Source organism: Dermacentor albipictus, chromosome 1, assembly GCF_038994185.2.
Source record: "Dermacentor albipictus isolate Rhodes 1998 colony chromosome 1, USDA_Dalb.pri_finalv2, whole genome shotgun sequence".
NCBI lineage: Eukaryota > Metazoa > Arthropoda > Arachnida > Ixodida > Ixodidae > Dermacentor > Dermacentor albipictus.
Window position 1 is genome coordinate 120,138,496 of NC_091821.1, and position 72,089 is coordinate 120,210,584.

The window sequence follows — 72,089 nt, forward strand, 5'->3', positions numbered from 1 at the left end:
CGACCACCGGCGAACTACAAGGACATCTGATTTGAAATGTGTGTTAAACGAAGCCTTGAATAGTCGACTTAAATAAATATACCACGATGGCCATGACTACAGCTATTGATTACTTTGTACCATTGAGCGAAGCTAATTCCTGCGTCATTTGTGAAATACTCTGCTGTCGCATTTTCTGCCTTGTATACTGTTTTTCTTATTTCTTTCCACTTCTTAGAACTGACGCAGCACGGAAGCTCCGCCTGCTTGCTCAGCAGTGCACCATGTCGCAGTGGAACGACCCCCTTTTAAGAAATTCTCGATTGTACTCCCTTGATCCCACATTAAGCTTCGAGCGCCATCACAGCTTCGTCGTGGAGACGCCACGCTTTTGCATCGACTGTGGTCGTGCGTTGCCTTTACCAAAGCCTATGCATTCCGCATAGGCGTGACCCACACCGCAACCTGTCACCACTGCGGCCATGAAGAATCGATTGACCATATTTTGTGCGCCTGCCCGCAATAAAGTCCACAGAGGGAATGCCTTCGCCACGAACTTGACCAGCTGGACGACCAACCGCTATCGAAAAAAAAGAATTCTACACCATCGAAAGGACCCAACGTCACAGAAAAAGGCTGTGCAAGTGCTATTGCGCTTTGTGCGATCTACCGGCCTTTGTGAACGTCTTTAACTCGAACGCCTTTTGTGTGTGTGTGTGTCTCCGTGTGTGCGTTTTTTTTCGCGCTTTCCTCTCTGTCGTCTTTCTAACCTCTATCTCCCATTCCCAGCGTAGGGTAGCAAACCGGAGACTAATGTCTGATTAACCTCCCTGCCTTTCCTCTTTATCTCTCTCTCTCTCTCTCTCTCTCTCTACGTTTTTTTTTTCAGTTCCAGGGTGACACGCATTCTAGCCTACATGACCGAAAGAGGATAGTAATCGACTGGATAACTAAAACCCTATTTCTTATTTTTCCTCATGTAAATTGGATTTCGTATCATTTTACGTATACCAAAAAAATTGATTCTGATTCTATTTTGATTGCTGGTATCTCTCAAGTGGCGAAATTAGGAAAAAAATAGAGAACAGCGACTTGGAACTGTTGCGTTTTGAAAACAGACAGGAAGGTATGATACTATTTTTGTGGTCCTTGGGCTAGTATAAAACGATCTTGTACATGGGATATCCTTGAAATGAAGGACAATTCTTACTCTACAAAAGCAATTTATGGCCTATGTCTTCTTTACACTGGCCGCCAATGCCGCTTGATTGTTGATTCGCATGCACAAATATCCTACTTCGCAAACATTGTTTGGGCTACCGAAGAGCAAGGACCATGGCAACTATTTCTTCAGTTAATCTTGCGCAACTCCAATTCGCGCTAAGCGTCAGTATTATCTAAAAGCGAATCCCACGTACAATCGCGCATTTGGGCAAACTTTGTTTTGTATGCACTGCTTTGTCGAGGAAAAGAGTTCCATTCGGTACCATTTATACCATTTGTATGATGCCATCATTTGTGAATTCTATTTTTGAAAATGAGCTATGGTGCACACATTTTGAATCATTAAAAGCTAAAGACTGTCTCTGTATAGTGACCTAATTACCAAGACGTTCGTTAGAAAGCTGCATGCACGAAACATTTAACTCTACCCGCATTGGTTTCTTCCACTTCTGCTTATTCGTTGCTTTTCCCCAAAGGGCGTACACTGCGTTAATGCGCGGTTTTGCGGTCTCTGCTTTTTTCCTTTTTTTTCTTTTATGACGTTCGGAATCTTACTTTTCTTCGCCTAAATAAAAATGCCGCCAGAAGTTAGCTTGTCGCAAACAACCAGTAAGATTGTATAGCACCGCTCCCTACACAGTTCTGGTTGGCTGGTTAAATGGTGAACTCAAATAATTGGTCAATGCCGAAAACAACATATGTGGGTAAAAATAAATGCCTAGACTGAATGACTAAAGTCAACAACGACACACTAATTGACACACAGTGGGTTAGAACGTACAGTAATTGTGTTTATTCAAGCAAAGCCGCCAGTGTCTTTCTCTTTGCATGTTTCTATTTTTCTGTGTAGATGGTTACTTGAGGCAACCTTCATAGTCGGGCTCCCTTGAAAGAAGGTTCCTTCTTGCTCACACTATTGCGCCCTCGAGCTAGCCCGGGGCATTCACAAAAACTTCGTCAGTCGCTTCGGTGGAAGCGCAGCACACTACACGTCTCCAAATAACTTTCAAGGAATTAGCTGGCGGGCGTCTCAACAGCATCGCCCATTTGAGAGCAGGAGTTCAAGAACTTTGCCCCACAAAAGCAACAAAAGTCAAAAGTCAAAAGTGAGGTCAGCAGAGACCTATTAGCACATTGCACCTGTGAACTTGTCAGAACACGCTGTTCTAACTGGGTAATCAAAGCCTTCCTTGGCTCTTTCACCCGTATTCGTAGTCGATGGCTGAGGGTGTTCGAACTTTCGCAGCTGTTAGAATAACACCGGTACAACCGGTGTCTGCTCTCGCGAAACGGAGTCGAGGCCCATTCGTCACTCAGCGCCAGTGGCAAGTGCATTAGACTGAAAAATGTTCGTTGCGAACGTAGTCCTCAGAAACTTATGAGTTCTAAATGTGGCGTTTGCAAAGGTAAAATAAATATTTCGTCAATTTTTGTTTAACAGCCAGGGCTATTGCGGAGGTTATGAAACGAGGCACTGGGTGACAATGCGAAGGTAAATCTGCTCCGTGCAGACATTTTTTGATAACATCGACTGCTAAGCGTAAATGTAGCTGTGTGTTGAAGCGAATAATCGGGCCTCTCGGCATCTGCTGTTGCGCAATACCTTTTGGGTGACGGACTCGGGAAGGAACACTTTACTCTTCTTCGGCGGCCCTCTGCCACTGGGGCCATTGTGGGAGACAGCTTGGCACTGCTACAGATACTCTGGTTAAAGGTCGGACCTTTCTGCCTTTCTACCAAATAATCTCTCTCTAGTAAAAGGCTGCAATATTGCGGAATTCTGCAGAGTTCCGCAATGAAGCAACACGGGCTACCTAAATGTCTTCGCTGCAACAAATATAGGTCTTCAAGCGCATCATTTCTTTAATCACGCGAGTATCTTTGGAGAAGTGCTCGGCTATTCGCTCAAATTGATGGTCATCAACGATGCATAGTTTGGGGCACAATTTTTTATTTATTTAATGCTATCATGTATTAGAATAATCTGGGCCTTTTTCTATTGTTGTGATATTGTACCGAATTGCCAGCGTTTATATACTTGGTAAGTTCTTCTAGAGAGGTCCAGGGAGATTTCGGATCGTCTTGTTTGTTATTCCGTCTAGTCCCAGCGCGGATGTAGTGCTAAGCTTTTTTGTAGAGTTGCTCTCAATTCCGCTTCGCTAATATCTTCGCCTAATTTTCTGTTTGTGGTGCCTGTGTGATCCTGGTGAAATGTTGGCATAGCCCGAGATAAATACCTTGCGGCTATCTGATCGATAAAAGGTTCTTCAGTTTTGTCATATGCGTGTAACACTTTGTTTATGTTTTGTCTGTACGGGGCTTTACTTTCCTCAGGATTCAAAAGGTGCTTGAAGAAGTTCCACGTTCTGGATAATCCTAAATGATTATTCATATATGTGCATGTTGCTTTCCATTGTTGTTTGCAGAGCTGTTGTGCGTATTCTTCTATAACTCTGTTAAGCCGAGCCAGCCTTCGTCAGAGCATCCTGTTGTGTCTCTGAGTTTTCCATCTCCTCGAGAGACCTTCTTTAGCTTTCTTTATATGTAAGAGGTTACTGTGTACCTGTTCCATTTACCCGTCCTGGGAGATTACTTGTGTAGCTGAGTTAACATCCTGCTTAAGTTGGAGAACCTGATCTTTTTCCCTCACGTCCTGTGTGGGCAAACTCACGGACCATGTTGTCCTGACGAGACTGACCAACTATCTCGAGGATAACGATGTTCTCCCGCCTACAATGTTGGGCTTCCGGAGAAATTTGTCTACACAGGATGCAGTGCTCCAACTTAAGCATCAAATTATAGATAACACAAGTTGGAACAGGCTAACCCCGCCTGCTTCAACATCACCACCACCACCACCACCACCACCACCACCACCACCACCACCACCACCACTACCAAACTATCCTAGGATTGGGCCTAAAGAAAGCTTTTGACAGTGTTACCCACGAAACAATATTAAACAGAATAAATGAGCTAGGCTTCTCGTATCAGTTCACCATCCCGTCATAAAATTTGACGGCGTCTGATAGAACCTAGTTAAGTTTTTATGGGTGAATATGCACTATATTGCATTGTGAAGGGGGCAAAGACTGAACTCAGCAAGTTGCGAGAACTTTTTCTGAAATACAATGGCTGAAATGCGCAAATAAACGCAGAGAGGAAAGCTAGTTTGAAATCCGTGTTGTCACCCTGACCTGTCGGCGCTGTAGTTAAGGCGCCTGAAGCAATAGTACATTGACCTTCATTTTGTCTTCTGATAACCACCATACTACGGTGAAGGTTACGAAATGGACGTTTTAAAACAATACCTTGTAGCTAAAAACCGAGTTAGCATTTCTCTTTGGTGCCCCTTTAAGCTCCATGCAGTCACTTGTCAGAAGTACGGATTTTTTTCAAGTGTACTGTATCAATAGAGAAAGACCTTGTTTTTGTTTTCGCGCTAGTCGCGAGCAAGAAGAGCTATTCAATGCCGAATTGATACACTTCTACGAACTATCCCATCAGCGCGTCATGGCGGTATGTTAAAGCATAATGCCAACAAAGTATTGACATGACAACGGGAAACGAATAATAGGTGAATAGCTGTATATTCACTGTTTCACGTAATATGACTCGTTAGATATTAACATAGAACGAGTCGCGCTAAAATACGTCCAAGCAAAAGTCTTAAAGCATAATTTTGACGAGACAGTATTAAATTTCCATGCCTCATCTATTACAAAACCAAGAAATAAGATGAGCATGCTGCTTTAATTTCACCGTGCCCTGGCTTTTGCATCACTAGTCTTTGCGAGTCATAAAACTGAAGTTCGAAACAGAACATAAGGCGACAATTAGAGTTTATTCTGAGTGAAACACCACGCGTTTATTTTGTCTACTCTCATGCTAACCGACGTTGCGTAAAGCAGTGTTTTCTGACCTCTTTCTCCTCTATTACCTGCTTTCATCGTGATTGCAGCTTCCACAATACTCTTGTAGCGAAAGTAGAGCTAGGTAGCCGAGATCTCAATTAATGTCACAGCGCCACAGGCAATCGTAAACAAAACGTGCATCAGCGCTTTCCACAGCAGCCGAGATCTTTCGGACGCTGAATGACACAGATTGCATGTGAAGAGAAATAAGCGCATATTTCGCGCAAATAAGCGCATAAAAATCGGAGCATTTGCGCTTATCTTGAATCGCACTGAAAGTGCTTTGCGTTTATAGGCTATAAAACAATTTTCCATTCAGTAGCATGTATTGTTCATTTATTAAGCGTTTCTCTCTAAAATAAAGGTGCTATATCACGCATATACAGAAACAGTTATCGCAGAATCAATCTAAGTGATTACGTATGTAAACGAACAATTTTCTTTTTACGCTGAATCTTCTGTGAGTGTCCTTGGATCAGTGAAATGCGACGAATGTACTAGTCTCTGAAAAAAAAAATTTTAAGGTTCAGTATTATTGTGATGATATATGCATGAATTTCTTTGACGTTTTTGGATGAGCAAAGGCAAATGAATTGGTGGACCAATCAGTGATGTTCATTTATTTCATTCTGGGTAATGGACAATGACTACCCGACTAGATTCATAGCTGGTCGCACACGCCGCACACCGCACAGAAAGAGTCAAAGGAAGTGCTCTTCGAAGTAATTGATAACAGGAACAGTTGATGATGATTGCTGTCATTTTTCGCTTGACTGGGTGCTAAACTACCTCATCTAGCCCAGCCATTGACACCGCTTCGCACCTCTATAGGCAGTATAATGTTGTCGAGGTGTTTCCGCACGTAGACAACGTTGCTGTGCTGAAGATTTAATTGCCTTCCATGAGGATCGGTTTCGACGTCATTCTTGCGGTTCATGGCACGCCACCGAGACGGTCGAGGAGCCACCGCAAGCTGAGCGAGAGGAAGCTGTCGAATCGTTCCTTCACGCCTATTTTTTTTATTCTTTGACGCCAATGTGGCGTCAACGTTTCTCGGACCATGTTTTTCGGCTAAGTAGCAATGGCGCGCTGCTTCTGAGCATGAGATCATGTGTGAGAGCCTCGATCGCGGCGGCCGTATTCTGATGGGAACAGAATGAAAAAAAAAATCCCGTGCAGGTTGTTCTTGGCGTAGGTCTAAAACACCTGGTGATTATAACTGATACGGAGTCCTCCATTACGGTGTTATCCCCGTTGTTGCTTTGGGACGTTAAACTCCGGCAACGAATATGAAGTTTCGGAACATTTCTTCCTCTTTCTCTCTTGTCGACGTCCTTACGCAGTGCTTTTAAATATTCAGCATCAAAGAAATAGCTGCAGCAACACTGCCTAAATCCATACCTGAATAGAAAGCGCGTCAGGTGTTCGCACTCACGCTGAAGGCATGCATGAAGGATACGGCGGGGTGCTGTAGCACGTGCAGAATAGGTCGCGCTGAACAAACCTGTGAAATGATTTTTACAACATCCACCTGTGACATTACATGCTATTCTGCGCGAGATGACTGTAGAACACCGTTAATTAAAGTTCGAGTTTCAGTTCGTAGGATACGTCATATGCAATGCGTACTCATTGCTGCCCTTATAACATACGTGCGTAGGTGTACGAAACGGGCTAAATACACTTAGTGCCTCGAATTCACTTCAAGTTAAGCACATATGTTCATGGTTCAGGCAAAATCTTTATAAAGAGAACAGTTTTGATTGTGCGACAAGGTGTGGCCCAAGCCACTACGTATGGTGATTCCATAATCATCTTGTTTTTTTTATCGGTAGCTTCAGATCTAGCGGCCTGAGCGCTCAGTTTTCGGGTTTGTGGTTTTTGTATTGTAAATTGTCATATACCGTTTATACCGTTCTTCGTGTCCTTACGTTATGGTTAGTGGAAAAGTGAGGAATTGGAGAATTTTATTTGAAACACCAGGATGCAGTCTTTTTAAATATAACCGCTCATTCATCGATGGGCATATTTAGATTTCACGAAAAAAAAAAACTGGAGCACTGATGTCAGAGTTGGTGCAGCATAGTGGGTAGTAGGTCTTGCATTATTTCGTCTGTTATCGATTGAAGTAAACATCCGCAGTTAATTCAACGCGAGCCGTCTCATCCTTTCTAGGACAAGAAGCTGTAGTCAGGGTTGTATCTAATCAGAGTTATCTTCATTTGTGGGGGTCCATGGCGCTTCGCTGTGGTGGAGGGGCAAGCGCTTTTGTTCGTCCTCTTTCCCTTTCCGTCTTTTGTTTTTGACATTTGACTCCTTGGGCGCTCAACCGGGCTCTAAAAGGTTGGAGAAAATAGCGCCCCTTCCTCTCCGGAATATCTTGCTCTCTCCTTCTCTCTGGCTTCCTTTGAATTATTTCACCTCTTTGGGGGTTTATGTGAGAGCTGCAGAGCGTGGCACCCACCAGCCATAGTGTGTCGGCCAACCAAAGCTGCTAGTTGTGCGTTATTCTTCGGTGCTGCAGCATCGGCGGAATACCTGAAAGGTAAAATCTTCGACTGGCAATTTGTGGGTCAGCAGTTAAAATCCTTGAGCGGCAATGAGGAAAATATTTCTTATACCGTTCTCACAAATCACTATACGATTCCTGCAATGGTCGCCTGTGGGCATCAGGACGACTAGTGTAGTGACCCCGAAACCTCCATCGCTGTTAAATGGTGTTCTTACATGAGAGACGGATAACATACATACGAAAAAAAATATACCTGCCTAAATCACAGCTTTGTTCATCAATCCTAGAAAGCGCTTAAGTCGTGTTTCGAATACAACACTAAGGCCCAAACAATTAAACGTTCCTTTCCTTCGAGCGCTTCCTAACCTTAAGTGAGGCCTCCTTACAGCGAAGGACCGATGGAGGAAGCAAGCAAACTCTGAAAGCTCCCTTCACCCGTCCTCACGTAAGGAGCGGTTGCCGCCATGCCTGGGTTCGAGATTATCTCTTAAAAGCTTTAGGCCAACACCAGAACACCACTATTCAATAAAAAAGGTTGTATCGTCGCACAATCTCTAAGTTGATGAGCTAATATAGAGAAGCGTGGACGCTATTTCTTAGTTTTGTTTACTAAATCTAAAGAAGCAGTGCATTACAGTGCGAAACTTGATGTGCTCCAGCAACGCTGGCACGCCGGCGTCGTTTAACGCCTAGCAACGCTTCCATGCCGCACGCGTGACTGAAACGAACGTGCCTGGCAAAACGTACCATGCTCGCGCTTCTCCGAAGGTGGGCGACAGCACGCACGCGCAAGCAAACGTCACGTGGTTAAGCAGTGAGGCGAAGCGCTGGTTCAGGGCCAGGAGCGGCGTAAGGACGCATGAAGGCAGCTTGGCCCAAACAATAAAACGTTCCTTTTAGGGGTGTGCGAATATTGAAATTTTCGATTACGAATCGAATACGAATAAGGCGAAGAACTCTCTTCGAATATCGAATCGAATATCGAATACATGTGTAGTATTAAAAAATTGCAAGAGAGGTAACAATAGCTTTATTACCCTTTTAAAAATAACATTGCATTTTACAAGGTTGCTTCGAATTAAAGAGGTACTCAATTATAGATAATGGACTCAGGTAATGCATTCAGTCAGGTAAAACGCTTGTTACAGATTGTCGTGAAGGAAAATTAACTGCTCAATATGGCCAGAAAGTAAACGCTCTCTATGCACTGTCACATTTCTACCGGTAGAAAGGACTCTTTCACTAGGAACTGAAGTGGCAGGGATCGCCAAGTACTTCCGGGCGAGTGCACTTAAAAGCGGATACCTGAAGCGGCCAATGGACTGCCACCACTCACAAGGATTCATGCCCCTTTCCAGAAGAGGCTTTTGCGCGTAGTCTGTTACTTCCCTCTCAGGGGCAGATGCCAAATGTGTCTTCTCTTTGTTCATCACTAGATTGTCAAAAGCATTCCATACACTCGATGCCACCAGTGGACACGAAGTCGACGCTGGCACGGTGGTGTCCCCACGGTGTTCCACGACGGCTTCCTGGAGCTCCCTTGTCACAAGATTTTTCAGCCAAATCATCTGACCAGATGCCTGATGAACTGTGGCCATAAAGCGCGGATCAAGAAACATGCCTAGGCTGGCGACTTCATCAAATTTCCACTCCGCACAAAGAGCCTTGATACATATTGAATCAATGTTAGCAAACCCTGAGTTGCCTTTGCAACCTTCAAGGCAATGGGGCATTCCAAAAATAACTGGAATTATAAAGCTTGGTGAAAAAGAAACCGAAACTGATCATGTCTCAAATGCCTGAAGCAGATAGACTGAAACAGAGCATTCAAATAATGGCAACTCAGGGTTGCAAAGGCAACTCTGAGTTGCCTTTGCAACCTTCAAGGCAATAGGCATTCCAAAATAATTGGAATTATAAAGCTTGGTGAAAAAGAAGCCGAAACTGATCATGTCTCAAATGCCTGAAGCAGATAGACTGAAACAGAGCATACAGATAATGAGCGGATCATGCGAAGTTCTCAGTTAATAAACATGTTCTTAGGAGAATGCGGAGCAAGCATACAATTGGTTAATTGCTCAATTATTCGCAGTCTATCCGAATATTCGCCGTTTCCACCGTTATTCGGCCGTCCTCGGATATTCGTGAATTTCCGAACATGCATTTCTCGAATCGAATGCGCTTCGAATATGGAAAATATTCGATTCGTATTCGAAATTCCGAATATTTGCACACCCCTAGTTCCTTTCCTTCGAGCGCTTCCTAACCTTACGTGAGGCCTCCTTACAGCGAAGGACCGATGGAGGAAGCAAGCGTACTCTGAAAGCTCCCTTCACCCGTCCTCACCTAAGGAGCCGTTGCCGCGTGCCTGGGTTCGAGATTATCTCTTCAAATCTTTCCGCGAACACCATTATTCTATTAAAAAATGTTGTATCGTCGCACAATCTTTAAAGTGAATAGGTAATATAGAGAAGCGTGGACGCTTTCTTCTAGTTCCGTTTACTAAAGTTAAAAAATAGTTGCGCATTACAGTGCAAAACTTGATGTGCTCCAGCAACGCTGGTACGCCGGCGTCTTGCAACGCCTAGCAACGCCTAGCAATGCTTGCATGCCGCACGCGTGACTGAAACGAACATGCCTGGCAAGACGTACCGTGCTCGCGCTTCTCCGCACGTGGGCGACAGTGCGCATGCGCAAGCGAATGCCACGTGGTTAAGCAGTGAGGTGAAGCGCTCGTTCAGGGCCAGGAGTGGCGTAAGGACGCATGAAGGTAGCTTTGGAGCTACCTTATGCTGAGGAAGCACGAAGGAAGCCTTCACCGAGGGCCCCTCAGTAAGGAAGCTCTCAGGGTGACAAAAGGTAGCCTCACCCCAATGAAGGCTTCCTTAGTGAGGTAAGGAAGATTTCATTGTTTGGCTTCTTATGCTGAGGAAGTACCAAGGAAGCACCAAGGAAGCCTTCACCGAGGGCGCCTCAGTAAGGAACCTTTCAGAGTGACATAAGGTAGCCTCACTGCCATGAAGGCTTCCTTTCTGAGGTAAGGAAGATTTCATTGTCTGGCCCTAATTAGCTCCCCAATGAGCTTTTTGCATACGTGAGAGAAATCGATATATATATATATATATATATATATATATATATATATATATATATATATATATATATATATATATATATTAAGAGACGAGAAAGGCAGGGAGGTTAACCGAAAGATAGATATCCAGTTTGCTACCCTGCACTGGGGAAGGGGTAAGGGGAGACAGAAAGGTACTTAAAAATGCAGACACATGGAAACAGCGGGAGAGGGAAAGGAAGAAAATGGAAACACAGAGAGAAATCGCATTTCGCGTTATGCTTATTTCCTTGAGCGACTCTTCAAATTTTGTATCCTTGGGTGCAACACTGGCTATCGTCGTATGCATTTCGAAGATAAGCGACATTGTCCAAAAGTTAATATATTTTACGTGATGTCACATAAGTAAGTCTGCAAGCCTGCAGATTGCTCTATATAATAGCCTTCTGTTAACGCTATCCTCGACCTGAAAAACCTATAACTGATTTTACAATTTACTGAAGATATTCCACGAGGACAGTTTTTCACAGCAGTTTTATAATTATGTGTGTCTGTGCTGTATATAAGTAATTGCCTAAGCTGGAGACGTGTTATATTTGACTAATGATCTATATCTCCCAATGTGGTCCCAGTGGTTAACTTTCCTTACTGTTAGTAATATTTTACTAGGTTAAAATAAATAACAAGAGCTGTACTCGCAGAACTCTCTTCCACGAGCGTTCCGCCATTGTCCATCATTTAGGAACTTTCCACTCAGTAGATATCAGTGGGATAGCGAGAAGATCCCAGCGATGACGACACATCACTCAAGACACAAAAGAGAAGCATTGTAAACGTACGAACACTGGCCTATACTTACCGCTCCTCCCATGTGATCTATACGGAAGACGCATATCGCAGCCAACTTGCCAATTTTATGGCCAACGTTTGTTCCTGCGCCACTGAGGAAAAATGCATTGCCGTCTGACAGGCGGGTGACAGGGGCAATGGTTACGCACCTCAAACACCTGTATAGTTGCGAATAAAGCATAAAAGGCTTTTCTTCTCTGGTATATGGGCTTGATTTCGATTTATTTTTACCATAGGAGCACAAGACGGGAAGGAAACCTAGAGGATTATTTGTGCGAGCCCTGTATTGCGTCATAATGAGCGTGCCGTTCCTGTAGGGTGACTTGGCGCTACTAGGTTTGCAAAAATGCATTTTTATTATATTTTCACGAAGAAATAATATCACAATTTGCTGTTGCGCATGTTCTCTCAGGTACATTCTTTGAAAACCATTGAGGCCTCCTCTCGAAATAACAAAATTCATATCTAGTATCGTCTAGCATCGTAAGTTCTTCATGGACCTTAGCACGCTGTCTGATAACAAGCCAGGTGATCCGCTCAAGTGGCTTCAATATTTTTGAAGAATTCTACTCGTAATAATGCGCAAGCCATTTTTGATGGGCTACACAAACATAAAAATACACTCATCATTCTATTCTTAAAAGAAATTAGATTTATACATTGAGTATTGGTTAATACTGAGCTCTTTGTGTCATTTGTCACTGTGACAAGCTTCGTTTTATATGTCACGTTGGTTCCTTTCAGCATTGAGCACCCCGTATTCTCATAGAGCCTTCGGTAAAGGTAATAACAAACAGGACTCGCTGATTTATCACTGACAGCAAGAGCTATACCATGGCAGCATTCTATTTTTATGAGAACAGTTATCGATAGCGCTATACACAGAGTGCAGACCAATATGAGATGCGACACGTGTGCCAAGAGGGCATCTTCAGAGCAACGCAGGTAAAGTTAGAATAACCAAACGTGCCTCGAGCGGACAGTGAATGTAAAGGGCATTGGTGCTTTCTTTGTGGCGGGTTTCTGTGGCCATTTAAGCACGTTTGTATAATGAGGAGAACTAAATGTTAACACACCTTTAGCATGGGTTGAACTCCCAAATTTTGTGAAGAGTAAGTACCATTTTCTTGAACCTTGGCAATTGCATGCTAATGTCACGAAGTGGCATGCTATTTCATACGTGTTCAGATTTTATAGGGCCAAAATAGAAAAAAAAGTTTCTAGTGCCGCTACCATTGGCAGTCACCCTTATGCAAAAGTCAAAAAAGAAGAGTTGACAAGAAAAAAACTTTACCTTGAAATGTCACCATGCTTTCGAGCATGTGCGACGTTTCTGGAGATAAATGTTCGGGCCGGAAAACAAATATACGAAGTTGTGACAGCATGATGTGGGGATAGGCCACCGTGACGTCAATGTTCGCAAATCTGTCAGCTGGTTGCAAGCGGCGCCAGAGAACAGACACCACAAGCAAAGAGACCAAGACTATCATGAGGCGAGCCTTGTGATCTTCTCAGTCTGTTCGCTTCTTCTTTGTGTCCTCTGGTGGCGTTCGGAGCTATGACAAACCGACTATGGCCCGATAGTAACGCGTCGACCTATCAGCTAAAGTGAACTGCGGCACTCGTTTACCAAATAATATACTGGCTGAAGTGCGTATCGAAGCAGCATTGTAGAAACCCAACACTGATATATATATATATATATATATATATATATATATATATATATATATATATATATATATATATATATATATATATATATATATATGTTTATGTAGTTTACATGCAGTATAATTATGAAGTACAATTCTCTAGTTATTGCAGACGATGGTCTCCAGACAGCACTCCCACTGCTTTCAAGCATGCACGCACTTTCTCAGATCAGTATTCCGGTCTTATGCGCTCTTTTGTTTTGGAGCGAGGGCCACGGGATTGTCGCTCTTATCTCATATTTCATTGCACTATTCACTGTCTTTCAACGGTGACCGCCGCAGTACGGGCGGGACACGAGCTGAATCACTGAATCGGCTGCGTCGTGTTATGGGGCTCCTAAGGTGCTCAAAGCGATTTAAAACTATCAGTGATGTGTGATAGTTACTCATTATTCACAAGTTTTCGCCACTACGAATATAATGCACACTGCGCAGACCTAACTCAGATATAATCACTTGCATAGGGGCTTGGAAAACTTTCATTAAAAAATACCCGCTATGGAGTCCTACCAAAAGCGTATAGTATATTAAACTGAAAAAAATTAGTGTTAGATGCTGTAATATTCATGACCAGCATGTTTTTTCAGCCTGAAATTTGTTGAAGGCCAAGCGGAGCTGGTTTCTCAATTACGTGGTGTAACTTGGATCTATAGACCATTATAAAATATTTTACAAAAACGGCACCAAAAAAGCGCACCTTCGATATTTTTCTGCTTTCTCTCTCTTTCTCTCGCATTCACACAAATTTCTACTGCCAGTTGACTGTGGGGAAAAAATGCAATCTTTGTATTCACACGTCCGATTTAAGTAAAAGCAAATAAAGGGAGAAAACATACCTCTCCCGTTTTTAAATCTCCTAAATAGTGCTAGGTTTCATTAATTCATCCATTATCGCCGCCGGGGATTATGACAGAAATATTGAGCTAGGAAAATTGTTGTTCGAGAAATATGCTTGATTTAGCATGAACACTGAAACTCATCTGACTTAGAGAAGGAGGCAAAGGAAAGCCTGGGAACGTATACGTTCAGCACAATGCGTTGGCGGGCTAGTTGGTGCGAATCCATGAATACTTTATTTAGCGCAAAATAACAGACACAAGGAAGACGACAGGACAAGGCGCCTTGTCCTGTCGTCTTTCTTGTGTCTGTTGTTTTGCGCTAAACAAAGTATTCATGAACGTATACGTATTGAGATTGAATGGCAGTTCTCGCACAAACGATGACGTAATGCAAGTAAAACAGGAGATGCCATTACTGTCAGCTATCTATTTTGTTGTAAAGAAAAATATGTGCCATAACAAAACAATGAAATAAAGCAGACACGTGAATGCGCATCAGCAAATCTACGCTGCAAGACCTCAGTGCCTGCTTCGGAGATATACATTTTTTTACTAAGTCATGTAGACTTTGTAAACAACCGGCTTGAAGTGATTAGCTTATTCCTAGCTGCTTAAAATGATTAGATAATATAAGAAGCTCAGCACGTTTTACTAAAAGTAGGAGAGGGCAACAAAAATCGCTGCAGAGCACGACGGGATGACAAGGGACAAATCTGACAGTGTGCGTCTGCGGTCTTTTGGTCCGATGTTTATCCATCTCCCATTTCAACTAAGATATGCCTTCCCGCGTGATAACGGTATCTGAGTCGGAAGGAATTTAAATACCTTGCGATCAAGCTAAAAGCACCACGAGTAGATATTTTAATGATCTGTCACATGACCACTATTTTTGCTCACTTGAATTGTTTCGTTATGGACACTATATTTTTGCCTTACCAATATTATTGTTAGTTGAGTGTAAGCGCATATTCGGTTCTTCTAGCCATGGGTTGACATTTGTGTGAACCGTACCATATCATCAAAACATTCACTAACTCGACGAGTTTTCACCTCTAACGAAGTTGACCAGGGCTGCACTTTGACTGGTCGAACCGCTTACACTATGGGTATAGGAGAACGGGAAAGCAATGATGATATAAAGCACCAGGGTAGAATGTCCATATCTTCACGTGCTCTGCGCAAATGGGCTGGTGGCCGATGGTTGCTGTCTCATGTCCACTCACATGCCTCTAACATGGACTACAAGGCCCGGATGTCCCTTGAGGCGCGCCTTGCTGCTTGCGCTGATCGTGTACTTTTTGCTCTTGTGGATGATGGTGATCTCTTTCATGCTGGAACCAGCTGCCATCTTGGCCTGTGGATCAGAAGTATGCGCCCCGGTGAAGTACACGAAGGACCGCGGCCGGGCCTTGCTCCTTGTAGCTGCTTCAACCTTGCGAGGTGGCTGATGCCTACTGCTGGGTGGTATTCTTGCCGGCATCTTCCAAGAAAGAAGTGCAGGATGCTTCAAGATCCACCGTGACGACGGCGGAGCTGGCACCACTGGAGGCGCCAGAAGAAAGACGACACTGCTGGTGTCGACTGGTGGGTGTGTCACAAACTTCTTGACCACCTTGATCTTGGAGAGTTTTCTGCCTTGCATGTATGGTCGGTTGTCACGACGCCTGTGACGGAAGCCCATGGGTCGGTTGTATACGTATAGTTTCTGCCAGGGCATTCTCTGTAAGTTGTTCCGTGCGTAGAGGAAAGGCCCACCAAAGTCCGGCTCCAGTGCGAACATGCTCGTCATGGGCCTTGGCCCGCCACGGTGCCTGCCGGGGAAGGTCATCTGGCGAATGCGCTCCAAAAGGTGTGCCGCCCTCGAGTTTGACTCACCGCCTGGACAGAGTGCCAGCAAACTCCAGGTCACTGCTACTCCCTGCAAGTGAATGCGCACGTATGAGTTTGTGTAGGTGTGCCGGAATTTCTTGTACTTACATGCTTATTTAATGGTTCATTATAATGACATGTGCCAAGTTAACTAAAGCTACTTATACGTATGAATGCCGCAATACCATGCACTCATGCAGTTCGCAAATGAGCTAAATATAAACATATTATTGGGGCTTACTTTTCTAGGGAGAATTTTCAAAAATTTGCGCAGCTATTGAAGTGCGACATTTACGAAATTGCGTTCAATGGAGTGGCCAAATCTTTACAGTTGTTCTTATTGTGTCAGAATTTCAATTTTTAAGTTGGTGACAACTTACAAATTGTTGGACTTGTCTTCGTGGCACTTAACTTAATTAAGTGGATGAAAAGATGTATGGGGTGGCTCACGAGAATCACGTGAGGTTACTAAATTATAATCTCAATTACGCCAATAGACTGCTTCTTTACACAGCCGCTTTTCTGTATCTCATCCTGGTTACTAATTTTTCATTGTGCTGCAAGCGAAAGGCAAAGGATGCTTTGCTTTTCGTCTGTCGTGTATTGCACTGTTATCGGACGAACTAAATCCAGGTTGGTGCAGGCTGCAGATCCATTACTGATTGTTGCGGATTGTTATTATGGCATATGGCTGCAGCTGATTTTACCCCGTCATGCTGTGAGACTTAGCCGTCCATGCAAAGGAATAAATGGGAAGAGCTGTGCCTCTGCGCTATTCAATGCTTATGCTTATGCATCACACCCGAAAGCCGTCGTTCACTTTGTCATAACTGTGTAAACATTTGATGACTCTAAAACAACACATAGAAAGAGCTGAACATTGTTACGCAGTCCGGTATCAGCCCTCTCTGGCATTCACAAACTTCTTTTCCTTCCGCATTGGAATGGCCGACAGCCCTACTTGCAACACCTACGGCTGCGAGGAGATGATCGTGCACCTCCCCTGCGCATGTCTCCATTTCAAAGTGCCAAGAAAAATGCTCGTGACCACACTCGAAAAACCCGACAATTACCCCTTCACCGAAGCAAAAGTTCTAGGACACTGGTCCAGACGGGTTTCGGCACTCAAGGCCATAAGGGCTTTGCTGAAATTTTTAAGGGCTTGTGTTGAATGTTGTAGCGCGTTCCATCGTGTTACTGTGTGAATTTTTTTCTCTTCTTTCTCCTTTTATTCCCTTTGGCCCTCTCCCCAGCACTTACGGTACTTACACTAGCTAACCTGCCTGTCTTTTCTCGCCATTTGTCTTTCTCTACTTTGTCTTTCTACGTCGCCGAGCTGAAAGGAGGTACAGGCGCACGAAGTCAATTCTTGACCTCAGAGAAGCTCGGCGCATGCAAAAGAAGATCAAACGCCGTATGGATAAGCTAGCGAATCAAAGATGGAAGTGTTTTTGCGACTCACTAGACCCCCGCAAGCCATTGTCCTGTGTATGGCGTACCGTACGGGGTCTTTGCTCAAGTCCCCAGCAACGACACCCATTCAACGCCCTTGCTCTCTATCAAAACCGCTGTGAGATAGACGTCGCAGAGGAATTTTGTGCGAACGTCGCCGGCGGCACAGTTTTAGTCCCTGACATGGCTCTAGGCAACATCCCCGGCCCACGAGATGCAAGTATGGACGCTCCATTCTCTATGGAAGAGCTAGAAGCTGCTATGGCGCTCTGTAAGTGTTCGTCTTCACCAGGGCCCGATGGCATAACATATACTGCTTTGCGCCACCTAGGCAGAGAAGCACGACGAGAACTCCTCAGCATTTTTAATAGTTCATGGCAAGATGGTGTCGTCCCACAGGAATGGAAACGTAGCCGCCTGGTACCGCTTCTAAAAGCAGGAAAGTCACCGCTCGAACTGGCATCCTATCGGCCTATAGCTATTGCAAGCTGCGTCGGGAAGCTCATGGAACGTATGATCCTCATGCGTCTCGAATGGTACCTTGAACACTACAAGATTTACCCTGACTCTATGGCGGGATTTCGACGGGGTCGTTCATCGATTGACAATGTCATCGATCTAGTAACATCTGTGGAACAACAAAAATATCGGAAGCGATTATCAGTAGCACTCTTTCTTGACGTGAAAGGCGCTTACGACAACGTTTTCCATCAAACCATTCTAGACGCACTTTTGACAATCGAACTAGGGGGACGAGTATATCGATGGGTCAGTAACTACTTGACACAAAGGTCCTTGTTCGTACGAACGGAAGATGGTCCGACTACCGACCACTACACATGCTGAGGCGTTCATCAAGGTGGTGTTCTAAGCCCTATTCTTGTCAACTTCGCGCTTCTTGGGCTGGCCGAATCTCTACCGGAAACAGTGAGTGTTTCAATCTACGCCGACGACATCTGCATCTGGACATCAGCGGTCACTCGCCTGCAGGTTCGCGCACGGTTACAGAAAGCAGCAACACAGGTATCTGACTACCTTCACGCACAGGGCCTTACCATCTCAACAGACAAATGTGCGTTAGTCGCTTTTACGCGAAAAACGATGACTCCTTATCCGGTATGCATCAATGGTCAGCCTATCTCCTACAAGAGAAATCACCGGTTCTTGGGCGTCATTGTAGACCGAGACCTCACTTGGAGCCCTCATGTTGCCCACTTAAAGAAGAAGCTCACATCTATTGTTCACGTTTTCAAGTTCATCGCCGGCAAAACATGGGGATCGTCAGTGGGCTCCATGCTACAGTTATATCGAGCACTGTTCATCGGATTCCTACGCTACAGTTCTCCTGTGCTTGCTAAAACATGCAAGTCTAATCTTCGAGAACTTCAGAGCGTGCAGGCGCAGGCACTACGTGTTTGCCTAGGCCTTCCGCGCAGCGCCTCAACAGCTGGAACCATTGTAATGGCTCAAGACCATCCGATCACGACTTATATTAGTACCGAAACGCTTAGAGCCCATGTTCGTCATGTTTCACGGATGCAGTCAAGCTCTCTTGCGTGCCTGCCGGAACGACGACCACAGGCGTCCTTCTCCAACAAGGTCAGCATCCATCGTGCCTCCTTACCATCGGGTTTCACACCCTCTGCACGTTCAACCTCAGCTTTGTGGTGTTTAAAACAACCTCAAGTACGTCTTACGGTTCCAGGAATAAGAAAGAAGACCGACCTGCCTACCTTGGCCTTGAAGCAAGCAGCTCTGGATTGTTTGCACACTTTCTACTTTGATCGAATACACATATATACGGATGGCTCTTCCACTCAGACCAGCTCCACCAGCGCAGTGGTTATACCATCACGATCACTAAGCATCCAGTACAAGATTTCTCATTTGACAACATCGACTGGTTCGGAGCTTGTTGCCCTCCGAGGTGCCGTTGATTATATTAATAACCAACCGGCTAATCGGTGGGCTATATTCTGCGATTCCAAGGCGGCCTTACAATGTCTTCTGGCATCTCTTCGTCGCGGGTCATGTGAACAACTCGTGTCGGAGATACGAGAAATGCACCATCTCATGATCGCGAAAGGACACGACGTCGTGTTTCAGTGGCTGCCTGGTCATTGCAGTATCTCCGGCAACGACCTCGCTGACGAAGCTGCTAGAAAAGCACACGAAGGAGCAACCCTTGTTTCAATACCTTTATCGCGGACCGACGCAGCCCAACACTTAGGCAAGCTAGCGCACTCTTTGACATTGGAGAAGTGGCACACATCTGAATTCACTCACCATCGCTTGCATTCTCTCGATCCCTCTATGCAACTGCGGCTGTTACCAGGTCTTCCGCGAAATGAGGAAACAGTGCTGTGCCGCTTACTCTTGGGAGTCGCATTCACAAATGCTTATGCATTTCTGATTGGAATGGCTGATAGCGCCAAGTGCAATGCCTGCGGTGTCGAGGAAACCATAGAACACCTACTGTGCTACTGCCCATCTTATGAAAACGAAAGGCAAGACCTCTGCACAGCTCTCAATCAGCTGGATGGGAAGCCGTTCACCTTGAAGAAGATCTTGGGACCATGGCCTCGCATATCGCAGCTACAAAAGGCCACAAAAGCGCTGCTGCGATATTTGAAAGCGACCGGATTGAGTGAGCGCCTGTGATTCGGACTGATAGACCGACTGATATCTCCAGTGGACTTTCTCTTCTTTTCATCTTTCCGTCCCCCTTTTCCTTTCCCCAGTGTAGGGTAGCCAACCGGGCTCAGTCCTGGTTAACCTCCCTACCTTCCTTTTATCATTTTCTCTCTCTTGTCTTTCTCTCTTGCCAGCTATTTTACAAAGAGAAATTTCTTAATCTTTGCATTAGAATATCAAAAAGCTATGGCCTACATAAAGCTGCCCGCAGGCTACCGCGCGATCACTTCGCTAATGTGTTAATGGTCGACCTCCGGCGAGAGCACAACCGTTACATAAGCTTCAAAAATTGAAGATAAAAAATGGTCATTAGTGAATGAAAGAAAGAGAAGTGTTTTACATTAGGCAAATAAGTAAGGAGATATCGTTGCAACTTAGAATGGGCATTGTTATTCAGGCTATGTGACTGAATAACTAATGCACCGTAAAGTATAAATTAACCCCTTTTAATAACTATAGCAATAGGTATCTGCCTCGACTTATTTGAAAGTTACCGTGTACACAAAATGCAACATTTTTTTAGTTTCCATATAGCATAAAAATGAGATGGGCTTAAACGGTCAATTTTATTGATGTCAGGTCGTTGCAGCACAGCAACGACCTGATAAGCAATCAGCAATCACAGCATTAATCCAGAAAGCACTGTACGAACAATTACACCATGAAAGCAGTTCCTTTTACTGAAACCGACAATTGTTTCTTTTTAAAATGATGGAAGACATGTCGCTGAAATCAAACGCGGAAACTGAGTGATAAAGGCCAAATCCCGTATGCGAGACTTCATTTCGAATCACCAGCATGTGCTAGCCCTTCCCTTCGTAGCCACAGGAGCTTCATAACCAGAAGTAACATAAACCAGGATTTCTATGATGCTATCTGTCATGATAGCATGCTATCTTGCACAGCGCATCAACAGAATTCACGAAACGAGTCGGGATGTTCTCGTATTGACATTGACACTCATCCATAGATGAATTCTACCAGATTATCTTTTTCTTGATTGCAATATTTCGGCAGTCTGCAAGAAACAACAAAAAAATCCGAGGACACCTAAGAACTTCTTATGAGTTGTGAATGCGAAAGCATTCATAACCAATTGAATGGCGTTGAGCAGTTCTTCGAGTTTTGAGCTGCGAGTAATCTATGACAGCGGTACGTGCTGCCCGAGCCAGCAAGCAGCCGCCTGCGCTGCCAACGCCGCATGCCACTGACGTCCTGCACGACGAGAGACCGATGAAGGAGCAATGGCCACCAAGGTCGCAGACGCGCGCAGCAGCTAAGCTCAGTGGGGGTGAGAAAGAGAGAGATACGCACCGCTGGCCGGCTTCCGAGACAAAAAGCGAGGGGGAGTGGCGTCGTAGCTAATGGGAATTCACCTGCCGATTCGCTGCTATAGACGACAGATGGCAGCTTTTTCGCTCAATGGGCCGTTTGACGCTGTCGAATTAAAAAGGCAATATGAACAAACTGGGTAACGCATTATTGCGTACACTTCCTGACCTACTGTCATATCTGACAACTCTGGAAGCGTGCAAAATAGAAAACACGTGATTGCTATTTTTCCCAGTATCCTTTTAGCACTAATTCATATCCAGTGAAGAACGCAAACGTGAGCTGACAATTAATTTATGTGCTTCTCCACAGCCCATTGTTCACGTATTCTGCTGGCTTTATTTGTGTACCCATACACGCTCTTCCAAAACTGTGCTTCCTTCGATGCAACCAGGAAGATAAGTAAGGGTTACGACTTACGTGGTATAAAAATACCTGCAACCCCTTTGCGGCATTGAGTGACTGCTTGAAAAGGTAATTGCCACAATTTTGTTTCCCAGAAGCCATAAAACGAATGATACAATATACCGTACTTGCTAAAGGGTGTTCCTGAACGACTCAAAACACACACAAAAAATCGACCGCTCCTTCGCACAACATGTCGTTTCTTTAGCCTCCATCAGAGAAATTGCAGTACTCTGATTCATTCAACTGTGGAAAAGTTGGGAATAACCATCTAGTAATCCAGTGACGATTTAATCCCCCTAACTAAGTTGCTCGCGACAGCAGTCGTCAGGCCCAAATTTCTTTGTCGTCGCGTGCGTCCCTCAGCCAAAAAAGTTACTTATACGTGCTCAGCACACCGGCGTTGGAAGTAGATACGTGTGAAGTAGTCGAGCATCTGATACAATTGTGGCACTTTTCTTGTGCTTCATTTTCACAGTAATCTTTGAAACTTATATCCGCTGTAAGTCTGTACTATAGCCGGTGTAATAATGAAAGCGGCTTCGCACGTTGCCTTAACGCTAAGTCGACGGCAAGAACAAGACCACCTGTGACCAAGGTATTTGCGGCAGTGAATGTTGTACATGATAGGGCATGTGCAATAGAGCGCAAGCTCGAGGAGGCCGGTGTCGCACGTGCAGGACAGAATGAGAGGCGACGATGTCAGATGGAGAGGACAAAAGGAGCAGTGAAGACGTGTTGGCCCGGTGTTGGGCGTCAACGTTCTGGGGGTCAACAGCTGTCGAAGGAACCCGATCGATCGACAATGGACGACCTATAAGTGACACGTTTTCCACTACTGTCGTCCAGCAGTTGCACAAGAGTCTGCTAGAGTCCGCCCGCCGTCTCCCCTCGAGCAGTCCATCGAGCGTCGTCGCCACGTCGGCTTCGTGGAACGCATAATCGTTAGCGTGCTGTGTCCACTACGAACGCTGTGGAGCAACGCTTCGGTTTTTTCCTAGTATGCTCAATGCTTTGTGTTCTTGTAATTGTCATTTTTGTCTTCTATATACGAGTATATGCGTGTCGTTACTGTCGCTGCTTCTTCATGCTGCCATTCGAGGCTTCTTTGATTCCTACCATTAAGTCTGCTCCCAGAACCAAATCATAACCACCGACTATTATTTGGTACTGTATCTCATACATGCGCTCTTCCTTTCACACAAGTATACACAGAACCGATTTGACGATCTTAGAAATAAGGTCACTTCTAGGTAATTTTCGGTGCGGGACGATGATATAACAGTTTGAGTACGGCTTTTCGCCTGCGGAGCTTTCCTGTGGCGTAGTGGTTAGACCATTTTACTTGAAACCGTATGATCGTTCCTGCAGTTCTGTATATACCAGCCAGATTTTTTTAAATGTTAGAAGGCGTGGTGAATGAGTCAAGCACGTGACGAATTAACGAGCGAATGGACTCTGTCAGCCCGTTTCCTATTCCATAAACATTATTTACAGGCCTTTATGTGCAGATATACATCCTGCGCCTAAAAGACGCGGGTTGCGCATGTCCTGTAAGTTTGGTTACAATCACTCCTGTCGGCAAGACATGGCGGTGTTGCAACGCCCTCTGGCCTTGAGGCTTGCAGACGATTATTTTCTGCAAGCAGATAATTCATATGTGGCGGAGAAGAAGACAAAACTGTAGGTTTCAAAAGAAAACTTGGCATCAGGAGCCCCAATCTAAATAGATGAAAACGGAATCGTTTCACACGTCACCCACTGCACCAAATTTAATGAGGTATGGTCCACTTAAAAGAAAACGTTACATATATATCGACTCTATCAAGCTAATTTTTCTTTTATGTAGATGACTTATTCTTACAATAATTTGTTGAATTTTGAAAAAAGAAACCTCATGCATCAGGGGCGCTATTCCCATTCTGCAATCAGCCCTCCGCAATTGGTCAGTGAGTGAGTGAGGGAAAGCTTTACTGAGCTCCAGTAATTGGGTTTTTCTACGGCTTCAGGGGTGTCTTCCTTCTTGTGTCTTCTCCGGAGGTCTTCCCCCGCTGCTTCGTCCATCCTCTATCGCATTGGTCAGCTGCCCTCGCTCCAGGGCTCCGCTGGCCTCTGCTGTCCTTCGTGCACGCCGCACTAGCCCAGCTCGTCTTTCCAGTGGTCGCTGGACAGCAGTTCCTCCCATGCAATTGGTCAAAAACTTTTTGGAACACCCCCATTTCACCTGTCTGTAACTCGACGTCACGAAAACCGCGATATCTCCCCATCTCATATGACGTGTACACCCTGATTATGCGTGATTTCACCAAACGAAAAAAAATAGTTGTTTCTGATTCGACGCCTTTCGTAATTAGCCCTCGTCTATTGGTCAAAACATTATGGACTGCACCCACTTAAGCTGCCTGTCACCCGACGTCGCAAAACCTCACCGGTTCAAAGTGACGTGTACGCGTTAAATATGCACTACTATGTCGAACAAAATTGAATTTTCTTCTGAATAGCCGCAAGCTGCCCCATTCCGAAAGGAATAAAAGATGGCTGCCGCCGATCACTCAGGCACTGGCTACTCGCACCTGCTGGAGTGCATGCGTTTGTTTGCATACAATGAAACTTCTTGCATGGCCCTGTAACGTTTTCGAGCACCTTTAGGCACGTCTACGACCTCGTTCTGCCAACTCTTCCTTGCTCAGGATTCAGTTTAGCGTCATTCTTAAGCTTCCGTTGCATGCCGCCGCGATTTGCGACCAGCCACCGGTAGCTAAGTAAGGGAAATCGACCAATCGCAGACGCCGGCACCACCCTGTTCATCCGGTTATCAATTTTCAGTGCAGTGGCTCAGCCCCATCGAATCCCTCTTCACTTGAGCGTGCCCCTCGCCTCTTGTCAGCCAATTTATTCATTTTTTCAAGCGAACAAAAAGGACCTTCTATGAACGAGGAGAGCGTTTGATTGGTCTGTTCACACAACCCTGCGGTTGACCGCCCGATGCTTGCGTCGGCGGTTACGCAATTTTGACGTCAGGAGAACGGAGTAAAAACATATTGAAATAGTTTTGGGTTATAGGGCCTAAGGTTTACAACTCTGTCATTCAATCATTAATGATTCTGTAAACCACACCTATTGCGACATCCAGATCGAGGAAATTCTTGTATATGCACGCCACTCTGAAATATAGCACTAGTTTATGAATGATACTTTCGCAAAACAATGAATAATTGCAACAATTTCACCGAAGCTGCAAAGTCATTTACTACATTTATCTATTGACGGGGTTGTTATACCTGTTTTGGGTGCTCAGTAATGGATCTTTACACATTGTACTTCAATTTTGTAAGCTTCAAAATTGTGATAATTTTCGTAAAAGAAGTAGGAAGCCTAAGAGGAAGCTTTAGCTCTATCCCAACACCCATGCCGCCAATTCAAATGCGTGTAAAACGAAGAAATTATCTCTGAGAGAACCGTTGGGGAAGATTTAGTGAAATTTGCTGCATTTGAGAGAGAAAGCTAAACTATAGTGACTGCTGCAAGCGAAATTTAGCTTTATTGCATGAATGCCTTTTAATAAAGATTGCCAAAGATTGCTAAGGTTGAAAATATAGAAGCATGAATTTAACCCGTCCGCAACTGTAACAAAAACAGATATCGCAGTTCTGTGAACTGCATCTGTTACAGAATCCGACACGGACGAATCTGATGTAATAATTTATATCTTACCTGATGTCGTTAGCGTTTACCAGTACTTTGCAAAAGTACTACTCACATATTAGTGGCGCATTTAACGGTGATGTATAATACATCAATTTCCTGTGCTTTATATGTATTATTAAGTGCGATTGAATAGATTGTAATATCATTTTTCATTGCGAAGTTACATACTTGTGTGCTTGCTAGTATAGCTTTCTGAAAATTTGTGATTTTCAACAATTTTCATAACGAAATCTACGCTATAAAATTGGCGTGCAACAGTTACTATATATTAACTTTTTTTGTTAAATGCAACAAACCTCATCAAGTTCGGTACAGTGCTTGTCGAGGAAAAACATTTCTGCTTACCCGTGTACATAGAAAGGAGCTCCCGAACTAGAGCTTCCTCTTAAACAAAAATTTTAGTTCTGCGGTTGGTAGAATTCAGCTTTATGTAGCAAATGCAATAATTTTTTTTATTTAAATCACTTCAGGGGCTGTCTAATGAGAGCATTTGTGCGTTTGAGATGTACTTGAATAAAGAAATGGAAATTGGCCCCGAGGTGGGGCTTCTTCTTGAGTGCAATGCAGATAAATCGTGCTTCGTGGTGTTGAAAAAAAAAAAACCCTGAACAAGCATCTTTGTGTCTACAAGATCGTGAGGTCGCCCTGCACATTCCTTTGCACTGCACGGATTCGTAGTTGGCTGTTCTATATACGCGCATAGCACTATACAGGGTGTTTCAGTGAACACTTTCAGAAATCTTTAAATGTTGCCTGTGGCAGATATCACAATTCTAGTTGATGAGCTGGTCTACTCGAAGCGCCGGACAATACTTGCACGAAAAATTGAGCTGCAAAATCGACAAATAATTAAAAAATTACTAATTAAGTTTGTAACTAATTACATTATGGCCCACATTGCAATTTACAAATTATAGTCGTGGAGTTCGCAAGGCGGATCCACTTGGAATGAATTTTCAAGACGACACCAGTTTCGAGATATAAATTCCCGAACTTTGCATATAAATGCTAGTTAATTTCTCAAAACGTCGTTTCATGCACTTAAGCACAGAAGTAACTGGAACGCCAATGCATTTCTCCGCGTAGTTCAGGAATTTATATCTCCAAACTGTTGTCGTCCTGAGAATTCTTGCAATATGGGTCATAAGATAATTAGCTTAAAAGTTAATTAGTGAATTCTTGTTAATTAGTCAACTTCTCATTTCAATTTTTTGTGCAAGTAGTGTCCGCCGCTACGGGTGGATCGGCTCATCAACTCTAATTGAGGTATCTGGCACAGGCAAGCTTTAAAAAATTTGAAAGTGTTCGCTGAAACACTCTATATTCTTTGTTCAGGGCAAGCCGGCGATATGTAGAACACTGCAGTTTGGTCTTAAGAAATAGGAAGTATAAAAACTTTTTTTGTTTTATTGTGGCAACACCAACCTCCAGGAAAATATAAGTAGTCAGTCCTCCAAACTGTGTGCATAGTCTTGTGTGCAAACTGTGTGCAAACTGGGTGCTCATCTTGAAAATGCATTCGAGTGTTTCCAGTTGCCCACACGCGCACATATATATCTGAATCTATCTATAAATCAGCTACGGGCTTGCACACCAGAAAGCCGTGTGTTCTTCTTTTTCATGGCCCGTATTACTGAATGCAACAATGCCGTCATTGTGGGCCCTATAAACAGTTGCCTTACATTGAAAGACCAGAATAAGCTTTCTAAGATCTTATCCGGGAGCTGCAAAAACGACGCAGGTGCATGCTATACTCATTTATGCTATGTACTGTGCGATCCACCATTCAAGAGAACACTCTCATGTGCGGCTCTTATTTTTAATGAAGCGAATAATAGGAGATGTTGGCACCTTTATGGCGGTACCGGCTACTCCTTGTAACTTAGCAAAGAAATCAAATATGCCCAAAAAAAGAGAATAAGGTAACGAAATATGGCAATCAGTAGAACACCAGATGAAGAAAACTATACAATCCGACAGTGCCTGAATTGCAAAGTTTTGTGCTTGTGTTCAGTACACATACGCATATATCAAGTCAAACATTTTGAATAGACAATGCACAGAACACAAGTAATTACGCTGCAAGCACAGAACACAAGTAATTACACATACCGTAAAAATTACGATCACCACATAAATCAATTTTGAACGCACAAAATATTTATATAACCCATTTAGCATATTAGGATAAACTGAAATTTATTATTTCCCGAAAATGTTGGTGTCCTACAAAAACGTTTTCAAAGCAAGAAATGATCTTTTCTGAAGGCCTAGAGTTGGCCGTGAATGAAGTATTCTTTTTAAGTACCCTTGCAGTACCCTTCGTTGTGGATCACATTTAGTGCATTAAAGAAGATGATGCACATCTTCCTCTGGATGGCCAGAACAACACTGCGGACTAGAGGCACGTTTTATCCTGTATAAAAAGTGTCTCGCAAATGCAGTACCTGACTTACTCAAATAGCGGCTCTTACTTTATTGCCGCTGTCGTTCTCTTTTTAACAATGCACCGCACTGTACGTACAAACATCAATCTCCTCTGCAACCATAATGCCCAACAAGAAACTTAGCACACATTGTGGACTAAGTTTTTAGTTCTTGGGCAAAAATAAAGGCAGCAATTTCACTTGTACTCTATGCACATGACACATTCAATCTTAATAAAACCGACATTCGCGATGGCGCTGTTTAAGAAGCAAACCGGAAAGCCACTGCAAAGGCTTGCAAATATAATGGTTGAATAATTTTAGGAGCGTTAGGCAGTTTCAGTAGAGCATGTATAAAAGCCTAGCGCAATGAATAGGATAGTGAGTTAATACTGAAAGCGTACAGAATGTTCTTCGTGCCGACTCGAAAGCTTATTACGTACCTCGTATTGAAGGAACCTTTACAGATGATACATACAGAGGAGCTAACAAATAAAAGAAAATTCCCCTAATTGGCATGAATGTGACTTCAAAATTTTCTGGCATATATTAGAGCTAGAATTGTATAATAAAAGAATGAATTTCTGCCCCGTAGATGTTCAGATTACAAAAAGTATAAAATTATTTTACAACGCGATCTGTCAAGTCGTATTATTTGTTTAGCATTTTAGGGTCTGATCTAAGCTGGACCATGCGAAGGTTCTGTAGGCTAGATTGAATCATAGCCTACAATTTATTTTGATAAGCGGCATGTGAACTTCACTTTCTTTTTTAATTAAATGCATGCAATGATATCATGTTGCCTCGTGGAGGCGCCGGTTCTGACGTGTTGTTAAAAAGAAACAAAGACACCGCTCAACTAATATGAAAGTGATTGCTGTATGTGCAAGCAATTGAGAAAGAGTCCATGCGATCAACTGATGAACCTTCATCTAGAAAAATGAAGTGTGACGTAGGACAGGGGAAAAACAGCGCTGAAACAGTTGGCTTTTAAAGCAGGGGGGCTGAAACGCTCCGTATCACACTATATGGCTATAGGGACAATGAAACTCACTATATATTGACGCTTTACTGTAAGCATAGTACAGATATATTTGTCCTAACCCAATCAAGCTCATCGCGCTCTCCTCATTTTTATATAAGGATCTAAATAAGGTTACCGCTTGTAGCCCATTTCGCTTCCTCTTCAAATGACAAGGCCTCGGACCTTATTCATTCTAGGTCTTTAGCATTCTTTTAATAGGGTTACTTGCAGTGTTTCTCTCTACTGTGCGTGATCTATAAATTGTGTGTTTGTGTTGTGCTTAACTCTTTGAGATTTGTCATCTTGCACTTTCTTTCCCCTTCCCTCCCCTTCATTTTACCTTCCATTTCTATGCTTTTGTCTCCCGTCTGAAGAGTAGGCAGGCATTGTGTCCTTCCGCTAGCAATTGCCAGCCTGACCCTTCATTTCCCTTTCCTCTGAAGTGTATATACGTTTTCAAAACAAATAAAAGTAATAATGTTCAAGCTCTCTCACAATACCGCACCGACTGCGGCGTAACTTTACGCAATTAGAGGTTAGCAATATTTGCATGCCTAGCGACATATCACCGTCTATAGATAACTATTACACATGGGCAACCCACTTTTCCTTGAATCAAGAATCAGTTTTTTTTTGAGATAACATACCTTTATACAAGATACAAAAGGCTTAGACCGTAGCAGAGGAACGGCATCATCGTATCTTACTCCAGTGGGTCCTAAACCATTTCGTAACTGGATGCAATAATGTCATTGATGCTGCACCATGCGGGGCAAATAAAAAGGGAAGATTGTGGAATCTCCCTTTTTTAGGCAGCAATGCACGTTGAGTTATAAATAAAATGTGCATGCATAGCACGAGATACACTTGGTTTGGCAATGGGGCTCAAAATATGACGTTATTGACTATAGCCTCGCGTATTCATTTTTAAAACTCTCTTCATTGAGACGCCACTAGCGGTGTCCTTAATGTCAACCTACGGGCCGGCGAACGCAGTGTCAGTTGTGTCGTGACGAGCCTGACCTCTTTTGTTGTACTTAGTGCCCTCATTCACTGAATGTAGAGCGAAAATGCGGTTTTAAGGCATGATAATTGTCACGTAAAGTGCTGAATCAAATTGTTCATAAGAATTTTTTTTCGTCACATCATACAACAGAATATCTAAGAATGTTGAAACTTGTGCGCCTCATTGTCTGGTACATACTTGGGAAGCTGACCAATCTGCCAGTGCTATCCTTGATTTAAGCAACCCTGCTTTCAATGCACCATTTTCTTTGTTTTATACCTTTCTAACGGCTATAATGAGCTTTGCCTGTCTGGACGTTCACTTAGCTCTTGAATTTTTTGACACAAAGATTGGCACAAGTATTGAAGATAGAACGTTACAGGGCACAATGACGATACCACTACGCCAGACAGTTCTCGCGACTCATGACTCCAGTGATTTATGGACACTGAACATATTTAGTACATCAAAATTCAAGAATGTAGGAGCTCTAGTTAATAAATGCGGCCTATATGGACACGCCAAATTCATGCTAATTGTAATTCATGCGCTGCTGCCCAAAGTGAGGTACACCCGTGAGCGAAAGTACACGGGCCACGGGGTTGCCGAAAATGAGAATTTCTTCGTAATTAATATGCATAAACGGAAACTGATGAGTGCACTAGAAAATTCGTAATGCCAAGTTTGGACTGCAGTCTTTTATTTCAAGTTCCATTAACTGACAGAGCAGAAAATGAGTTTTATCGTGAAATCTCTGGTACGTGTACTTTTGCTGACAGGTGTACATCATTTGAATATAATAAGAAGTTTTAGTGATGGCTTTTAATTCGCCCCAGCGTCCCTTTCTACCGATGATACCCGCAAGATGTTTTTTCTATGGCAACGTCATCTTTGTTGCGTCATAACGTAACTGAACGCATGTAAAAATCTCCTGATTCATGTCATTTAACAAGCCGTCTCCCGATCTACCAGTCAGTGAATGGCTGAATTAAGGAAAAAGTTCGGAAAGAAAATCATCTTTTCATTATTTTCAATTAGTTCTGACCCCTTGATGGCTTGCAACATTTATCTGCCTGTTAAATTTCATTTGGATTCAGCAAGTCAAATTTCTCATTACAGCCGGATATAAAATAAACCAGATAAATAGGCGAGGCGCAGTGTCGGTATATGCGGGCAAGGGGTGGTGTTTAGGTCCCGTTTGTACATTCAGGGGGTACAATACACTGATTATTTCTTGGTCACTTCTTCAAAGAGAGGCGAATTGATGCATCAGCACAATATCGTTATCATTTACACCAGCTCGCCAACAGTGCGTCGAACTTGGGCATTACAGTTGTACCAACTGCTTTCAAGGTCGGCGCCGCTCGTAGCTGGCGATTAGGGTTAGTGCACAATCATGCGAATCACAGCGCACAGCGATATGACAACAGCGGTCGTCACTTACCCAGAGCGGCCTCATCGTCGCCCCCTAGCTGCTTCGCTCGGCCCTCTGAGAAGGCCTCTGCCCCGGTGGGGTGTCTCGGCAAATCCGAAGCGCGCGCCATCAACGTGACGTTTCCCTTCCCCGGCGCGCCTCTGAGCGAGTTATTGAAGGGATTCAGTCAAACGTGCATACTTCCTTCATTCCACGCATATGTGCCGTGCTTGTTAAACGCGCTTGCTCTTCCTGATGCTGTGCCGCCCATTCCTCGCATCTTTTCACGCCGTTATTTCCTTTCGCGGCTTTGCGGCAGTGTCACCTCGAATGCATAATATAGCAGATACAACTGAACCGGACAGTTCTGATGCACCCCCGCTTCCCTATGGCGCAAGTGCTCATGGCTCCTCTTTTGAACAAGAACCTGATGAAACGACCCACACTTGCCGAAAGACAAAGAGCTTTGTCAAGATGGCAGTTTTTGTTTTGTTTTTATATTGTTGGTGTGGAACGCCGTTCATTTTAGTGAACAAATTTATACTTGTTATTATTTTGCCGAGTGAGAAGCTACAAACGTGCCGGCTTTGCGGTAAGAGAGAAAACGAAAAAGGAGCTGTGAAAGAACCAAGCTTCTTTCCACTAAAATACCAACATGATTTTTGGAGATTGACGTTAAAACAGTCAGCCCCATATACCGCCTATGGTAAACATAAAATGGGGAAAAATGCAGACAGGTCCTTGAAGTTCACACACTGTCACTAAATTACGTTATGACGTAAGTGAACGGTAACCTCCGCAGAAGACAATGGTGGACGACGGCAAACAGAGTCGCTACTTTGTCGTAACCTAGTTTGAGCTCAAAAGTGCGGTGTGGCCTTAGAGAGTGCACCTGAGGGAAATGGAGCGATGGGCTTATACAGTTGAGGGCACTGTTTAGGCGGGCTGGTTGGTGCCTCGCTTGCGAAGAAAAACCAACGAAAATACGGGACACAGCATGAGGGAACGCCGCAATAAAGCGATGTGTTATGTCGTTACTTGACTCAATGTCTAATCCTAGCGCTTTGTTTTTTAGTGAGCGGACATGGCCGGGGGGGGGGGGGATTTCTCTGTTGTTAATATATACCATAGGATGTGGTTGTAAGGTACGTTTTTCCCTCAGGCCGCCATTTGTAAGCTTCGTATTTAGGCGAGTTAAGTTAACGCGTACAGTAGTAGCGCTCATTATGATTAAAGCTACGTCACGAACAATCGCGTTTGACTCTCACAGCATCGCGGTTAATATGACCATTGGTAACCTATCGATAATGACAGGCAATGAACCTGCATGAAGCGCTGCTCTTCGCACCCAAGGATACTTGCAAACATCCAAACTGGAATGCGGTATACTCGTCTGTTTTTTTGTTTTTTTTTTGAAATCGGCGTTGCGGACTCTTAGGCTATCTTCAAATGGAAACAGGCTACCACTAGTTTCTGTTTCATTTTGCTTTTAAGTAAAATTATATTTACAGGTGTGGTTCCAGTTGTCCCACAAAAATATTGGCACAAATCGGCGCTAATGGGGTTCCCATGCTACTGCCGAAAGTTTTTAGGCAGTAGATCGAATGGAATTTAATATGGTTACAGCTACATATGGTTACAGCTAAGTTAAATAATAGAGTAAAATGATTTGCGTTAGAACCAGAATTGTCTCCGCTACACAATGACATTTTCAATACGTGGATACATGTCATAGATGCATTAAGCGCATTTGTTACTCATATTAACAGCTCTCACCCTAGCATCAAGTTTACCATTCACCATTCTACAATTCAAATTAACTTCATCGATATGAAAATTTTCGTAGAATATGGAATACACTGAAAACAATGTTTCCGAGGAAATGTGATAGCAAAAGGCCCCATATCATCGTAATATAAATATTGAAGAAATGTTAGTGTACGCAGAAACCTGGACGCACGGCTAAAATAACTGCCTGTTCTCGTCCCATGTGTAAGCACCTTGAAAATGGCACAAAATAAAGGCACTTAGAGAGACTATGAGCACGAAACTAAATCCAGATTTACAAGCTCTAGCTCTAACGTCAATTGCAATCTAGGCTGTATGAGCGTTTCGCCACGCATTTATAGTTGAAAAAGCACAAACAATGCATGTTATATTAAGCACACATATGAACCTGAAAGGCCAGAACTTCGAATTTAATGTTCGTATTCCACAGTCAAGCCTTCGTTCTTCCAGATACCGAAAATATATAGCCAACAGGCATTAATTTTTTAAAGGGAGCTCTAGAATATATTCGTAATCGCCACGTAGCGGACATTGGCAGAACGACGAATGGTGTGGATGGCACTCTGCGTCGTATGCTAGCCAAACTTGCTTAAATACCTTCGAAATACTGTTTGTTCCGGCTTGCAGGAGAATCTTGAATGCTACCCTGCATATATGAATATACGCAGAAGCAACTGGCCTTGCACTGAATTCTTTACGCTGTAATAGGAGTAAGGACGATGTTTCAGGTTCGCCTTGTGTGGTCATCGCACCTTCGTTAGCCGAAATCATTTAAATTTTGTTGCCGCTTTGTCTTGCGAGCACATCACAAAACTAGTTCGGCGTTGTTTCAATCATATCAAGCTGCCGCAGTGATCCGTCAACATGGTGCTTTAGCGACTCCTTGTCGGGAAGCGCTGATCATCACAATTTTTTCATACCACATAACACAAACGAGATGTCACGAATATTATTCTGCAGTAAAAGAAGAAAAGAATCTGAAGCACTCATATCGTGGCGTGCATTTAATCTCAGGCATATTATTGCCTGACTGTCTCTTAGCGGTTCCGCGATCAGCCGTAGTCGTGTCATGGTATTACGTGGCTCTCATTCCCTACGTAGAAATCGTGTTGCCTCTCAAGTCAATTGTGGCACTTTGGTACTTCTATTCTTCGCTACAAAAGGAAAGTGGAAGTAACGTTGTAAATGATGATCATGTGTTACGCGGCAGTCGCTACATTTGGACAACATAACAGCGATTTGCCGGCGAATTTTATAATTGGCTCTTTACAGTGGCATTGTTAGCATAACGGCACGTAGCGGTCATTCTTCGCTGAAATAATTAAAACAACATTCTAATTTCAGGCCCTTAAATTAAATGGAAGGGTTCCGCATTGCTGTCGTGTACGTAACTACGCACTAGACGGTTTTGTGCGTGGGACTGTGTTCTACACATAATGCATTAAAAATAACCTCGTGTGACGCAACATGGTTGTCTTGCTAAGACGCTCACTCCCAGGGTGAGAGAGAGAGAGATAGACAAAATTTAACGTGACGCTGGAGATTGTTATAATATATACAAGGATAAACACTTCACAGCACATACAGTTGCACAAACACACACACACACAAACCCATATATATATATATATATATATATATATATATATATATATATATATATATATGTATGTATATATATATATACATATATGTGTGTGTGTGTGTGTGTGTGTGTGTGCGTCATCATCATCAGCCTGGTTACGCACACTGCAGGGCAAAGGACTCCCCCATATTGCTCCAACTACCCCGGTCATGTACTAATGTGGCCATGTTGTCCCTGCAAACTTCTTAATCTCATCCGCCCACCTAACTCATCTCATCCGCCCACGACGACGAAGTTACTGTGTTCGGTTGCTGGTTTTCTTCTGGTGCTGCAGTTTTTCTCTGTTTACATTTTTTTGTGCATCAGTAACAGGCAACGACGTTTGTGCTGCACCCTGAAGTCTTCTACTCTGCTGGGAGATCCTCCCCGCGGAGCTTGCCATGGAAGATATGGTCTTGGACGCGTCTAGCAGTCAGCATAGACCGCCCGCGGCTCGGAAGCGGCTCAGTTCGGCAGTAGGGTCTGACGCTACTGATTCCGAGCTTTCTGACTCAAGATCGGAAGATTCGGATGCTTTCATACCTGTCAAGCACCGCCGCCCACGACGGACGTCTCCGGCGTCGTCCTCAAGTGAAATGACTATCATATACAGCACCATCAAGACTACGACAGTAGCATTCATTCCCATCGACGCGATGGTAAGCCTGAATGCTATCTTTCGACAAAAACGTAATGATTTCTTTTTCAAACTGGCCCCTGGACTAATCCAAGAGGTTCGCGTGAACCCCTGGAAAAATGTCATTGCCGTTGACACGACTGATGATAAGATGGTGCAAACTCTACTTGGTTTGTCTGAAATCTGTGGAGTCCACACACGTCCCTACATACCACAGGGTACAAATATGGTGGCTGGTGTCGTATCTGATGTGGACTTGGATCTCAAGGACGACGTTTTTAAGACCATGATCGCTTGCACGCCACCATGCAAAATAATTAGCGTTCGAAGGCTGGGCACGTCAAAGTGCATGAAGATACTTTTCGCCTCTGGAAAGCTGCCTAGTCATATAAAGGCTGGACTTGTGCGCTATCCTGTTCGACCTTTCGTACCACGGCCTTTGCAATGCCATAAATTTTTCAAGATTGGTCATGTTCAGGGCTTTTGCACCAGAGATCTGGTCTGTGCCAAATGTGGTGGAAATCACCATGTAGATTCCTGTGAAAGTCAGGCATATCGGTGCCCTAACTGTAATGGTGAACATTCGGCAACGGATAAAGGATGTCCCTCATTGAAGAATGAAGTAAAGGCACTAAAAAAGAAAGCCATAAAGAAGGCAGCAGGAGATGAGAGCTCCCGTCGCCGTAGTGCTGCCCCAGCGACTGGAAAAGCAGCGCGTTCAAAGAGTGACAAAGAAACAACGCATCAGAAAGCAGGGGGGCGGACCTTCTGCCTCTCAGACACATCGTGGCCAGTGCTTCCATCGAAACCGACGGAACAAGTATCTACAAAGACTTCGAACACAGTGGAAAGCACTGCAAACACAGTACCTAAATCGGTATCAACCAACGACGATGTGCAACTTGTCAATCTTCTAAAGATGCTTGTCAACGTCATAAGATCTCTAATCGCCGGTCGCCAGACACCAGCAGCGTCAGCAGCAGAGCAACTTTAGGAGGCACTCGTTCCTGTCCTCGACGGCCTTCGCTAGACGTTTTACCGGAAACATTTCTAACAGTTGTCAGCAGCCTCGCCCCTTTGTGCTGCAATGGAATGTCAAGTCGATGCGACCGCGGCACGCTGATTTAGTCCTTCGACTAGTCGCTATGAAGACTCTACCAGACATTGTAGCGCTTCAGGAAACTAACGTCAGGAAAGACGAATATCGATTGCCAGGCTTCGTGGGTGTCCGCAGTAACACTCGATGCGCGGAACCAGCTTGTGGCTCTTTCCAGTGTGTGGAGGCGGCGCACACGCGCAATGCTTAAAAAGCATCAGTGTACGTTCGTGCTGACTTGGACTTTGCGGTTATTGACACAGACGGCATCTGTGACGATGAGTTTGAGTGTGCCGCTGTTACTGTGAGCCTCAGAGGTGTGTGTACGACGGTGGCAAGCATATACCACAGGCCTACACGTTCTTCCGATACATCGCTACTTGAGTGCTTAGTGTCTCGGTGTGGTGCCTCGTTTGTGTTATGCGGGGACTTTAATGCCCACCATCCACGATGGTGTAGCCGTCCCCAAGACAATCGTGGGGCAGAGATTAACGAGTTCATTATCAAGAATGATCTACAAATACTGAATGACGGTTCACCTACATTTATTGGTAGAGGAAAGGAGCATTCCACTATAGACCTTGCGATAACAACGAGAGATGTGTGCTTAGCCTGGTCATGTGAACCCGACCCGTGGGGCTCAGATCACCTACCCATTTGGTTAACACCAACACATACTGCGGGTCGCCAGGATGTCGTTTATACAATTACTAACTGGGACAAGTTCCGACAGCTGATCTCAGAGGCACCATCTCAAGACAGCCTATTTAAACTTATAAGTGAGTGCTTACAAAAAGCTACAGTACAACGAAGACGGAATATCGGCAAACCAAATCCCGATCTCAAGCTTTTGCGGCTCCGCGCATGTCGACGGCGCGCTTATAGACGGGCGCAGCGCTCTAAACGACGCACCGACTGGATATATACAATCGCCTTGATGCAGCCATACGGCGGCATACAAAACAGCTTCGTCGCAAGAGCTGGGAAGCTTTGTGTAGTTCGTTGCATACTGGAAGTGGTTTTGGAAATGTATGGCGCATACAGAAGGGTCTCCGCACTCCTGAAATCTGCAAGAATCCTACGGCTACATTGAGCATAGCGACTGGCCAGTCACCAAAAGTAATAGCAGAGGCATTTGCAGACTTTTTCGTCTCTCATGCATCCAGTGACACCACAATTAGCGACCTTCCTTGTTTGACAAGCCACAGCACCGTAATCGCTTCCTACGGTCCAGCTTGCCAGATGGACGAGGCAGATTTCACCCTTGAGGAGCTGCGACACGCGCTGAGCCTCTCCAAACGCCGCACTGCTCCAGGCGCTGATGGTGTGACGTATCAAGCATTGCGGAACGTTGATAAGAGTTTCCATGACCGTATATTGGACGAGTATAACGAAGTATGGAGAACCGGTGTAATCCCTGCTGAGTGGAAATCGTCCGTGGTAATACCAATTTTAAAGCCCGGGCGTCCGGCAAGGCACCTGAAGTCCTACCGACCAATATCCCTAACTTCAAACATCATCAAGTTAATGGAGCGAATGGTCTTGTTTCGCTTAGATGTCAGGCTAGAGGAGCTGAATTTTTTCCCTGATGTCATGAGTGGCTTTCGTCGCCGCCGTTCGGCTCTGGACAGCATATCAGACCTCGTCTCAGCACTCGAATTTGCTAAAGAAAACAAGCATTCCGCCTACATGCTCTTCCTGGACGTACAGCAAGCTTTCGATTCAGTTCCGCATAAGGCGATTATTTTCGCTCTTGCAACCGCGGGAATTTGGGGTCGTCTGCTCCAGTTTGTGCATAATTTTCTGTCGGAGCCCCGCATGAAAGTGCGTGTCGGAGGAGTAACTAGTGAATACCGAAATGTAACGTGTGGTGTTCCACAGGGCAGCGTGTTATCACCGCTTTTGTTTAACGCGGCACTCGCCGCGCTTCCAAGTCGTTTGCCTCGAGACACTGACTTCCCTGTGAGCATAGCTGTCTACGCAGATGACATTGCTCTGTGGATAAGCGGCCCTTCGCACCTTGGTCCGCGACTTCGTGCAAGCTTGCAAAGAGCTCTCAACGCTACTTCGGAGTACTTGGGTGAAGTTGGCCTGCTCATATCACCCTAAACAACGCGCTCGTCGAACAATGAGCCGACTGTATCTTGACGAAACGCCTATAAGCTGGGTGCGACAACACCGTTATTTGGGCTTAATTGTGGATGATCGCATCTCTTGGCGTCCTGCCGTTAAATCTGTACGACGCAAATCGCACTCCCTTCTTAAGTATGTGGCCGCCTTAACTGCTCGAGGTGCTAGTTGCGACCAAACAACGGCTCTTCAGGTGTACCAGTCATCTGTACTCTCAGGCATGCTGTACGCATTACCAATTTTGAACATACCACCTAGTTTGATGGCCCAACTGGAGCGAGATCATCGCGTTGCCCTTCGACTAATGCTTGGATTACCTCGTGAGGCGCAATCTATTGCATTACTTACTGAAGCGCATCAGTTACCCCCTGAGGCTGCAAGCAGATCAGAGAGCTCTGTATCACATTGAGCGTCTGCACCGCACACCCAATGGTCAATCGCTCCTTGATCGTCTGATTCACCGCCCATTATCTCTCATGGGAAAATTGGCGTCATTATTTATGGATATCACTACCATTTCTGAACATGCTGCTTCAGATACGTCTCCGCCTCCAAAAGGTATCACGAAACACGTATTCCCCATTTTCATCACAATCCCTGACATGCACAAAAAGTCTGATATGGCTGTTTCGGCAATATTTCAATTGGCTCAGTCTCACTTGTTCGAAAAGTTTCCAGATTATCTTCAAGTTTTCACGGATGCATCTGTATACAACGACGGTCAAAGCGCCTCTGCAGCTTTTTACTGCCCTTCAACAGAAGTTCGACGTATCTTTCAAATACCTCATCCAACTTCGTCAACAACTGCGGAACTAGCAGCGATTAATGTTGCACTGAAATACTTGCAAGAGGAGTTAATTACATCGAAGGTTGTCATCTTTACGGACTCCCGTGCTGCCCTTAGCAGGTTACAACGCAGTGAGCTTGATTGTACACTTGTGCTCAGCATTAATGACTCTGCGAGCAAAATTACATCACGTGGGGTATGTCTCGTTGCTCAATGGATACCTTCACACGTAGGAATCGCCGGAAATGAAGAGGCTGATCGGCTCGCTTCAAGTTGCGTTCATAACAACTGTGACTGCCCAGAAATTACGTGCAAGCTTGATGACGCTCGTCTGCTGATTCGTCGCCACATACTCAAGCAGCATCCAGATCAGCGCGTCGCAAATGGAACGTTCCCGCCCCGTGTTCGTGGTCGAGGCTTGCCTCGTCGCGCTAGAGCACAACTGCTCAAGCTGAGGGTTGGTTGCGTTAACGTGCACGAACGTTTATACAGACAAGGGCGTGCGGAAAGTCCATTGTGTACGTCTTGTGGCTGTTACGAGACACTTCAGCACCTTATACTTGAGTGTCCCGCTTTCAGTGCGCAGCGCATGTCACTAGTCAGAAACTATCACCTCCTTGGCCTGCGGTGTGCGAAACTCGAGGAATGTTTATACCCCAGTGGCTGTGCATCTAAACGTGATCAGGCCCATCGCGCCCTACTAACCTTTATAGACCTAACTAACTTAGGTTCACGTTTGTAGCATGAACATTCGACATTCAGTTGTAGCGTGACCTATAGTGACCGGCCCTACTGTGTGTGATCAGTGCTGTACCCTAACGCTTCTTCCTTCGAAGATGGGAGGTGGCGGGTTCAAACACCTTGTAGTGTATATTGTGAACCGGTGATTACGTGCAGGTGATTACGCGAAACGGTGATTACGTGCAGCTTCACTTGGCGTCTCATCGTGGAGAACACAATCGGCCGCATAGCGAACTAGCCATGGACGTGGTTGATAATTGTGGAGGCTGTTCTACGCGGCGTCACTTTAATTCCGGCTGCAGAGTTCTACTTTAGTCTTTAGATTTGTCCTGTTGCAGTGTTCTACTTTGGTCTTTAGATTTGTCCTGTTGCTCTCCTTTCCTTTTTTCCTTTTTCCTCCTTCCTATCTTCCATTTCTGTGTTGCTGTCGCCTCCCTTCAGAAGAGTAGGCAGGCGTTGTGCCCCTTCCGGTGGCAGTTGCCAGCCTGCTCCTCGCTTTCCCTTTCCTGTTACCTGTGTATATGTGTATATGTGTGCAAAACAAATAATAATAATAATAATAATAATAATAACTTTCTGGCGCTCCCTGCTAAGCTTCCCTTCCCTTGGAATCCAGTCTGTAACCCTTAATGAACATCGGTTATTACATGTCCTGCCCATGCCTATTTCTTTTTCTTAATTTCAACTACGATATCATTAACTCGCGTTTGTTCCCTCACCAAATCTGCTCTTATCTTATCATATAACGTTACACCTATCATTCTTCATTCCATATCTCGTTGCGTCGTCCTCAATTTAAGTAGAACCCTTTTCGTAAGCCTCCAGGTTTCTGCCCCGTACGTGAATACTGGTAAGACACAGCTGTTATATACTTTTCTCTTGAGGGATAATGGCAACCTGCTGTTCATGATCTGAGAACGCCTGCCAAACGCACCCCAGCCCATTCTTATACTTTTGATTATTTCAGTCTCATGATCAGGATCCGTGGTCACTACCTGTCCTAACTAGTTGTATTCCCTTACCACCTCCAGTGCCTCGCTACCTATCGTAAACTGCTGTTCTCTTCCGAGACTGTTAAACATTACTTTAGTTTTCAACAGATTAATTTTTAGACCCAGCCTTCGGCTTTGCCTCTCCAGGTCAGTGAGCATACATTGCAGTTGGTCTCCTGAGTTACTAAGCAAGGCAATATCATCAGCGAATCTCAAGTTACTAAGGTATTCTCCGTTAACTCTTATCCCCAATTCTTCCCAATCCAGGGGCGCTATAACGTAAAACTATTCCAAACTTTTCTATTCCAATTCTGCTATCAGCCCTCCGCGATTGGTCAAAAACTTTTTTCGACCACCCCCCCATTTTACCTGTCTGTCACGCGACGTTACAAAAACCGCAATACCTCCCCATCTGATATGATGCGTGCACACTGATTATGCATGATTTGACAGAAAAAAGAAAAACAGTTATTTCTGATTCGACCCCTTTTCGCCATTAGCCCTCGGCTATTGGTAAAATGTTTTCGGGCTGCACCCACTTCAGCTGCCTGTCACGCGACGTCACAAAACCGCACGAACTCACCGCGTCAAAGTGACGTGTACGCGATAAAGATGCATTAATATGCCGAACAAAACTGATTTTTTTTCGGAATAGCCGCAGGCTGCCCCGTTCCGAAAGGAATAAAAGATAGCTGCCGCCGATCGCTGAGACGCTGGCTACTCGCACCTGCCGGAGAGCATGGGTGTATTTGCGTATAATAAGACTTCTTGCGTGACCGTGTAACGTTTTTAAGCACTTTCGACACGTTTACTACCTCATTCTGCCAACTCTGCTTTGCTGAGGTTCAATTTTAGCGTCATTCTTACGCTTCCGTTGCATGCCGCCGCGATTTTCGACCAGCCACCACAAGCTAAGTAAGGGAAAGCCGACCAATCGCAGACGCCGGCACCACCCTCTTCATCCGGTTATCGGTTTTCAGTGCACTGGCTCTGCCCTAGTGAATCCCTCTCCACTTGAGCGTTCTCCTCGCCTCTTGTCAGCCAATTAGATACAACAAGCCGCTCAGTGTAGGCAATGTTATTTGTTTTTCAAGCAATCAAAAGGGACCTCCTATGAACGAGGAGAGCGTTTGATTGGTCTGTTCAGACAACCCTATGGGTGACCGCCCGGTGCTTGCGTCGGTGGTTACGCAAATTTGACGTCAGGAAATTGGAATAGAAACATATTGGAATAGTTTTACGTTATAGGGCCCCAGGTCTCTGAATACCTCCTGTAAACACACTGTGAATAGCATTGGAGAGATCGTATATCCCTGCCTGACGCCTTTCTTTATTGGGATTTTGTTGCTTTCTTTATGGAGTACTACGGTGGCTGTGGAGCCGCTATAGATATCTTTCAGTATATTTACATACGGCTCGTCTACACCCTGATTCCGCAATGCCTCCATGACTGCTGAGGTTTCGACTGAATCAAACGTTAGTTAGGGAGCTAACTAACGTTTGATTAACGAACGTTTGAGCTAGCTAACTAACGTTTGAAAAGTTAAGGAGCGCGCGAAGCGCGATGGAACGAAGATTGCTAGGCATAACGTTAAGAGTCAGAAAGAGAGCGGTTTAGATCAGAGAGCAAACGGGTACTGACAAAGAAGCTTGCGAACAAGTTAAGGAGCGCGCGAAGAGCGATGGAACGAAGATTGCTAGGCATAACATTAAGATACAGAAAGAGAGCGGTTTAGATCAGACAGCAAACGGGTATAGCCGATATTCTAATTAACATTAACAGAAAAAAATGAAACTGGGAAGGCAATATTATGCGCTGGTTAGATAACCATCGGACAATTAGGGTTACAGAATGGGCACCAAGAGAAGAGAAATGCAGTCGAGGACGGCAGAAGACACGGTGGAGTGATGAAACTAGGAAATTCGCGGGTGCTAGTTGGAATCGGATGGCGCAGTACAGGGGTAATTGGAGATCGCAGGGAAATGCCGTCGTCCTGCAGTGGGCATAAAGCAGGCTGATGATATGTATATATATGTGTATATATATATATATATATATATATATATATATATATATATATATATATATATATATATATATATATATATAAATATATACATATATATATATATATATATATATATATATATATATGAAACGACGGTGCACACTTACGAAAATTGCATCTTTAATGTTTGTACCGTTTCGGCCGTGGCACGGCCTTCGTCAGAATAAACACACATACAAGCGCGCAGCCGCTTTTATGGGCATGCGCACGTGGGCATAATCAGTAGTACGTGCACGTGTACACTTGCAAATAATAATAATAATAATAATAATAATAATAATAATAATAATAATAATAATAATAAAAGAAAACAATAAAAACTACAGCAGCATATATAACTTAAGCACGATAAATGATATGCATTAAATATCATTCACGTGTCATGATGATTGTACATGAACTACAGCATGATATCGATTGCGACATGGCAAAACTGATTTGGCATGCTTTCTCAATTCTTTACAAGGACAGGCACATCAAGATATGGCAGAAAGGCACGACACTTTTCCTACGCTCTCGTTGATACCGGATGACACAGTGTTAAATTTGTGGATGAGAAAGGATTCTCGTACTTCTCGATCATGGTGCGATTTCAAACCTGATTGTATTATGGTTACACTGATATTGTCAAACGTATGACCTGGCAGTCGAACATGTTTAGATAATGGCAGGTGTGGCAAGCTGTTAACGTGTGATTTGTGGTTATTGAATCTGACACGAAAAGATGTTTCGGTCTGACCGATATACTGCATATGACACACTGAACATTCAAGCAGATAGATGACGTTAGCGCTGTCGCAAGTGAAGTCGCCGTTGATTTAACAGAAAACTAGGATGTTGTGCTTCTAGCAGTCTTTTATGTGGGCATGTGTATACAAACTTTACAACGGGGCTTATTGCAGGGATGACAACCAGCAGGAGCAATCGCTTTAGTCTTGGAAGGAGTTACTAGGTCACGCAGATTTCTAGAGCGACGATAGACAACACTTGGTGATTCCATGAAAATGTGTTTAAGACGGTCGCTTTGTGTTAGTAAGTTATAATGCTTTCTGAGAATGTGGGACAGGTTAGGAATGGATGCAGAGTGTGTTAGGATAAGGTTAGTTCGTGAAATCGGCGCCGATCGCTTGTCCGTGCAGATGAGTTCCTTCCGGTCGAGACAGTCGGCCCGTTTAAGGGCATCGTCGATTATTTGTGAAGAGTATTTCTGTACGGTTAGTGCGTCACGAAGCTGGTTACAGTTGCGAGTGAATTCACTATTGTCTGAACAAATTCTTTTGAACCGGATAGCTTGGCTGTAGGGAATGCTCGTTTTGCAATGCTGGACATGGCTGCTGTTAAAATGCAGATATCGCTGTCGGTCAGTGGGCTTTCTGTAAAGATTTGTCGTTAACTTAGCATTGCACAGAAATACCGATACGTCAAGAAAGTTTATGCTGAGTGATGAATAGGAATGGGAAAAGGAAATTGACGGTGCGGCGTTGTTAAAGTCGGTAATGAAGGAAAGTAATGCAGCTTCACCATGGTGCCAGATTAAGAAAATGTCATCGATGAAGCGTTTGTAATAGAATGGTTTGAGTAAGCCCATGAAAATGTTAGCATAATTGGGACGTATTTTTGTGCCCATGGAGGTACCACTGGTTTGAACCTAATGTTCGCCGTCGAATTCAAAGTTGTTGAGTTCAAGGATTAGTGTTAAAATTATGCCAAGGGTAGAATCGTCGATGGGTTTGTCATCTACAGAATCGTTATATGCGTGGAGTACAGACTGAATCCCATCTGTATGGGGAATGTTCGTGTACAGTGACGCCACGTCCAGTGTGACTAGAAGAGCATCGCTTGGAACACACAAGTCAGCGATATCCGACAGGAAGTGGATAGTATCTTTGATATAAGAAGAAAATTTAGGAGGAATTGAACTGACAAGGTTATCTACATAGCGGGACAAATTCTCTGTGACGGTACCTATTCCTGAAACTATTAGTCGCCCTGGGTTGTTTTGCTTATGGATTTTAGGAAGGAGATAAAATCTACCAGCTACCGGGCTCAGTGGAACTAATGACTTGACTACAGATTTTTCTATCTTGTTTTCTTTCGCGAGATTGTTTACAGTGTCCTTTACCATGGTTTTGAACTGTTCGGTCGGGTCGTAACTCAGATGCCTGTAGAATGACTGGTCATTAAGTTGTCTGTGAGCCTCTGTTATGTAACTGGCTTTGTCCATAATGACGACTGCGCCACCTTTATCAGCGGGTTTAATGATGATGTCCTCACGGTTAGCCAACTTTTCAATTGCGTCCCTTTCTTTGGGGCTAAGGTTCCGACGGAATGGTAATTGCATTTTGTATGCTTCAAGTACATCTCGCTGCACAGCTCTGATGTATAGATCGAGGCATTTATCTCTGTGAGAAGGAGGAGTCCAGTGCTTAGTCGAAAATAAAGATGTCTTGTTAGAGGGGCACCGATCGTGGAAATACTCGCGTAACCTCATGTTTCTTTCAAAATTGTGCAAATCATTAATCAATTGAAATTCATTGTATCCGCCAGTTGCGGGACAAAAGTTTAAACCCCGTGACAGGACACTATATTCTTCGCTCGATAATGTGCTACAAGAAACATTGACTATATTTCCCGTTTCTTCGGAGCTGGAATGTGTCGATGTCGTTGCATCTGCAGGGGAGCTGACACTAGTGCAGACCTTGTCACGTATTAACTTCTTATATTTCTTCTGGTTAAGTTTATTGGTTAAGTTTATTTATTCTGGTTTTATTATTATTATTATTATTGTTATTATTTGCAAGTGTACACGTGCATGTACTACTGATTATGCCCACGTGCGCATGCCCATAAAAGTGGCTGCGCGCTTGTATGTGTGTTTATTCTGATGAAGGCCGCGCCACGGCCGAAACGTTAAAAACATTGAAGATGCAATTTTCGTAATTGTGCACCTTCGTTTCTAAATCTACCTATGCACCGGACCTACAGAACTTCTCATTGAGTTATTTCACTGCTATGGGTCCCGGAAAAGCCACTACGAAAATCATCGACTGCAAGTACCCCAAGGTTGCCGCATCTACAGCCGTGCTGGGCGACTCGCAAATTAAGTACCTTTATCAGCATTTTGATCCGCTTCAAGCAGGTACGCCAGCCTTCATATCTCGAAATGGTGCCACGTTTTGTGAGTTAGGTTCACTGTTGCAATTTGTGCCCCCATCAACCAAAACCCTCATCCTTCACATCGGCAGCAATGACGTCCCGATGTGTTCCGGCAAGACAGCTTTTGCGAAGTACCGTCAAATGCTAGACTTCATAACAAAGCAGCGTCCTGAGATACGTCGGATATATTCAAGCCTGGTCCTACCACGATCCTGCAATCGACGCCGTGGTAACGAAAACCAGACGTTTGTGCGACGTTGCAACAAGTCTACGGGACTTTTTAATGAGTTGCTTCGCGGTTTTTGCCGGCGTTCAAGACTGGTATCCCACGTAGAGCATGGATTCGAATAGTTTCCCCCATCTCGCGTCTTCGCAGGCGATGGCCTGCATCCGAGCTTCGAGGGCTACGCGCTACTAGCCTGTCACTACAGACAGTTATGCTTCAAGAATCCACAAGATGAGGCATCATCCTCTTGGGAAAACTGCACAAGCAGTAAAACACTGTGCCGCACTCCTGGAACTGCACTAATTCATCTTCAACGTGACAAGGATTTTTCATCTGACAAAGTGGCAATCACGCAAGAGTACCAATAACGCGTAGCCAAGGCAATAAAAGCCAGCCAGCAGAGAGTCGCACAATTGTGGCATTGAAAACCAAGGCGACCACAAGCGATGCCATGAAAAGCAAGACATCGGTGAGCGAGGCATCCACAAAGAAGACATCAAGAGGCAAGGCAGCGACGAAGCATCAAGTAGCAAGGCACCGAGAAACAGTGAACCTACACCAAACGCACCTACAAACCGAACGAAAACAAGCAAAACGACAAGGACGTCAACAGACAGCAGTACGACTTGCAGTGATGTTGTGGACAATCCAGTGAATCACAAGGCAGCAGCCGGCCCATCAGCAACTTCACCGACGCTCTGTGCCACGTCGCCTCAGAAAAGTTACGGGCTCAGAAGCACGCGGTCTGATCCAGCTAATGGAACCAATTGACTAACAACATCTTGCCGGGGTAAGACACCCTTTGGGAACGCCTCTGTGCATTTTTTGAAGATTAGAAAGGTAATTCAAAAACACATTCAGTGTAACCTTCATGCTTCCACTTTAAAAACGTACATTGCTACATCTACTGTGCCTAAAGGTTTACGCCTCATGTTAAGACCTGCCACGTCTGAAATGTCCCACAGCAACTTGTCGAGGTGGGACAACACCCTCAAACAAGCTTCACTGGACATAACGCGCATTGTTATTATTAACCATTATGAGTCACCCGCGAAACAGTTAACTAACAAAGAGAAGCAACTATTTGCGACTCGCAACTTCAGTACCGAATAGAGGGCATCATTGGATAACTACAGGCAAGATAAAACGCGCGAACTTAACCAGAAGAAATATAAGAAGTTAATACGTGACAAGGTCTGCACTAGTGTCAGCACGCCTGGCTGCTGAGCACGAGGTCGCGGGATCGAATCCCGGCCATGGCGGCCGCATTTCGATGGGGTCGAAATGCGAAAACACCCGTGTACTTAGATTTAGGTGCATGTTAAAGAACCCCAGGTGGTCAAAATTTCCAGAGTCCCCCACTACGGCGCGCCTCATAATCAGAAAGTAATTTTGGCACGTAAAACCCCATAAAATTTTTTTTCTTAGTGTCAGCACCCCTGCAGATGCAACGACATCGACACATTCCAGCTCCGAAGAAACGGGAAATATAGTCAATGTTTCTTGTAGCACATTATCGAGTGAAGAATATAGTGTCCTGTCACGGGGTTTAAACTTTTGTCCCGCAACTGGCGGATACAATGAATTTCAATTGATTAATGATTTGCGCAATTTTGAAAGAAACATGAGGTTACGCGAGTATTTCCACGATCGGTGCCCCTCTAACAAGACATCTTTATTTTCGACTAAGCACTGGACTCCTCCTTCTCACAGAGATAAATGCCTCGATCTATACATCAGAGCCGTGCAGCGAGATGTACTTGAAGCATACAAAATGCAATTACCATTTCGTCGGAACCTTAGCCCCAAAGAAAGGGACGCAATTGAAATGTTGGCTAACCGTGACGACATCATCATTAAACCCGCTGATAAAGGTGGCGCAGTCGTCATTATGGACAAAGCCAGTTACATAACAGAGGCTCACAGACAACTTAATGACCAGTCATTCTACAGGCATCTGAGTTACGACCCGACCGAACAGTTCAAAACCATGGTAAAGGACACTGTAGACAATCTCGCGAAAGAAAACAAGATAGAAAAATCTGTAGTCAAGTCATTAGTTCCACTGAGCCCGGTAGCTGGTAGATTTTATCTCCTTCCTAAAATCCATAAGCAAAACAACCCAGGGCGACTAATAGTTTCAGGAATAGGTACCGTCACAGAGAATTTGTCCCGCTTTGTAGATAACCTTATCAGTTCAATTCCTCCTAAATTTTCTTCTTATATCAAAAATACTATCCACTTCCTGTCGGATATCGCTGACTTGTGTGTTCCAAGCGATGCTCTTCTAGTCACACTGGACGTGGCGTCACTGTACACGAACATTCCCCATACAGATGGGATTCAATCTGTACTTCACGCATATAACGATTCTGTAGATGACAAACCCATCGACGATTCTACCCTTGGCATAATTTTAACACTAATCCTTGAACTCCACAACTTTGAATTCGACGGCGAACATTACGTTCAAACCAGTGGTACCTCCATGGGCACAAAAATACGTCCCAATTATGCTAACATTTTCATGGGCTTACTCAAACCATTCTATTACAAACGCTTCATCGATGACATTTTCTTAATCTGGCACCATGGTGAAGCTGCATTACTTTCCTTCATTACCGACTTTAACAACGCCGCACCGTCAATTTCCTTTTCCCATTCCTATTCATCACTCAGCATAAACTTTCTTGACGTATCGGTATTTCTGTGCAATGCTAAGTTAACGACAAATCTTTACAGAAAGCCCACTGACCGACAGCGATATCTGCATTTTAACAGCAGCCATGTCCAGCATTGCAAAACGAGCATTCCCTACAGCCAAGCTATCCGGTTCAAAAGAAGTTGTTCAGACAATAGTGAATTCACTCGCAACTGTAACCAGCTTCGTGACGCACTAACCGTACAGAAATACTCTTCACAAATAATCGACGATGCCCTTAAACGGGCCGACTGTCTCGACCGGAAGGAACTCATCTGCACGGACAAGCGATCGGCGCCGATTTCACGAACTAACCTTATCCTAACACACTCTGCATCCATTCCTAACCTGTCCCACATTCTCAGAAAGCATTATAACTTACTAACACAAAGCGACCGTCTTAAACACATTTTCACGGAATCGCCAAGGGTTGTCTATCGTCGCTCTAGAAATCTGCGTGACCTAGTAACCTCTTCCAAGACTAAAGCGATTGCTCCTGCTGGTTGTCATCCCTGCAATGAGCCCCGTTGTAAAGTTTGTACACACATGACCACATAAAAGACTGCTAGAAGCACAACATCCTATTTTTCTGTTAAAATCAACGGCGACTTCACTTGCGACAGCGCTAACGTCATCTATCTGCTTGAATGTTCAGTGTGTCATATGCAGTATATCGGTCAGACCGAAACATCTTTTCGTGTCAGATTCAATAACCACAAATCACACGTTAACAGCTTGCCACACCTGCCATTATCTAAACATGTTCGACTACCAGGTCATACGTTTGACAATATCAGTGTAACCATAATACAATCAGGTTTCAAATCGCACCATGATCGAGAAGTACGAGAATCCTTTCTCATCCACAAATTTAACACTGTGTCATCCGGTATCAACGAGAGCGTAGGAAAAGTGTCGTGCCTTTCTGCCATATCTTGATGTGCCTGTCCTTGTAAAGAATTGAGAAAGCATGCCAAATCACTTTTGCCATGTCGCAATCGATATCATGCTGTAGTTCATGTACAATCATCATGACACGTGAATGATATTTAATGCATATCATTTATCGTGCTTAAGTTATATTTGCTGCTGTACTTTTTATTGTTTTCTTTTTTTATTATAATTATTATTTATTTGCAAGTGTACACGTGCATGTACTACTGATTATGCCCACGCGCGCATGCCCATATGCATAAAAGCGGCTGTGCGCTTGTATGTGTGTTTATTCTGACGAAGGCCGTGCCACGGCAGAAACGGTACAAACATTAAAGATGCAATTTTCGTAAGTGTGCACCTTCGTTTATAAATCTACCTATGCACCGGACCTACAGAACCTCTCATTGAGTTATATATATATATATATATATATATATATATATATATATATATATATATGGTGTAGAGATATTTACGAAGTTTTATTAAGTCTCGTGTGGCCCTCAAGAACGTCAGCAGCGCTTTAGAGGCGTGTAACGCACAGGTGGTGCTTTGCCATAGGCCGAGATTGTGTCGCATTTCCAAGCTGCGGACCCGTTGAAAGTGTAGTGCCGCTTTAAACGGCTGTCTCTATAAGGCAAAGCGGCAGCAGTCACGCAGAATGTATTGAAGGTTATCAGAGGCGTTACATTCAAAGCGCATTGAGGTAGTTGGTTTAAGTGAACTTAGTATGAGTACTGCATTTTCACATGCAGCATGTTCCCAGCCTGTCAATCATTTAGGCCTCAGCAATATGTCTTTTTTCTTGCATATTGTATCAGTTCCTTGAAATCACAGCTGACATCCGCACATACCACCATAAGCTGCCAGAAGATCGCCCTTCTATTTGTGCATGTTACTGCAGTGTTTACTGAAGCGATCATTTAGGCATCTGGAGGACTGCCCGGTGTAGTATTTGCCTCCATTGAAAGAAATCCTGCGGCTAAGCTCGAGGTCAGGGGTTCGATCTGGCCACGACGGCCGCATCCCAATGATACGATGATGGCCATCCAGATGATACAAAAAACGCTTGCGTACCATGCACTGGGAGCACGTTACGAAAGCTCTAGTGGCAAAAATTATTATTGATCACCCCCACCCCATGGCGTTCCACATAATAAGATCGTGATTTTCACACATAAAACCGTAGATTTCATCATTTTTGAAGGAATCCGACATTCTATGCGAACGCAACCCCCATGCGCAACCCCCATGACATCACTTTCTATAGGCATGCTTCGCGTGCAGAAGCTGACAAGCCCTCACCTTTTTAGGATCAGAAAAAGCTACTTACACCGGTGCACGACTTGCCAGGATATCCTTTTTAAGGATATTTTGAACATTGGAAATGTGCGCAACTAGGTCTAAATTGACGTTTATCATTAGTGCACTCCCCAGGGCGGATAGTTAGGTTTGGAAAGAAATTTCTCGAGCCGAAAACTACGTTAATTGGATTCCTAGGTTTCGACAAGAAAGCTGCTTTACTATATAAAGCGCCTGATCTATGAAATGTTCGCATATTTTACCACTGCAAACTGGAAAGTCAGGTTAGCAATACCCCTTTTCGCAATATTCATATACGACGATTGGTACGGTAGCAAAGGCTCGAGATCCGTAACACCAATAAGTGTCGTCACTATTAAAATTAAACATGATATCAAGAAATCTCATCCTGCCCGAAGCCGGGAGCTCATACGTTAGTCTTAGAGTATGGAAGCACTCGTGGTAGGTGTTAAGAATGTTGACAGCACATGAGTCAATTAAGTTAGTGTCACAGTGAAGAAAAATTAAGAAATCGTCCACCAATCTGCAGGCTCTTAAAACATTGGTATGATCAAGCCTCATACAAAAGAACAATGCATGGAGACTTTGGTTAAAAAACAATTGTTAAACAAATGCGGCGATGGGAGAGTGAGTAGAGATATGTTGCTTTTACAAAAGCGATTCAACGTTCGATTCAATTAAAGTGGACCTTGTGTTGGGCTTAATGGGGAACATATTGAACATGGTGGCATTCATGCAGGGTGCCCCAGCTAAAATAACCAATATTTTAAAAACGATCTGGAGTAAGCTAGGGAATTCAAATCAGCTCACTGGCATTGCGAATCGCGCGGCCTAGTTTGCCGTATGTTTTACAGTTTGCCAAGTGAATTATGTAGTATGAACTAATTGCATAATTCTTCAAAAATTAACTTCAGCAAAAAACTATGAATATGAAAGTAGTAGATCGCATATAAAAATAGCCCACTGAATAAAAAAATTAAATCCGGAATAGACGTGGTTTAGTATGGATTGCGGTTGCCCGTAAACGTGGCGTGTCTTCTAGTCCCTGGGAGCCTTCTAGTCCCTGGACAGTCTGATGACTCAAAAACACATGTTGGACATTAAAAAATTGTATTTGCTTGCATATTCTTCACGCTCTAAAGCGGCGCTGGTTGGTCCTCGGTGCACCTCCTCTGCGCTTGTATGCGGCGCTTTGTGAAGGTCGCTTGCGATAGCTTTGCTGTGCTTCCCAGTGAGCCAATAAAACCCTAAGGGCCAAACAATGAAATCTTCCTTACCTCAGTAAGGACGCCTTCATTGCGGTGAGGCTACCTTATGTCACTCTGAAAGCTTCCTTACTGAGGGGCCCTCGGTGAAGGCTTCCTTAGTGCTTCCTCAGCATAAGGTAGCTCCAAAGCTACCTTCATGCGTCCTTGCGCCGCTCCTGGCCCTGAACGAGCGTTTCACCTCACTGCTTAACCACGTGACCTTTGCTTGCGCATGTGCGCTGTCGCCCACCTGCGGAGAAGCGCGAGCACGGTACGTCTTGCCAGGCATGTTCGTTTCAGTCACGCGTGCGGCATGAAAGCGTTGCTCGGCGTTGCTAGGCGTTGCACGACGCCGGCGTGCCAGCGTTGATGGAGCACATCAAGTTTCGCACTGTAATGCGCAACTTTTTAAAATTTAGTAAACAAAACTAGAAGAAAGCGTCCACGCTTCTCTGTATTAGCTCTTCAATTTAACGATTGTTTGACGATACAACATTTTTTATTGAATAATGGTGTCCGCGCAAAGCTTTTAAGAGATAATCTCGAACCCAGGCATGCGGCAACCGCTCCTTACATGAGGACGGGTGAAGGGAGCTTTCAGAGTACGCTTGCTTCCTCCATCGGTCCTTCGCTGTAAGGAGGCCTCACGTAAGGTTAGGAAGCGCTCGAAGTAATGGAACGTTTCATTGTTCGGGCCTAAGAACTAGACAGGTCGGTTGAGTTCTGCCTATAGATGTGCTAAGAAATATGTGTACTTTGGAAACACTTTGGGCACGCCTGAATGGATACACCGTTGCCACACAGGTAGGCTGACGTAGGCCAAATACATATATTTTAAAGAATAAGTGGTGCAACAAGAAATTTGAAGTCTGCGGCCCAATGATAATCAATTATTCCATACAAAGGTGCTGATAACGCCTTTAAAACAGGTTCCACGACTCTGGACACGTACTACTCGAACTTCAATCAAGCTGTCAAACATGTGTAGATGATATGGCTGGTGTAGAAATGTAATAGCATGCGTACTTCTAATATGGCTTTCGGCATTTAACTTTCCCCTGTGAATTTGAAGTCTCCTAGAGAAACGCAAAGCTCAGGTGACACGCTCCTCTATTTGTATCAACTGCACTTGTTGAGCATCTGTCTACTTTATTTCGCAGTTTTGGCCAACTTTCCTTTCTGATATGTTTTATTTATTGGAAAAATATTACTTATATTTTTTGTCCGAGTTTTCTTTTTTTTAAACATGAAATTCAGCGACTTCAGTTACAGCAATGTCGTATTTTCGGATCTTCCTTGAAATAACTTCTACTTAAGCAATGAGCTCCCTTTGACTTGTTCAACTAACTGTGGCATAAAACTATGAACTTTGTATAAAAAGTGCAGTTTCATAGATACCTGAAAAGCAAAAAAAGGACTTACCTGCAGGATACCGCTTTCACTGATACATCAAAAAGCATGTTCAGAATTTCGATATCACTGACATTTATTGAAAAAAATCATTCTTTATTTACAGAATATCAGTATATACACCCTGTTACAACGTAGTCCTACAATAGGCGTCAAAGGACCTCAACGTTAAGTGTAAAAAATACTCATTAGATTGAGTCCAGCTCTTCAAACTAAAACAAAATGAAAATGAGAAAAATTACTTTTATGTACACTAAGCCTTTCGGTCTCTAAACAGTGTTAAAATGTTGCAGGCGAAATTTTTGTGATTTTTTTGGTATAAGTAACACATCTTTCTTGAAATGACGATAACCTGCCCCACACGACTAAGTGATGTAGACGAGAAGACCAAGCGAAGCAGAATGTTTGGTCAAGTAAACACGTAAGACAGCACATTAAAGTGCTAAGTTACTTTTGCAGTAACGAGATAGTTCACACCTTGTCTCACACAGTACGTCTTCACTTTACACAACGACAATGACTGTGGAGACAAACCGTTCTTAAATAATTCCGCAGCTGTTGCCCAATAGCTACACACGGATAACCCTGTGTGAGTTTATCCCAAAATTTAACTTGCCACTGCAAAAAGGGACACTAGAGGAAGTGCCATAAATACCGACAAACACATTGCTGGGACGTGACCTGGACGAGACTAGACACACATACTTGCAGATCGACGAAATCCGCATGCTGTTACGTCCATCTGACGCCATCACCAGATGGCGTTCCCTCCCTTGAGATGTAGACCGTCCGGCCCCCCGTCTTGCAAGAGGCCACCGGTGACTGGGCCCGACAGACCACTCAAACCGAGCTGGGCGAGTGTATTGGCGTTGAGCACTATGGGCGGTAAGATCTCGGGGCCGAAATTCTTGAAGGAATCCTGTGGAGTCGGCAGCATAAGTTTCTTGTTTTTCGCCGCCGGAAGTGGTGCACTGAACGCCTTAAGATCCTTGAGGAAGAGAATTTTTTCCGGTGATTGCGTGTTCAGATTGCTGCTTCCTGAGTTGTGGTTGGTCTGGCTCTTAGTGCTGCTGGATGGCGTGTTGTGGTGTCTCAGCTCTTGGATCAGGTATGTGGGGCCAGCTGAAATGGTGCCTCCTCCAGCGATTGCACTCGCCAAGTTGGTGGGGAGAGTCGCCGCTAGTCCTGCCGCCATATTTCCGCCCGTATTGCCTGCTAGGCTGTGGATCTGGATGGGAGTGACCAAGGGGTGGATGGGCGGTGGCAGTGGCATGGGTGCCTGTATTATGCCCGGCCCATGGATTGGGAACATTTGGATGGGCTGAATCGACTGCATGTGGGGTCCGTAAGGCAAGAACGGATGCACATGCTGCATGAAAGGAGGCGGATGAGGAAATACGGGGCCCCGTGGGAACATGGGACTCATCGGATATACGGGAGGGATCATGGCGTGTCCGTAACCATTGGCTGGAGCTTGCTGCTGCTGGTGGTTAGGTTGTGGCTGCTTCTGGTTAGGGAGGTTCTTGAACAGTACTAAGGCTCTGCTACCAAGGCGGGGTGTACCACCCAGGCAAAGGCTAAATGTCGCACACAGAAGAACTGCTTTCACCTGCAATAAAACCGGCGAAACATCATACACTGTGCCAAAGAAAATGTAGATAAATATAGTCATTTCCTTCCTTTTTTTGTTGAAGCAGCCTACTTCTCACCCAGCTGAGTGTAAAATCAGACCATTTCGTGAATGCAAAAATGATATTTTGGTGTTTCAGAGGAGAAAACACATGTGTTGCATAGTACATCAAGCAATGGCGCTTCAGACCTATCGTGCCATTGCCGTAGCATTATCGCATGGTCATATGCTGCAGTGACACCCCGATGTGTGCTTGCTCAAAAAGAAGAAGAAAAGAAGCAAGCGAATTCTGCAAGTCATCATCAGGATTTTAAATGGAATGTCACAAGTTAATATCCTGAATGGCTCATAATAACAGTGCACAGGCGATGCTAATGGAGCTTTTTCCGAAATTCTTTTCATGTCTTCGGCCTTTATATGCTTTGTTTATACCAAGCTTCATTAAACCTGTATAAAAATTGGCGCAAAACTTTATGTGCGAATAAGTGCTGATCGTAGAAACAGGAAAGTGGTATTTCTATTCTTCTTTTAACTAGGATCGCCCTATTCATGAAATAGCCGCAATGAATGCTCTGTCTGTTGTCGCATAATTGCTTTAACGTACATTCACAGTCCCTCGTGCAATAACCGTGTATAGTAAAGTACATACCTCGTGCTCCTTTCGGGTACAGTTTGGGATGACGAAAGAGGGAGATTATTCACTCGTTGGCTAGTCAATGCGTATGCAATAATTTTTATATTTACTTCTTGGAATTTTGAGGTCGCTTTGATAGAATCAAAGGCACCAGCAAACTTCCGTTTTAATCGCCTCTGTGAGGTAGTTTTATAAAGTCTGCACGAATGCTAGAAGTCTAGCACACAATTTGACACTTCCTTAGTTTCTTGGATCATTTTCGCTTTGGTGGAGCCACTTATTCGCGAGAGCAGAAGAACGTTCACGTTATAGATTAAGTACTAAAGAAACGCAAAGCGACTGAAATAACAGCAGGTTTTCTCAACATGTAAAGCTACCTAGTGTTTTTTTTTAAGCAGATGAGAGGCTGTTTAGCCAACTACATAGAATGAAACACTTCATGATTACCTTCCATTGCCCAAGTCATATTCCTCCACATGATATATACATCTAGTAGGTTACGCAGGCTAACAACTCAAGAAGAAAGTTTACGGAATATTTTGCTTTCCGCAAGGACGCACGACGCATTGTTATCAGTATACATCTGTGCAGTGAGCAGTACAACAAAGCCACCAGACCCACCGTAGTGGCGTAGTAGCTATGATGTTGTGCTGCGAAACCCGATAGCACGGGATTAAATCCCGGCCACCACGGCCGCATTTCGATAGGGGCAAAGAGAAAAAAAAAAGCCAGAGTACCATATATTGGTGCACGTTAAAGAAACCCAGGTGGTCGAAATTAATCCGGAGACCCCCCCAATGGCATGCCTCATAATTATATCGTGGTTATGGCTCGCACAACCCCAGAATTTAAGGTACTAAAGCCATAAGCGGTAACGTGAGGTGATCGTCACAGGATCGTTGACAGTATTTGTGTAAAAGTGTGAACGTGGCGACACTTTTGAAATAAGTCTGGAAACAAAATTAGGTGAAACCGAAATGAAATAACTAGCCCATAATATGCTGCTCTAGGTCACGACCGCGGCTTCTAATTACAAGCCGAAGGGTGTGCTGGAAGTATTTGACCTGCTTAGCATAAATCAGGAACTAGCGTTACTTGCGCTTATCATGAATTTAATAGCGCACCCCTTAAAAGAAATAGAAAATACGTGGCACCAATTATCCAGTGCTTGAGCATGAATTCACCATTCCAGACAAAACCTTAAAGCTAAATAGCAAGTCAAGTGTAACTAGCAGATACATCTATACTGTTTCAGCAATTATAGCTTCGAGGATTGCGCCAGGTCATTTGAAATAAATACCTGCTGTAATTCATGCAATAAGAGTTGTCCTCGTCTAGGTCATGACTAAGACAACTCTTTTTGACAAACAATCTATTTTCGTAAAGATTAAAGTTAACCATCACAATGACGTCAAGATGAAAGCAATAATGCAAACACGACCGCGCTTGCACCACCGAGATCGTAGATTTTCGCTAAACCCGCCGGCAAGTCTGCAGTGGTCGAAACACGCCTTCACCGCAGACGGCGGGCGTAGCCGCCGCTTCGCGAACGGGCACCGCCAGCGCTGGAGCATTGAACCGCGACTCACCAGGGCGTGCATGTCTGAGCAGGAGCGATCGGCAATCCCCTATTCAAGAATCCCACAAGTTCAAATGATGCGCAACAGGCCGGATCCGTGCCGCTTTTATACCTCGCGTTCTCTCCTCCCAACGGAGACGGCACACTGCGTCTGACTTTGTTACACAATTTTTATTCCTCCTCGCCCACTAACCTCGACCTCCAGTGGCGACGCGGCAGCGCACCTCGATCTGTTTCGATTCAAGTTCGTCGTACTTTGGCCAAGAAACTGCCGCGAGACGTGTAAAGAATCCTAGCCCGATTGGGCACTTCTCTCGCGCCCTCGCCCTCGATCTCGTTCATCGCGCTTTATTGTTTGTGCGGCGATGCCTGGTGCGCTTCCCACTCTCCGCTTCATCGGGGCTGCACAATGCACGGCCAGCCGAACGGGCCTGCCGAGGACTCTAATCGCAGAACGCTCCAGATACCCTTCCACTTAGCGCGCATCGCCCCTCCAAAGGATATGAAACCTGGGACGCACGCACGCACGCACACACGCACTCGCCGCACAAAGCCGAAACAAGAAAAATAAACGAAAACAAGGGGCCTCCAAAAATGAAAGACGAGCAGCTGCGTAGCTGCAGCAGCGTGGCTGCACGTACGTCCGTGCGGAGACTCTCAGTTTTCGGTAGATTCGAGGCCAAGATACGGGACCGTCCACAGCACTCCCCTCAGCACCTTGCACGAGCACACCAGGACATGCCTTACGGCGGAGCGCATCACACGCAGCGTGGCCAGGTGCGGAGCCGGTCCGCAGCGCCCGCTTTCGTCTTTCCCCCTTCTGCTCCCCAGCGTCACCATGAGTAATTTCTCCTCCGGGGGAGTAGGCCCCCACGAGAACGAAGCAGATATATCATCCTTCTTGAATAAGGCGTGTTCTCGGATTGGACCACTACTGTAGTTACACAAGTGCGCCTAGCACACCGCGCTCGTGTGCACGTGCAACCGTCTCGTGCGGGCCGAGGCTGCCTTCTCCAGAGTGAGCGCCTGCTAATTGCGGTACGGCGCAGTCCTCTCGCGTCGGACGGCTGCGTAACGGCACCGCGCTTTCTGCGCTCTCGATGTGCTCCGAGCTCATGGCGTGCCGCTCGCAGCAGGAAAACTGGGTCAATAGATGCCCCTCGGACGGCCGGTAATCGAATCCTTTCGGGTCCGCAGCGGCAGGCCAACTGTTTCATCTCACTTCTTGCACTTGCAGCGTTGCTAATCGCGTGTTCGCTACGTTTTGTCCTGGAGCTACTGTGTGGTCTGCCCTTCGCTTCTACCGAAGTGTCGTTCTTGTCGAGAAGAAAAAAAATGCAATAATGTTTGCTTTTAATGTGACACGACTTCACAGACAGAGAATAAAGACGCCGAGAAGCGTAAACAGAGCAAACCACAGGCGGCGGCGGAGAAAACACACAAGAGAGCAACAAAAGAAGCCACGACCTTAAGCGCAACATAACACGCGTCAAGCTTCTTTGCATCAATTTAGCGCCCGCTGTGTCGTATCGCCAAGTTGGCCTACCTTGGCCTCAATTTGTCTTGCTAGACACGTCCGTTATTTAATGCATGATTTGTTAAGCGTCAAGTCAGGCCATTTCAGTTGATTTTTTTGTGTCTTATGCTTTGTCCAGCGATGGGACTAGGCCGATTCAGGAACTAAAGGCCGCCGCGAAGACTTCCGAGCTCCTTTTCCAAGGTGCGCATGGGAATGAGGTAGGGTATGGCCTCACCGCTCTGGCTACGCACTAGTCGCAATGAGGTGTCCCCCGTCGGAGCACATTTGCTTACTTCTCGAAGGTTTCTCGCTGGCCTCCTCCCTGAAGTGGCCGGTGATAACGTTTGAAAATAGAACATGAGGTCGCAGTGTTTTCTTGTTGTTTTTTTGTTGAAACTTTGTGTTTCAGGCTACGTGGCGCATTGTGAAGCCACCGGTTCTCTTACTTTTTTTTACCTTCCTTCCTTCCTTTTTATCTGTTTGCGCCAAGTACGCAAATTCTGATTTCACCGAACTTGACGTGTAGCTCGGGCTCGTGTCCTATTTTCAACTTACGGGTAGGAAGCCGGCCGCGATGGAAAAACGTGCAACGCCTGAATATCAGAACTTTGCCCCTTGTGCGCGTATTTATCGTGAACGTGACACCATTCAGGAACGCTACAAAGATGCATTTGGCTACCGTTGAATACAGCCTACTTGTATACGGTTATGAGTGAAGCAGATGACCTACATATTATTGGATTGGCACTGAAGAGCTACTCTTGCTGCCCGCTTTTTGGCCTTTGTGGATACGAGCCATGAAGGAGGTTCATAATCATCATCATCACTGCTTGGACATCTTTCTGGTCCGTGGATTTCACGCATGCGTCCTGTAAAAGCATTTGTGCGCGAGAACATGAGCGCTAAACTCTTTACTGAATCAATTACTAAAGCTTTTGCAACGAGCTGCTCAACAAAATTTCCAGAATGTATCCGACTGCTACGGACATCTTCTCAACTCAACATTGACAGTGGGACCGCTGTAAAGTATCCAGCGTGCAGCTGCTCTTTGACTATCGGTATAAACTAGCATGCAGACAGAAACCTTACACAAATGTAAACGGTTCTAACACGTCATTATTTGACAACGCAGAGCGCCATCATGTCATGGCTCCCAAATGACAGCATCCAGGTCTCTACAACACCTTGCGTATAGAGCGGAAACATACAAATGTATTCGGCACCATACTTACATAGCGTTTAAAATAAATGCCAACCATACGTCCGCTTGCGTTATTTCCTCCACATGTCGGCGCCTTAATCAATGCATCAAATATCTTAAATGACCAGTTGTAGCTTTATGTTCTTGACGCTGCTACTTTTTTCAACTTAAAGCCTGTGTTCGAAGGGGAAGCAACCGGCCTACAATCGCAGAAACTAAAATTTATTTGAAATAAATTCTTGTACTTCCCGTGCCAAAGTCACCATCTGATGATGAAGGGCCCTGCAGTGCGGCATGCCCTGCAGGGCACTGCAGTTTCCCTGCAGTTGGACCACCTAGGTTTCTTTAACGTGGAGCTAAATATAAGTACAAGATCGCCCTCGCATTTCGGACCAATTTAAATGCGTCTGCGACCGCCAGGATCGAACCCGTGACCTTGATCTCGGAAAGATAACGCCATAGCCACTGGGCTTCAGCGGTGGGTATACACGAAAACTGAAAGTGTTAGACTATCGCAACTGTAACGAGATGTTGCTCGTTACACAACCAGCAGCAAACAGACGATCCGGTCTGCGCATTACTTCTTTTTTTCCTTAATATAACATGGGTCAACACTGACTCCTTTGCGGAAGCATGTTTCAACAATTTCAACTGATTAAGCAATGTATGTGGCGTTTTTAGTAAATACGAGTACCTAAATATGAACGAAGCAGTGCGTAAGGAAGAAAAAGAGCAACTCCATAAAAGAGAAAAGAAAGTGCCAGAAACTGAATGGCGCCTAAGCGAAATATTGAAAATTCAAATTTCCAATAGGTAAGAAAGATTTTACTGTGTATTGTTTAATTCAATGCCTGCAGCCAATCACCATTATAGCCTCACTAAAATCGTACTTTACGTTTCGGGCAACCAAATAAGTTTTAACGGCGTTTGCCCACATAAGGCACACTCCATTATGGGTCCAGTTTCGGTTAATGAAAACTGGTATCATGGTATCAAAGATAAAAGAGAAGATGGTTACTATATTCAACATCACTGTTATATAACGCTAGTTTACCTACCTCCGTTGCTAACAGAAAGCGGAATTTAGGGATAGAATTGATGGGTTGGGACTTATTACAGTGTTAAAGTTACAGTGAATTAACAAAGAAAAGATTAGTGATGCAAGTTAACTATCAAAACTTTAAGCCTAAAACAACGCTGGAAAAGGGCCGATAAAAGCTGTATTCACAAGAGCCGGATCGCTGATGGAACCGACACACCAGCGTCATATTGCGGAACTGCAATGAATCGCACCGCCAGCAAATTGTACATGCAGTACTTGTGTGCGCGAGGATACGGTGACACTGCGTAACGTTATTCTCGATCCACATGTAAGTTCAACACTGACTAAAGTTTATGTAGGTGCCGCAAATATTTTCCCAGACATTTCCATACACATACGTTTTAATAATCTACATTAGCCGCCCTTTCCAAAATATTACAGTAAAGATGGAAAAGAACGTAAATAAAGGTGATTTCTTTATGTAAGTAGCTGCAGTGCGTCTCAAATGTTCCAATGCGTTGTTGTTTTCTATAATTCTTTTGATGAACGAATGAATTAGTTGCGTAAGATTGAGAGGCTGACTTTAAAGCAACCGCGCTACTGAGATGAAGGTCATAGGTTCGATATCTGGCCTGGCTGGAGGAAAATGCAAAAAAAAACACTTCTATGCTTATGTTTAGATGCGCTTTAAAAACTTACGTGGTCAAATATTAATCCTGAGCCCTCCACTACCATGTCCCTCATAATTAGCTGTGGAAGTTTGGAATGTTAAACAAGCTAATAATTCAATTTAGCTGTAAAGCAATTCCAGCTACTTCATGAGTTGGCTGCATGCGAGATTATTGTCGTGCTCAGTAGTATAATGTGACCCACGGAATTAATAACTGTGGAGTGTGCGGTGGACATGGGTGCGCTGGTATACAAAGAAGCGTAGTCGAAAATTGCATAAAACAAATCGACAGTTTCCAACAAGGTGTCTGTTTAGAATCGTGTTAGTTTAAGTTCAATGTAAACCTACTAGATGGAATTATTGTTGTGTCTTTGGCAGATACATGGACTTATTACTAACTTTCCCCGAACATGGTCAAGAAGCAGTCAACATTCATACCAATGCTTGTTAGCGGTAAAATTTCCAGTAGTATCCTTCGAGTTCCTCCAATTTTCTCCAACAAAAGGTACGCTCCTGATCGAATGCTGCAGTAAAAGCCAGCAATAATTTTTACCTTGCGAAATCACTTCTTACTATGCAAACATGCGTCAAACTGCCATTTAGAAAGTTACACACCAACAACCTAAAAAAACGCTAAAAACGGCCCAATAATTTGTAAGGTGATTCAGTAAAAGCAATTCAAGCCCGAATCTGCTTAAACGAAGTGGAACTGGTCACACTTCCTTGAAGGTGAGTCGCTAATTCCTTTCCGTAAATGCCTCTTTCCGGGTCACATGCGCATAATGACCACGTATCCGCGTGGTTACGGCAGCTCGACCCATTCGGTGTCAAACAAGGAGAACGCGTCTGATCTCATTCCGCGCTGTTCTCAGCCCCTCTCCCCCATCTCCCCCCGAGGGTTATTGCGAAACATTCCTTTTCGATCAGACTCTTTCTCGCAATACTTAGGCTCTGGAAGGACCACACAAGAGCCCCTACGATGCCTGCTTGCCGTATTCGGTAATAAACGAAAAAAAAAATACGTCCTGCATCTACAGTTGCCCTTACATCGTGTATAAGGAAATTGTTAGAGCACGTCATTTTAACGTGCCTGAACAATTATATGGAAGAAAATGAACTTGTTCCCCATACTACGGTAGGCTTCAGGGCAAAACCCTTCACACAGGATATTATGCTTCGGATCAAACATCAAGTAATCGATGCAGGAGTTTCGACACATGATACTGAGATTATGGTAGGCCTAGATCTTAAGAAAGCTTTTGATAATACAACACATACAGCTTTACTTGAAAATCTTCCAGAATTAGAGGTACGAAGAAAAGTTTACGATTATATCAAAGACCTTCTTTCTGACAGGACTGCAAGAATAATTCTAGGCGGGACAGAATTCCAAGAGTTTAGCCGAGGTAGTAGAGGAACGCCGCAAGGTTCGGTACTGTCCCCCTTCCTTTCTAACGTGGCGATGACAGGTTTTCTTACAAAAATGAACTCTTCTGCTGCAGGTGATGAATCTTTCCTAGATGCAATGCATCTCTCGCTTTCTGATTTTGAGCATGGTGGCGATGTTTTTCATTTTTCGAACGAGTTCAAGAAATTAGTGTCATCATGCATTGACAGGTTTGCACCTTTGCGTAGAAAGATTACAAAGCGCCGGAACCCATGGATTAGTCGGGACATAATCGATATAAAGCGGCGTACTAAACGAAAAAGGAAGGGTAAAACTACGTCAGAATTAACCGCCCTTCAAGAACAGCTGGTCGCTAAAGTGAAGCTTGCGCGTAGTAAATTTTATGACCGAACTCTTACAGCTTTCTTAAGGAATCTCCTGAGAAATTCTGGCGCTACTTGTCAGGTTCCCACCCGTGTGTGAATTATCTAAAGATTAATGGTAACGTGTACACACCTTACTTTAATTGTAAACAATTCAGCACTACATTTCACCAAGCGTTTACAAGACTAAATGCTCAATATTTGCGAACGCACTACTCTGACCTACCATCTGTTGCAAACTCAATGCCTGACCTAGTTCTTGGTCGCGAAGGAATAATGTCTCTTCTTGTAAATATAAAAAGGAAAAAGTCAAGCGGCGCTGACGGCATACCGAATGCCTTCCTTGTACGGTACTCAGAGATTGTGTCGTTTTAACTTTATGCTCTGTTTAACGCATCACTCAACCAAAGCTCCTTGCCCGCAGATTGGCTCACGGCAAGTGTAGTTCCCTTATTTAAATCGGAAAACAGGCTAATATCGTGTAACTACAGACCAATTCCTCTAATAGGCACATGCTGTAAATTGCTTGAACATGTAATAGCTCACCATATATCTTAATACCACGAATAAAAAAAAAATTATTTGTTGAGTATCAGCACGGTTTCCGGAAGACTGTCTCATCAACTACACAATTAATTTCGGTTATACATGATTTTGCTTCAGCTCTAGATAATTGTAGGCAGATATAGATGCAGTTTTTATTGACATGTCAAAAGTTTTTGATCGTGTATCACACAGTTTCCTCATTGGCAGATTAAGGGATGCCGGGCTTCCTGAGAGATTGATATTGTGGTTGCAGGCTTATCTGAATAATCGCTCACAGTTTATGGAGTGTGCGGGTGTTAGGTCTGCTGATCTGCCGGCATTGTCTGGGGTTCCACAAGGTTCCATGCTTGGTCCTCGGTTGTTTTTAATTTATACAAATGGCATTGCTTCTAACATTGATCATTCTGCTACAGTAAAATTGTTCGCTGATGACTGCGTGATGTATAGTGTTGTTAATAGCTCCACTTGTCAAACACTACTGAGCAATTGCCTCTGTAAACTCGCGGACTGGTGCGAACGAAACGGTATGCAAATCAATTTTGATAAAACAGTTGTTAGGACAATAACCACAAAGAAAAAGCCACTGTCTCATACGTACCACATTGCTAACAAAACTATTCAATCAGTAACGTCTGTCAAATATCTAGGACTAACTATCACAAGCAACTTAAAATGGGACAAACATTTGAAAAACGTTTGTACAACAGCGTTTAATAAACTTTGCTTTTGCGAAGTAAATTAAAAGACTCACCGTCAAGTGTCAAACTCGAGACATACCGCACTTTGGTTCGACCAGTGCTTGAGTTCGCTTCTGCAGTATGGAACCCATACTACGTTAAAGATATTGCACAAGTATAACGAATTCAGCGCCTCGCTGCTCGTTTTATTGTATCTGACTATCGGTCTTCTTCATCTGTTACTGACATGTTGCAGTGACTGAATCTGGAACCCCACCATGTCCGCCGAAAGACTGCGAGACTAAAAATGCTTTATTTGATCTATTAGAACAAACTCGGTCTGCCGCGCGAAACATCCTTCCCGCGCACAACACTGGTCTTCTAGAATTAACCACTCGAAGGTTATCTGCCCGTGCTTTGCGAGGACGAAGATGTTTCAGAAGTCTTTTTTTTCCCGCTCACAATTGAAGTGTGGAATTGTCTCCCAGCGTCTGTTGTCGATTGTGCAAATGTAGATTCATTTGTGAAATGTTTGTCATGGCACTTGATGTAAACCTCTCCTGCTAAAGCAGCATAGCGGCCTGCAGTATTTTGAAATAAATAAATAAATAAATAACGTGGCGATGATAGGTTTTCCTACAAGAATGGAGAGAATTCCAGGACTCCACCATATTCTCTATGCGGATGGCATTACCCTATGGATGGAAGGAGGTAGCAACGGACCCATAAACGAAGCTATGCAGGGAGCAGTAGACATTGTAGAAGAATGCGTCGCTTATAAGGGATTGAAATGTTCGCCAGAAAAGTCCGAACTTGTTTTCTGCAACCCTACACGTAGAGGTCGGAAAAGTGCTAAAGTTAAACCTAATATTATAAGTATGTTGGAAATAAGGAAATGCCGACGACCGAAAGCACAGGAATTATGGGACTCTGAATAACCTCAAACGGGCATAATGCAGTAGATATCAGAATACTTGAAAACAGTGGGCAATAAATTATGCCCTTAATTAAAGGAATTGCAAATCGGCACAGTGGTATGAAGGAAAACAATATGATAAGGCTGGTTAAGGCTTTCGTCATCAGTCGTGTTGTATATGTAACTCCGTACCTCAAATTCCAAGTCTCCGAGAAAGAAAATATTGATATAATTATTAGGCGAATATTTAAACAGGGGATGGGACTTCCGATAAATACGTCTAATGAGAAACTACTTGAATTAGGGGTTCATAATACCTTAGAAGGACTTATAGAAGCTCAGGAAATAGCACAATATGAAAAACTGGCGCAGAATAAAACAGGTAGAAATATACTAGAGGAATTGAGAATTAACTACACAAATCCAATTTGGCTCCAAAAAGGATGTCCCTTATAACATACGGAAATGTATGATGATACCACCAATACCAAAAAAATGCATCCTTAACGTCATCAGGAAGCAGAATAGAAAGAGCCAAAAATTCACATAAGAACTTTAAGGATTCCCAAGAAACCACTTATGTATATTCGGCCAAGTATAAAGGAAATGACAATATGACTACAGTAGTTATAGACTAGAGAGGGAATCATCAGGTCAGTGGTTCGGTGAGAGCGAGCTTCCCAGAAGAGGCGGAGGAAGCAACCATGCCCTGGCAATAACATCCACCTCAACTACAATAATCATCGAACGACTCGCAGATGGCTGTGAGAAACTTTGCACGAGGACGCATATCAGCCATAGCAATAAGAATATTCCCTGAATACAAAGACCAGCGAAGTATGCGTATAATCTGGGCACTCGCTCACTCCTCTTTACTCGGCAGTGAAGCTGCACACGACACGAGATGGCTCGAGGACTCACAGACCAAGCCTCTGGATCGACCTCGTCCAAAGGCGAGGAAGGTGGGAGATTTTAAAGAATGACCAGTTACAGAGAGATCACGCAGCATTATAGACTTAACAGGAGAATTTACTCTCCTGCATACTAGTCATTAAAGAAGAGAGATGCGGTTGCGTGGCACCTCCTTCAGACACGAACGTTCCCAACTATGGTAACAATGAATCACTACGTACCACAAATTTATTGAGACAAATGTAAATCCTGTAATAACAGGGTGGACCTCAGCCACACGCTCTGGGCCTGCCAGGCGGCTCCCACGAAGGTCGAATTCCCGGACAGGTGGAGGTGGAGGGCCGCGCTCCTCAGCTCCGACCCACAAAAACAGGCACGCTTAATCCGGCAGTGTGAAGACGCTGCCAGGGCTGACGGGATCATTACTGACGTCTAGATTGGGTGCCCCCCCCTCCCCTTCAAGGAGGAGGGTGGACCCTCCTGCAAAATTGAATAAAGTTTGTTTCTCCTCCTCCTCCTCCTCCTCCTCCTGCATGTAGCGCCCATGCTGATGTCTAGGCCGTTCCTGTTCGTTTATTTGTCCTGAACACGTCCTTATTTATTTATTTATTTATTGTGGACACTTTCAGGATCCGAAGGCACTAAAGAAAGGAGTGGTATGGACACAAACGTGTGCAGTGAAATAACAGGGAAAAACGTTACAATGCATTTTTCTAGGCCATCTTGAATTGTTCTGTATCTGCAACAGTAGCAATGGAGTAGGGAGCGTGGTTCCATTCGGTGGTTGTTCTTGGCACGGAAGAATGGTGATATACGTTAGTGCGACACTTATAGTTAATTCAATATTTAGAGAACCAGCCTTATAATACGTTTGTTAATTTTTTTTATGCACAGTACTCCGGTACTGCGTCTCTGCGATGAAAGGGAAAGGAGAAGAGAGCTGTGTCGGAACGGCACATCAGTATCAGCAGAGGAGAGCGTGGCAAAAGCAGCGTCTTGGCGGACAGCTTCAAGCGCCGAGCCCACCACGCAGTGCCCTAAACAATTCAGAGTGGTAGCGAATAGCCCAATAAGGGAGCTGCCGACGGGGTGGTGTTATTGCAGATGGTGGCCTTCAGAGCTCTTTGTTCGTGCCTTGAGACCTTGAGGTGAACTTGTGTTTGGTATTTAAGCAAGTAGCCAATAAGGTTCATTCGTGTGGGCTACGCTCTGCGTGAATGGCTGCTTTACTTTCCCGACGCTTCGGTATGGAGCCTATGCAACCTGGAATGGCGCGTAAAGTACCAACCGAGGAAATACTGGGTTGGTTCCTTGAGGAATAGCAGTGAAAAAACGCAAAAATGTTTTTACGCATTCAGCATGCTCATGCGAAAGCGCGAGGATTCCTAAAGTTTAGAACTGTCCTAGATATAGAGAGATTTACACTTTAACGAGAAGCTAGATATATTAGCCGGGCGTATTACTGACATTCTGCACCCGATTTTGGGGGAGCCCTGTTAACAGGACACCAAAAAGGCACATTAAGTTCAGTTGTTACAGCGAGCCACGCCTCTATAACGGAGAAACGCCTACCCTAAAAAATGACGCAAGAACAAAAGAACGGTGGCGTCGTTTCCGCGAGTTTCCGCACCAGCTCATCTTGACGTCATAGATTATAAATGCGTCTCTTCGGGCACTAGACAATCGTTTATTGGTAAAAAAGGACTACATTCCCCTCTATAGGAACCAAGGACTCAGCATAGCAAGTGTTCATAACTTCCCTGGCACCGAAACGGCCCCAATAGCAGAAATTACTTTGACGTTCGCGGCGTCACACTGAAAGGTCGACAGAAAACTTTTGGGACGACCACCAATAAAGGAAATTTGCTTTTCATTTCCCACGTTAATAAAACTGTTTGAGTGCGAATGAGTGAAAATGAATACGAAAGTATTGAAGGAATAATTCTCAAGTATAAATTGATTTAGTGTTGTACTTTAGTGCGCCTTCCAAAAACGGTCAAAATCACACGGTCAAAAATCAAACGGTCACACGGATCAAATGGTAAAAATTGCACATATGAACAACAGACCACATCGTCAGTCTGTTCAAGGAACTAAATTTTTTGCAGCAGCTGCTCTTTTTCTGAGGGGATGTCTATATGGCACCAAAGTCACTTACTCTTACTTTAGGCGTCACACTTCTCGCTCCTTATTTCGTCGTTATGGTGTACCCCAGCCATGAAAAAAAAAGAAACAACAAAATTAAAGGAAAGTCAATAACCATGACTACTTTGTAGCAGCGTATATCCGTGTTCACCCGTCACCGAATGCCGCCGAGGATCGATAGATAAGGGGGCGTTTGCAGAAATGGAAATGAAAGGCTTTTAGCGAAGCTCTTTTTCTTATATTGGGCCGATGAGTGTCTTTTATTGAGCAAAACTTTAAAAAGCCAGAAAATCTCTTCCTCCCTTGTCGCGTTTTGCGTGGATACTGCTGTCTAACACGTCATCCGATATATGAGGGCGGATATATGTGTGGCTAATATGTCAGCGAGTCGGTTAAACATTTTAACCTGATTAATCGGTACCTTTTAATCGAATAATTTATCGAATTATTCGATTTCTGTTTTTATGTAAATCAGGGAAAATGAAAAATTAAAGACGATGATTTGTGACGATACACACAATTTATAGAAAGAATGCATTTTTATTTGAATTAAAATTGCATATATTATACAAGGTGTCCCAGCTAACGTTAGCGAAGCTCTTAAAATAACGCGTAGAACATACCAGGACGCAACTAATCGTGTTTTGTCAGCAGTGACGTGCCGCAGCAGGAGCATTTTTTCTTCATGGTTTAACTATCGAAAGTTAGATTAGATTAATTAACGCAGAATTTAATTACTGGATTGACAGTGTACATTTTGATAGGAAAGTAATACTTGCGTTTTAAAACATCCGATTCAGTTGTTCTGAGTGTGCTTTGTCTCGCATAATTATTATTTTTTCGCTTGATAAACAAAACGCGCGAATTATGAAAATAGTTGCATGATTGCGCGTCCGCGCAACACGACACCAGTGGTCCCAGGCGTTACTCGGAAGAATTAACTGTGCTCAAAGGCTGGCTGGGCTGCCACGTGACAGTGGGCAGGCACAGGTGTTGGCGTTGGTAACCGCGAACTGCGAGCTGCCTTTTCCGCATGAAGCGCAAACCCAATGAATGCATTCTGCAGCGTCATTGAGGAGGAGGGCACCGGCATTGGGCAGAGTTAGTTCTCCCGAGTAACGCCTGGGACAGCTGGTGTCGAGGCCCGCGGACGCGCAATCACGCGGCAATTTTCCTATTTCGCGAGCTTTCTTTATAACGCGGTGAAACAATTACTCGAGACACACCAACCTGAAAACAATTGAATTGGGTGTGTTAAAACACAATAATTACTGTTCTATGAAAATTAACGCTCTCAGTGCAGTAATTAAAAAGGTGGAAAATAATTTTATCTAATCATTGACAGTTCAATTGTGCAAAAGAAATCCTGGTGCGGTACGTCACTGCTGACAGAATATCACTGGTTGAGTACAAGTACATTCAATATTCTATTTTTAATAGCTTGACTAATGCTGGCTGGTGCACCCTGTATAATTACATCAAGTACGCTCTGTGCAAGTGAACATTCAATTTTACAAGCGTGGGGATGAGTTAAGGTTCCCTTTTAGCGCGCGCCTTCAATGCGTCAAGTCGTCAACTCTGTTTGTCAAAAAATCGGTGTCTGCTTTCGTTCAGCGCCACGCCTCCTGCCAAGGAGAAGCACAGAATGAAAGTAAGATGCCCTTGGTTGCACGGCATATCCCAGAGATCGGTATTCTCACCCACAGTATTCAACATAGATTTCATCCCGCTTGCATGGCGTTTACACGACGGGTCTGACATAAAGTTCTTGTTGTACGCTGACGACATCGCTCTTTGGAACACTCATCGTGACCTGCAGGCTCAAGCCGCTGCCTTTCAATCGGCTTTAGATATTACGTCAGCTTACGCTTCTTCGGTCGGCCTTAAGCTTTCCGTCAACAAATCTGCTTACATGTCAATCGCCAACCGCTGGGTCTGGCGTAAACTCTCCGCAACACCCATACGTCTTCATCTTTCCGGAACCCCACTTCAACAATGTTAAACTATAAAATTCTGGGTTTAACGGTCCATGAGTCGGGAACTGGAACTGCTTGGGGCTCCAGCGCTAAAAAGCAGGCGATTCAGACGTTGGGTCTGATTAGACGCATTGCTCCTAAAACGGGCGGCGCCCGCTCATATGTTGCGCGACACTTGGTGAAGGCGGTAGTGCAACCACGCCTTGCTTATCAAGCTCAATTCCAGCATTTGACGAGGGCACAATGGGATCGCCTTGAAGCTGTTAATTGCGAGGCAATGAGGGTCATCACTTGCCTTTCCCGAATCACCCGGGTCGTGGCTCTACAAGAGAATGCACAGCTCAACACCCTAGATCACCTGGTGCAGCAGCGACGTGATGCTCGTAGGCTTGAGGGCAGCCTTTCGCACGCAACGTGTACTCTCAGGGCTTACGCTTTCTCGCACTCCCTTCCACTATCGCCATCGCCAGTTCTCTCTCCTTGGAGTTTTGTACAACTGAGCGATAACAAGCCAACAGATATACGTCACCCAACATCAACTCACGCGGCGGCGTCGCTTCGTGACCGAATTATA

The 72,089-nt window shown here is 44.3% G+C and overlaps 2 protein-coding genes across 2 annotated transcripts; both read right to left on the reverse strand.

Moving 5' to 3' along the window:
* Positions 1-14,422: 14,422 nt before the first annotated feature.
* LOC139055653 (uncharacterized) lies at positions 14,423-31,528 on the reverse strand. Its single transcript, XM_070533182.1, has 2 exons — positions 31,466-31,528; positions 14,423-16,023 (listed from the first exon to the last, which is right to left on the reverse strand). The coding sequence occupies exons 1-2, from the start codon at positions 31,478-31,480 to the stop codon at positions 15,325-15,327; spliced, it is 714 nt and encodes a 237-aa protein (XP_070389283.1). The 5' UTR covers positions 31,481-31,528; the 3' UTR covers positions 14,423-15,324.
* Positions 31,529-54,381: 22,853 nt separating this feature from the next.
* LOC139055654 (uncharacterized) lies at positions 54,382-58,207 on the reverse strand. The gene is made up of 2 exons (XM_070533185.1): positions 58,152-58,207; positions 54,382-55,907 (listed from the first exon to the last, which is right to left on the reverse strand). Exons 1-2 carry the CDS (start codon positions 58,161-58,163, stop codon positions 55,050-55,052), a joined length of 870 nt encoding a protein of 289 aa, XP_070389286.1. The 5' UTR covers positions 58,164-58,207; the 3' UTR covers positions 54,382-55,049.
* Positions 58,208-72,089: the final 13,882 nt, after the last annotated feature.